The sequence below is a fragment of the Marmota monax genome, unplaced genomic scaffold (assembly GCF_021218885.2).
Source record: "Marmota monax isolate L192 unplaced genomic scaffold, Marmota_monax_Labrador192_F-V1.1 WCK01_AAM20220418_F8-fsc00044, whole genome shotgun sequence".
Classification (NCBI taxonomy): domain Eukaryota; kingdom Metazoa; phylum Chordata; class Mammalia; order Rodentia; family Sciuridae; genus Marmota; species Marmota monax.
Window position 1 is genome coordinate 8,999,074 of NW_026695198.1, and position 72,089 is coordinate 9,071,162.

The following is a 72,089-nucleotide window of genomic DNA, read 5'->3' on the forward strand; positions in this document are numbered from 1 at the left end:
AAAATTTCTACAATGGAGCTACACCCCAGCTCAGAAATTCTTGTACTTTCTTCTCTCATGTGACAGTAGACTGTCTATTACTGGGATATGGACACCTGAGTTTGAGGATCGGTCTGCAGATACTCCACAAATGGTTATTTTTTCCGGTTTGAAAATGAGCAGAGATGAAGCCCTTGCCCAAGCTTATTCCTGTGGGGCATGGTGTTGGCTGCTGGGCCCACCCTGTGACCTCATGACCTTGTTGATTTCTGTAGCTTTTCCACAGAACTTTTAGGAAGTCATACCAAAATAGTAGTATATTCCTATTTCTTCTTCTAGTATTAGATGCATGTACTTAAAAAAATGCAACCAAATGTGTTCTAGACTTATCATCTGAGATTTTTAGAAGAGATTGAATCAATTTGTAGTTTTATTTTTTAGTCAGACATAAGAACCTCAGAATGAATGGAGATTTACTCATCTGAAGCTTTCTTTTTTAAGCCAGAAGTTAAACCCATATAATATTGAGGTTGCTGTTGTGGAGTGTATAAATGAACTCAGAAAATGGTTCCACTTAGTATAGCATAAATTTTTTTTTTTTTAGTATAATGTAAGAAGTGCAAAATTTGTATCCTGAAAACTATAAAACAGTTGAAAGAAAATTTTAAAGTTCTAAATAAACAAAAAGACATCTGTTATGGTTTAATTATACGAAATGTCCCCTGAAAGCTCATGTGTAAGACAAAGCAATAAAGTTTGGAGGTCAAATGATTGGGTTACAAGATCCTTAACCCAATCAGTACATTTATCCGCTTAAATTCATTGGGTGGTAATGTAGGCCGCCAGGATGCAGCTGGAGGAGATAGGTCACTGAGGGAGGGCCTTGGGGGCATATATCTTGTACCTGGTGAGCACAGTGCTCTCTTTGTGCTTCTTTTGACCATGTCCTGAGCTGTTTTCTCTCCAACACTCTTCCACCATGATGTCCTGCGTCACCTGGGCCCAGAGCAATGTGTGGACTAAGACCTCTGAAACTGTGAGCCCCAAATAAGCTTTTCTTTTTCTAAAATGCTCTTGTCAGGTCTTTTGGTCACAATAGCAAAAAAGCTGACTAGTTTTATGTTCATGGTTTTATATTCATGGATCAGAAGACTTAGTAGTGTTAGATTAGGAACACTCTTCTGGTTGATCTGCAGCTCCAACTCATTCTCTTTCAGATCTCCAGCTGAGTTATTTGCAGAAATTTACAAAGCTGATTCTAAAATTCAAGTAGAAATTTAAGGGACTGAGAACAGCAAAACATTCTTGAAAGTAGGAATAAAATTAGAGACCTCACGCTTCCAAATTTTCAAACTTATTACAAAGCAATGGTTATCAGGATGGTATGATGAGGGCATAAGGCTAGACATTTATGTCAAAGAATATAATTGAGAGTTCAGAAATAAGTCTTCACATTTATGGTCAATTGGTTTGGGACAAAAGTGCCAGGATAATTCATTGGGGGAAATTATAAGATTATCTTTTGTTTTTATTCTTTAACTTATTTTGTCTTGGGCATTGAATAGTATTTTCAATAAACAGTGGTGAGAGAACTACATGTCTACCTGCAAAAAAATGATTTTGGACTCTTACATCATATCACACAAAAAATTAATTCAAGTCAGGTGCAGTGGCACATGCCTACAATCCCAGTGACTTGGGAGGCTGGGAGGAAAGCAAGTTTGGGACCAGCCTCTGCAACTTAGTGAGGCCATTTCAAAATAAAATAAAAAGGACAAGGGATGTAGCTCAGTGGCAAAGTGCCTCTGGGTTCAATCTCCAGTATACCCCAAATTAACTCACAGTCCTAAATATAAGAGCTAAATTATAAAAATACTTAAGAGAAAACATAGGTGTAAATCTTCATGACTTTGGATGAGGCAATAGTTCTTAAAGATGATACCAAAAGCACAAGCAACCAATGAAAAATCACAAATTGGGCCAAATCAAATTTTTTTTAAAAAATTGTATTACAAAAAAAATTGTATTTCAAAGGTCATGATAAAGGGAGTAAACCCACAAAATAGAAGAAATTTTTTTTGCAAATCAAATAACTGACAAGATACTGGCATCTAGAATACATAAAGAATGCTTACAATTACATAATAAAAAGATGACTCAACAACAAAAACAAAAAACTCCAAAAACCCAATTTAAAAATGGACAAATTATTAGAACAAATATTTCTCCAAAAAAGATGCAGAAATGGTCAATATGTACATGAAGAAATGCTTAAAGGACTGGAGGTCTAGCTCAGTGTCAAGCATAGGTTTAGCATGCCTGAGTCCCTGAGTTCTATCCTCAATAGCCACCCACTCCACACACAAATGCTTAACATCACTGATAATTAGGGAAATGGAAACACAAATCACAATGAGATGCCAATTCACATTTGTTAGGATGAGTATTATAAAAAACAAAAAAAAAACAAAACCCAGATAGTAACATACATTCATCAGGATGCAGGATGGTGGTGGGAAGATAAAATAGTGCAGCCACTATGGAGAATGGTATGATGATTTCTCAAAAAATTAATCATAAGATTATCACCTAATCCAGTAGCTTCACTTCTAAGCATACTAAAAAAAAAGTGAAAGCAGGGATTCAAACAGATATTTGTACACCCATCTGCATAGCAGCATTATTCATAATAGCCAAAAAGGTGGAAGTAACTCAGATGTCTGTTGATGGATGAATGGGTACTCAAAATGTGTCTCTCTATTTCCATATGATGAAAGATTATTCAGCCTTGTAAAGATAGGAAATGTGGACACATGTTACAACATGGTTGAAACTTGAGGACATTATACTAAGTGAAAAAGCAGTCACAAAAGGGCAAATATATAAAATTCTGCTTATATGTGGTACATAGAGTAATCATATTCAGAGAAACAAAAAGTGCAATGTTGGTTGCCAAGAAATGGGTACAGGGAATAAGGGGAGTTAGTGTTTAATGAATACAGAATTTCAGTTGGGAAAGATGAAAAATTTCTGAAGATGGCTGCTATTTAAGTAACATTGTGAATGCCCTTAATTCCACAGAACTACATACTTTAAAAGATGATAAAAATGCTAAATTTTTATTGTATATAAATATGTATATATATATATATATATATATATATATATATACCCACACATTTGGCACAATGAAAGGATGAATTAAAACATAATAAAAAGACAAAGAACCCAACTGAAAAACAGGCAGAAGATATGAACAGTTATTTCGCTAAGGAAATTATATAGCCAGGTGCAGTGACATACACCTGGAATCCCAAAGACTCAGGAGGCTGAAACAGGAGGATTGCAAATTTGAGGTCAGTCTCAGCAATTTAGGAAAGCCCCAAGCAACTTAGTGAGACTGTCTCAAAATAAAAAATGGGGTAAAGGGGGAATTCCGGGATGTAAGTAGTGGTAAAGCACCCTTGGGTTCAATCCCCAGTATACACACACACACACACAAATGGCGAACAAGTACATGAATGATGCTCACAATCATTAGTCACTAGGGAAATGAATATCACTAAGATAGTTTTAATAAAGAAGACAGATTACATGTTGAGGGGGATATGAAGAAATTGTAGCCATCCTATACTACTGATGGGAATATAAAAGGGTGGGATCATTTCAGAAAATGGTCTAAGAAGTTCCTCAACAGTTAAACATAGAGTTCCCAGATAATCCAGTAATGGATCCAGTTATAGACTGCAGTGATGGATACATAACTCCAAATACACTAAAGAACATTGAATTGTATTCTTCAAGTAGATGAACTGTGTGGTCTGTGAATTTAATTTTTAAAAATGATTTAAAAAATAATAAGCTTTGGGTGCTTGAGATATATTCATGAGATGATGAAAGTACCAAGTTGTAAATGCTTATCAAGCAATGATACTTAATTGTTTGCTCTCTCTTCTCTCATATTTGTGAATATAAGTTTAAAAATTGAGGCTATTTTTCTTGAAATCAAGAGGTTTTGCCATTTTTTTCTCTGTGGGAAAAAATGGTACCATATAATTTTATTATCCTTTCCTTCTCTCCTCTCTCTCTCTCCCTCCCCACCTCTTTCTTTTTTGCAGTACTGAAGACTGACCCAGGGCTTTGCACATGCTAGGCAACTGTCCTAGTGCTCAGCCATGTCTCCAGGCTTCCTTCCCTTAAAAAAACAAAACAAAAACAAGTTAATTGCATTATTATTTTTATGTCATAAAGTACATCCATTTGAAGAGTATAATTCAATAACTTTTTTTGTAAATGTATGTGGTTATCCAAATATCACCACCATTCAGCTGCAGAACATTTGCATCACCCAAAGTGTTTCCTGGTGACTATTTGCAGTCAATTCCTGCACCAGCCTTGTATCATCCCTACAGCAAAGAGGGACAGTAAGATACCTGAATATCTCCTTTCTATTCCCTGCAAACCTACCTAAGTTAAAGGAACAATGAGAGCAAGTCTGAGCTGGAAAGTCCAGATACGTATTATCTTAAAGGACAATGGCTTTCTCTTGTGCACACGGCACTAGGGCAAGGTAGTGTTATCTGTAGAAAGCTACTTCCTTGCATGCACACCAGGACAGTTGCTCCTTGGGACGGTAATCAAGCTGATGCTGATGAAGTCACTGCTTCTGCAGCCTGACATGTACAGCCCCTCTCTGAGTGGGGATGCACGTGGAACTGGGGGCACCGTGGAAAGCATATGTGTCACTCGTCCTTTGGGTTGCCACTGGATAAAACACAGGGAGGGAGAAGAGGTGCTGTTCAGCAAAGCACCATGAGGGACAGAGGTGCTGTCTGTTGCCAGTTACCACTGAACTCCTCTTGGGGCAGTCTCTGATCTCTCGTAGCTTTCCCCATTAAACCATATGTCTCCCATGTCTCTGGACACTTTCTTTGACTTTTCTGCAGCCTAACCATTGCCCTAGCACAACTGGGCAGAAGATGGATTGAGATACCTGAGCGGATTGTTTAGGTTTCATATCATGAAAAAGGTCAATGCACAATTACCTATAGATTAGCAACATGCTTTATAAATTGAGCCTGTAGCATTGCAAATACCAATTTTGTGTTGGAAAACAGGTATTTTCACCCACACACACAAAAATGGTATTTATGTTGAGTATAATAGATTTATTTTAAATGGATAAAATAGTAAGTTCTCGGTTTTAATTCTATGGTTAATGTTAACAGATGTAACCCACATAAACAAAATCTTCTTGGGGTTCTCAGTAGTTTGTAGAGTGCAGGGGTTCTCAAGGGAATTCTCAAAAGGAATACATCCGAATCACCTTGACTTCAAGTCCCACACTTTCTTCATCCCTCTGATATTTCTCTCCACCAACTTTTCTGAAGCTCATCGTGGTAAGGTTACCTATAAATTCCCAATTTTGAAATCCACTTGACATTTGCATTCCTTATCTTATTTGACCGCCCTTAAGCCTCTAACATTGTTGTCCACTCCCTTCCCAAAAATCTTTCTCCCTTTGATGTTGCAACACCACCCCACCTCAATGTCTCTTCCTATCTTTCTGTCTTTCTAATCCCCTTTGCTTGATCCTTGCCCTGACTATTGGCCATTTCTCAAGATTTCAACTTAGGTTTTCGTTTCTCTCTGCTCTAGGTATTTCTCCTGGGGTGTCTTCTCAAATTTGTAACTTCCTTTGCTGCCTCTATCCAGTGATTCCAAAATCTGCATTTCTTCCCTGAACTTGATATCACTTATTTCTGCAAGCGTACCCATGTCCAGATAGACATCCCTAAGGGAAGATGTGTAACTGAAACGCATATATAACTTTCCCTTGCCAAGCTCACTTTTTGACTTGTATGCATATTTTTGTAATATTATTATCCATTTATTTGGAAACTCAAGACAATCGTTAAAAAAAAATAACTTGTGAGGTTATCTTTGACACTTTCTCTTCTGAGGCCCCTCCTCCAATATGTGTTAGATCTCCAAAACCCTTCTAGTTTCAAACCATCTCTCATGTTTATTCCTTGTTTTTGCTCCTTTTATTTATGCTCACACCATCTTTTACCTTCACAGGAGATCAGTGTATCTCCAATTTTCCTCCCAACGGCTTGACAGAGTTTCCTTTTTCCAAGCATACACAAGTTTGTCCATTGTATTTTGAGTGTTTAAAATTCTCCTGTGCTTTCTCCCCACCTATAGGATAATATCCACATCAGCAGGCAAAAAACACATGAAGTCCTGTTTGCCATGTTTTTCAGCTTTGTCTCTTGCCACCCCAAATTATACCCTATCTCCCAGCCATGACTTGTGCCTTTGAGGCATTCAACCCACGAACCCTCTACTGATGGGGTATATCCCAGCCCTTTTCCTTTTATTTTTGAGAAAAGGCCTACGTTTCATAGGTTGGCCTTGAACTTGCAATCCTCCTGTCTCAGCCTCCCAAGTAGCGGGGATTAAGGCATGCACCACTGCATCTGGTTACCCGTGTAGTTTCTGGGTGTCCATATCTTTCTGTCAGCAGAGCTCCTTCTATGGGTTTCTTCTTTGTTGTTTTTTCCAAGTCTCTTTTTAAAGGTCATCTCTTTTCTGCAATCATCTCCTCTCAGCAAAGAAACATATTTGCTTGCTTTATTTTGCAAATTCTCAAATCAGTGCTCATCAGCCCATATCATATCTCATTGAACTGTTGATATTTGTTTGCATCTCTAATTCCCCACTAGACTTTGGCTGTAGGGCTGTCTCCTCAGTGCCTAACCAGTGTCCAAGTCCACTGTGTGTGTGTGTGCCAGTGGATTAGTTGGGTGGGAAAGTCAGAAGACGTTCCTTTGCTTTCTCTCTGAATCAGCTGCAGAGACATGATTTCTCTCCACAGTTAAATCAGATGTGAATACTGACTTGCTTCACCACGCAGAAAAGTGCACATCCAATAATACAGATGAAGCGAAGCTTCCCTCTCACAGAGGGACCAGGAATTATTTCTTGCAGTTTTGTTATTTGCTTCTTTTCATAGATTAGAAACAAAAGAGATGTTGGGATGAACAGACTCATGGGGAGAATGAAAAGTCAGGTGAGTGCCTTGGAAAAAAAGGTACCAAAGTAGATGAGGGAGATAGAATTAAAAAAAAAAAAAGATTGTGGGAAAGAACGTAGAGAAACAGTACCAAAGAATAGTCCATTTGCTGCCAATAAGGCGCAACAGGGAAAAAGAAATACAGGAATGAGAGGAAGCTCTGACAGGATGCAGCTTCACAATTCTTTTCAGAGTTCAAGCTCAGGCAGGCTCCTGGACATTGTCTCCAAACTATGTGTTCACCCTGACGCTCAGATCCATGTATGCTTTCTCTGAAAGGAATTTTTGGGTCAAAAGGCCAGAGCCTCTACATTAGAAGAAGGAACTTGTCTTTTCAGGATATAGGTACCATCTTAGGAATAAAACCAGCTAACACCCCAATCATTTGATGAAACTGTTCCAATAATGATGAGTGCAGTTTCAGATATTGATGAGACGCCCAGAGACCCCAACTGTTATATTCAAGTTCTTCCATCTGGTGCTTTTGTGTAGGACTTTAATAAGATTCTATACCAAAATTCAATACTCGTTTTAAAAGTTATTCTCATTTGTAAATTTAATACTCTTTGATGTTAAAATCATAAGTAATTCTTATTTGAAGAACAATAAGAGACCATGGCTATTGCTGGTAAGCTTGTGAGTTAAAGAGTAATAGAACTATAAATTTAATCATATCTTTAGAACTGCACCAGAATGTAAGGATTGAATGTATAGTTCCCTCATTTTTTTTTTAATGATTGCTTTCTCCAGAATTGGAACTTATTGGTCTAGTAATAAGTTGCATACTGAATGAAGTAGACTCAAAACTTAGAAGAGCTGGGCATGGTGGCACATACCTGTAATCCCAGCAGCTTGGGAAGCTGAGACAGGAGGATCATGAGTTCAAAGCCAGTCTCAGCAATTTAGTGGGGCCCTAAGCAACTTAGCGAGACCCTGTCTCAAAAAAATTAAAAGAGTTGGGGATGTGGCTCTATGGTTAAGCACCCCTGGATTCAATTCCCAGTATCTCCCCCAAAATAAATAAATGAATAAGAATAGTGTCATGTGGTAATGTTTAAAGGTAAAATATGTTCTCTTATTGAAACTACTGTAATATTTGCCTGGTATTGAAAGATAATGACACATTGGATCATTTTAAAATCAGAAGAATATACAGAAGCTAAATAGTTTGCAAAGATATGGTTTAACAACCACATTTTCTTTCTTTCTTTTTTTTTTAATCAGTCTGTGGATTGAACCCTAGGATACTCTATCACTGAGCTACACCCCCACACCTTTTTTTTTTAATTTATTTTTATTTTGAGACAGGGTCTTAACAAGTTGCATAGGTTGGTCTCATACTTGTGATCCTCCTGCCTTGGCCTCCCAAATTGCTGGGATTACAGATGTGAGCTACTACAACCAGCTAAAACCTTCATTTTCAAAGTACTGTCCCATCTATTATTAAGGCCTATAGGAAAGTCTTTCATGTATAAATCCTCAAATCAGATTTATTAGATTTTATGTTTCTTTTTAGCATTCTTCAAATACCAAACTAATCACTAAGCATTTAAGAAGAGTTTCCCAAGTTCTATCACTCAAATAAGATTTCACCAGTTCGGCCCAATGATTATCCATGGGGGGAGATGGATTTGTAGTCAGGAAACAGGCGGAAACATAACTTAGCTGTCAAATGTAGTGCTCATTCTTCTTTATCTGCCACCTGCTTTTTAAAAATACCGTGTCCAAGTCTCTCAAACCTTGTACCATGGGATTATAGAATGTTTGAGTCTGAAGGGAACAGAGAGATGTGTCAACTCCTGAATTGCCTATGATCACCAACTCACCTGGAGAAGAGTCCAGGTTGGAACCTGGGCTTCCAGCTCTGGCCACCTCTGACACCTCCCATCCCATCACTTTGTCTCAGGACTCACTGTCCAATGCAAAGATTGTATGACTGACATTCTCCAAAGTCTGGGATATGCATGTTCAGATGCAGGAATCAATGTGGTTTATAAGAGTTGGTGCTGGTTCCCCGCGATAGAATGAACTACTCAACGATCATTTGTCTATGTGTACAAGTAATAAAAGAGAGAGAAGGAGGTAGATGGACAAGAGTAAGGTGGGCTGGCATAGAAGCCACTGAGTTTAACATTATTTTTAAAACATTTATTTTTTAGTTGTAGTTGGAAACAATACCTTTATTTATTTGTTTGAACCCAGGGCCTCACAAGTGCTGGGCTAGTGCTCTACCATTGAGTCACAAGCCCATCCCAAATTTAGCATTTTTATGAGCAAGGACTTGGCTTTATATTGCCTGGCTTCCTCCTCCAGATGTACCTTATGCCAACTACTGTGTGATTTGGGGCCAGTGACTTGACCTCTCTAGCCTCTGTTGTGGGTTTTCTGTGATGACTTGATGAGCTAAAGCATTTATAACTGGACCTGGCACTTGGTAAGCACATACATGCTAGCTATTGTAGAAAGAGCCCTGTATACAATTTGGTGGCACGTAAAGGTGTCATGTGAAGTCACTCACCTGTAAAGTTATGTGGTCTTTTCATCATCTCTTTCTCTTGGAGTGTTCTCTATGCCATCCAGCCAGGTTATGCAGGTACCATTAAATTGCATTTTTTAATGTGACCCTAAGAGATCCATATGGAAATAGAACCTAATTTTTTTTTTTTTTTTTTAGGGCTAAAGGAGCAAGCTCATTTAACCCACACAGACTATCTCAAGAGTAATTCACCTATGTCTCTAAAAAGCTAGGGGGAGGAATGACCTCATTCCCATTCATGCATTCATTAATTGAACCTAAGAACAAGATTCGAACTTTCAAGCAGAGTTGAAACAGAAGGACTCCAAATTCAAGGAGAAAAACTACCTAAATTATCCATATATCTTCCCTTTCTCTGCATTTTCTGGGACAACATTTCAAGTTTATTAGACAGGTTGTTTGCTAATATTATGCATTTGGAACAAAACCCTGGGTGTGTGCTTTTTAGAGAATCATGTAAATCATCAAGGTTATACGTAGAACAGTGATTTGCTCAGTGACCAACAGGTCCCTACAGAGAGCAAATACACTGCTCTTGCCAGAGAAAGGAAGCACAATGCTTCCTTATTTTTCTAGCATCCTAGGCTTGCAAGAAAACACACATCCTCCAGATAGTCAGTAAGCTATTCAAATAAATATTGACGATAGGTACTGCTTACTACAGAAGGACTTATTTCTCGTAATTCCACTATTAACAATAATATAGCTATTTTCTGAAATGCCAGCATTATGTGAATTCATTACTTTAGTCTTAATTTTAGAGGTGATTTAGAAATGGAATATTTAAGAGGGATCACATATTTTAACTCAAAACAAATTAACAAAACTAAAACATCACACATACTTTGAAAAAGTGTACGTACAACTGTGGTTGAGTTCAACTGAACAACCTTCAGAAACAAGATCAGCAGGCATTTGTGCAATGCTAATGGCTTTCTCACATTTCCTTGATGATGTCATAATTACCTATGGAAATACAGAAAGCCACTTCCCATCTGCCCAACACAAACATGTCACCTCCTGTTTTTCATTTCCTTACAGTGACAGTCAGCGTTTCTCCAGTTTTCCGGATAACTTTCAGTCCTGAAACAAGAGTTGTTTTTTAAAATTTCTTCCTAGGTTATGTTAAGACATATCTCGTAAGCCATAGACTGACACTTTTTTGTAGAAGGAAAAGAAAAAAAGATTACTGTGGAGCTCAGGGAAGAGATCAAGCTACACATGGCTGCAGTATGTTAAAGTGCTTTGCCTTCTGATTCACCCAGATCCTTTCTGCCAATGGGCTTCATGCAGAGTCACATGACAAAGACCTGCTACATCATTCCTACTGCCATCCACGGACCAGCTTTCACAATCACTCTGATAGTTTTAATCTTCTGTGAAAATCTGAAAGAAGAAAGTAGGCTTAATTTAGGGGTGAGTTTTGGGGGCGACTTGCTTTTCAGGGTCTCTGATGAAATGAGCCCTTTCATCCAATAAGACTCAGAAACCTGTTAGAATATTTTCTGGCTCTTCATGTAGAATTGGTAAGGACATCGCACTCCTGAAGCCCAGACTGTCAGATATAGCTGCCTCCAGTACTGTCTGTAGGTCACCTGGTAGAGGCACAGTCCTACCTGGCTGGTGCTGGTTCCTACCTCCTATGACGGGGATCTGCTGCTACCTATACTTAGTTGTATAGGTAGACCAATTTCAAAAGGAAAAGAAAGATTTTTCAAGATACTGTTACGATTTAGCAAGTTAATTTATTCTCAGAGTTTCCTGAAGTGTTTTGCTTCTGTCTTATTCTATAAGACTCTACTTCAGTGTTTCACCTTGAGAAGGGTCTGTCCTGGTTTCAGAGGTGACTCCAAAGTTGGGTAGGAGGGGGTCTGGAGTTCATCCACGTTTTAGAGGCGGTCTGACATTTGTACACACAGCCTTTGTCCCTTGTGACTTATGAGCCTCTAGAGTGAGAAATACGTGATTTTCCCCATTCCATCACTTAGTAGGTCTCCTTCAGAAAGGAATGTGTGCCCAGGAGCAGGACATACAACCGGGTCCTTCCCTAAGCTTCAGACTAAGAACCTGGCTACCTACTAACCAGCAGCACTTGGATATCACACAAATACAGATTGAGTATTCTTACCTTGAAACTCAAAAATCCAAAATGATCCCAAATCCAAAATTCAATCAGCACTAACATGAGGCTGCAAATGGGAAGTTCGACCTCTGACCTCATGGGATGGGTGGCAGTCAAAATGCAGGTGCACTAAAAATATGATATAAGGTTATTTTCAGGCAATGTATATAAGGTTTACATAAAACAAATTAATTTTGTGTTTAGACTTGGTTCCCATCCCAAAGATATCTCATTATAGATATGCATGTATTCCAAAGTCTGAAATCTGAAACACTTCTTATCCCAAGCATTTTGGATAACAGATATTCAACAGGCACATTAAAATCACCTAGCTCTCCTCCCCCTGTTTCCAGCTACTCCTGCTCCCTGGTCTCTGGACAACAAATTTCTATTCATTTGGTTGCCCAAGCCTTAAACCCAGGGTCATTCTCAGTTTCCACCTCACTAGAGCCCCTCCATCCACATAGCATCCACTTTTAATTATAAACCTAAGACCTAAGAACTTATTCAAATTTATCAAGTATTTTTGATTTATACTGATATTACCTTAATTTCAGCAAGGATAATATGTTACTAAATTAATATAACAGCTTCCAGATCAGCGTCCTTGTCCTCAGGGCCCCTGAATCATGGTCTCCATGAGGGTTCATATCTTGCATATCTTTCACTTGTCGCTGTGTGAAGGAGCCTGGCAGTCTTAGGATGTCTCCACAGACGGCTGCTGCTAGTTCACCATGGCTATCAACCATTTCTCCCACCTCTGGGCACAGTGCCTGATTTTCTATGGGGAAATTGGCACCCTCTTTCCTTTTGCTTTGATCTCTGCCATCCTTCTCCACCCTCTCTGACTTGGCCAGCTCCAGAGACTGGAGATGAGGAAATGTTGTACCTCTGGCCCAATGATTGATTCAGGCTTGGTCATTTGTCTCTGTCAGCCCAGTGGAAAAAAGCAGTCTTAGGAACCACTGGTGAGGAACAGCTTCTGTGGGGTTTACAAACCAGTGGACTCCAAGCCTGGCTGCTGGTCGCCATCTGGACATGGTGGACACCAGGCCTTGCTGGAGATAGCCCGACAGAGCTGTGTCACACAGGCTCTGACATGTCAGTCTGTGGGACTGCGCTTGCTCAAACCACTTCACCTCTAGTTTATTTTAGTTATTCAGACCCTTTTTTTGTTTGAATCAATTTGAGTTGATTTTTTTTTTTAACTTGAAAACAAAAGAGACTTGATTTCTATTTATGGCCATGTAAGATCCTTAAGGATTAGGCTTCTCCCTTTTTCTTTTTCCCTTGAGACTTTTGCACTAAGTACTTCCTGTTCATTCTTCAAGAACCAGCTAAAATTTTGCTACCTTCCAATATGCTTCCCCTGACTGCTCCAGGCTCTCTGCTCACAGCTCTGTGGTAACACTTATCATATTCCTTCCTAATTGCTTATTTGCTTTCTGGGCACTCTCTCTGGGAGCCCCTATAGTGGGACTGTTCATGGATGCATCTCCAGAACCACATGTATTCACACACATGTCTGAAGCAATGATTAAAGCCTCAAAGAAAGAGAAAAGAGAAGTGATTTTCTCAGTTTAAAGAAAACGTGATTGACATATTTAGAAAGATCACTTCCTTTGGGTAAATCACAAAGGTCTGAGCAAAGACAGGTTTGGAAACATGAAGACTGTTTAAGTCATGTAGGCAAGAAATTCTGGCATGATGAATGACCAACATACTGTGAGTGTGAGGATGGAGAGGAGGCAATAAATTTGAGATATTCAAGATAATAGCATCAGATATTGAGACAATGTGGGGTAAAAAGAAGAGAGAAATCCAGATGACCTAAGGTTTATGGAGGCAGGAAACATACAGAAGAAAGAATTTTGGAGTTAGGGAAAATTTTGCTTTTTTTTCCTAAGTTAAAGTTGAAGTGTGGTTTTTATACAATAATATTCACCCTTTTAAAATATACAATTCAAGTGACTTGTAATATATTCACAAGATAACCATAACCATTATATAATTCCAGAACATTTCTCAAAGAAATCCAAGCCATATTAGCAAGAACTTCCCATGGCACCATCTTCCCCAGCCTCTGACTATAACTGATCTATTTTATGTCTGCATATATTTTCTTCTTCTGGACATTTCATGTAAATAGAATCATACAATATGTGTCTATTTGTGTCCAGATTCCTTCACTTAGTATGACTCTAAGTATTATCCCTATATTTGTACTTTGTGTATTTTTGTGGCTAAAATTATTTACATTGTATAGATATACCACAATTCATTCATTCATTCATTCATTAGTTGATGAACACTTGGTTGTTTCCATCCTTTGACTATTATGAATAATACTTTTATGAACATTTTATGTACAAGATTCTTTGTAGACATGCATTTTCAATTCTCTTGGACAAAAGCCTAGGTGTAGATTTTCTAGGTTATATAATATCTCTATGTTTAATTTTGGTTCCCCTGAGGATTGAACCCAGGGCCTTGTATATGATAGGCAAATGTTTTATCAATGAACTATATCCCCAGTTCTCCATTTTTAACTTTCAGAGAAACTGACAGATCATTTTCCAAATTGGCTGCATCTCCCTACATTCCTATTAACAATTTACAAAGGTTCAAAAACCCGAATCAACACTTGTTATGTTCTTTTGTTTTGGTGACAGCCATTCTAGCAATGTCAACTGGTTATCTCATTGTGGTTTTGATTTGCATTTCCCTAGACTAATGATGCTCAGCATACTCTCATGAATTTTATGCTATTTGTGTATCTTCTTTAAAAACCATGTCTCATTCAAATGTATAAATTGCCAAGATCATTGTAATGTCATGTGTAGCTAAAAAAAAAAAAAAAGAAACAAAACATGTCTATTCAGATTCTATGATTTTTTTAGAGAACAAAATTTTATTCTAAAAATAGAACTTCAGTAACAATAAAATACCAAAAGGCAGTCATGATAATACAAAAGGGGAAAATAAATAACAGAAATTTGCTCTATTTTTTTTTCTGAAAAATATAAAATTATCACAGTAATGTGCTGCTAACTCTCATTTATCAATATTTGAATTACTCACTGTGTGAAATAGCCAAAGAAACTTTAAAGTCATAGGATAGATGGCTTCTATCTAATTTTTAGATTGCTTTTATCTTCAAGTAAAAGTGTCTTTTAATACCTGGATTGCTTTTATTGTTAAGTAAATGCATTCTCAAGCAAAGCAAACAAATTTATATATGGGCCTATTTTCAAATGGAATTATTTTTGTTATTGAGCTGTAAAAATTCTTTATAAATTCTGAATACTGGACCCTTATCAGATATATAATTTGCAAATACCTTCCGACTTTGTGAATTATCTTTTTATTTTCTTTTTTGTGTCCTTCACAGCATAAAATTTTCAAAGAAAATCTCAATGAAATTCAATATTTCTATTTTTCGTCTGTTGCTTGTGCTTTTGGTATCACCTCCAGGAAATTACTGCCAAATCAAAGATCATGAATATCTAAGCCTATGTTTTTTTCCAGAAGTGTTGCAGATTTAAATCTTGTTTTTAGGTTTCTAATTTATTCTGGACTAATTTCTATATATAATGTGAAGAAGAATATAACTCCATTCTTTGGTATGTGTATATTTGGTATCATTTTGTTGGAAATAATTCTTATTTCCCCCATTGAATTGTCCTGGCATTGTTGCCCCAAATCAATTGATTTTGGATTCTCTATTTTACTCCATTTAACTGTATGTCTATACTAGTGCCAGTACTATATGCTCTTGATTACTAAAGCTTTCTAGTAAGTTTTGAAATTCAGATGTGTGAGTCCTCCAACTTTGTTAATTTTTTTTAAAAGATTGTTTTGGCTAATCTGGATCCTGTGGATTTCCCATGAATTTTAGGATCAGCTTGTACCAGTAAGTGAGCTAAGATTTTGAGAGGGGTTGTGTTGAATCCGTTTTGGGGATATTGCCATTCTTAACAATATGGTCTTTTGATTCATGAATATGAGTTTTAGTAGAATTGTTTTTAGTAGGAAACAGGTATAGCACATGGTTACCCTTTTTTCTTAATTTCTTCCCATTACTTAATTAATTTCATTCAATAATGTTTTCACTGTACTTGCACTTCTTTTGTTAAATTGACTCAAATTTCTTATTGTTATGGATAGGATATTGTAAATAGATAATTTCCTTTCAGGATTATTCATTGTTATTGTGTAGACATACAATTGATTCTTAAAAAAACTGATCTCATGAGGGGCATGGTGGCACATGCCTGTAATCTCAGCTACTCAGGAGGCTAAGGTAGGAGAATCATGAATTTGAAGCCAGCCTTGGCAATTTAGTGAGGCCTTGTCTCAAAATAAAATTTAGAGCACTTGCTATACATGTGTAAGACCCTGGGATCAACTCTCAGTACAAAAAAAAGAAGGAAAAAAAAAACAATCAAAAGCTCATCTTATATCCTACAACCTGCTAAATTTATTTATTAGCTCTGTAGATTTTGAGGGTATATTAGTTCTGTTGTTGAAATATTAAATTTTTAGACATCTAGCATGTCATTGAACACAAAGAGTTCAAGGAAAGTGTCTTGGATGGGTTTGGAGGTCTTATAACTATTGATCTTTTTAAATATCTAAAATTACATTTTGTTTAAGGGATTGGAAAGCTGAGACTGTCATCCGAAAATTGTTTTTGAGGACAAATTTTTTAATGGCATGTAGACAGATGGGTAGAAGAATTTGGAAGTTCCTGTCTCCATTTCCTTTTGATTTTTTTCATAGTTAACATTCCTTTTGCTCCTGCAGAGGAGGCTCCGCACCAGCACATCTGCCACGTGTTTTGCTGTTATCGATATGGGTGCTCCAAAGTCAACAGGTGTTTTCTGATGTCAGAGCCTTTCTTGTTTTCTTTGGAGGCATTCCAGTGCTGGATAAAGACATGTTTGCCTGAAAAGGCTTATCTCCTCATTAGGACCAGCTTTCCAGAAGATGCTCTGGGCCACCTTGCCAGGGAATTGTCCACCAGAGAATGTCCACACAGTTCATCACACTTCCACGCCTGAGTTCCAAGCAGTGTGTGTTGTAGGATACACATTGTCAGTGTCTCCATGGAAACCAGATCAAACATTTTGATTCAAAATTTTGGTCTCCATCAATATCTAAGAATTGTTTTTAGTAGGAAACAGGTATAGCACATGGTCACCCTTTTTTCTTAATTTCTTACTAAATTTTTGGTAAGATAATGTACCAAGAATTTTAAGCTTAAATATACTTAGCTACCTTTAAGCACATAACACAAAGCATGATATTTAGATTTTTTTTTGTATTGAACATAACCATCTTGGTGGTCAGCCAATTTATTTATGTCTATTAGCCAATCATCTTGAAAGAAAAAATCCACAGTGGTACATGCCTGTAATTTCAGTTACCTGGGAGGTTGAAGCAGGATGATTGCAAGTTTGAGACTAGCCTTAGCAATTAGCAAGACCCTGTCTCAAAATAAAAAATTTTAAAAATGGATGGGGATGTAGCTCAGTGGTAAAGTGCTCCTGGATTCAATCCCTAGTACCCCCTCCCAACAGACAAACAGACAGAAATCCTCTATTCATCAGAAAAGTAAATTATTAAAAGCCTTATTTATATTAATAAGAACTGTATATTTTATGTACTTAACTACTTATTCATATAAAAAAATGTCTGTGGATTATCTCTAAATGAAGCTTAATTATCACAAATTCTTAATTTAAGTTGTAGGTTCTATCATTTTTCATTCTCAAAGTTATTAAAGAAGATCTTTCCAAAACAGGAAAGGATATTTGGTGTATTGTTAAAACTAAAAATGTTTTTTTGTAGCAAACCAATTTGGGAAATTTAAGCATTTTTACCATGCTCTAAGTTGACTATCCCTTTTGAGCTAGATCAGGAGCCAATAAACGCCCCCTTTTCACATCAGGAATTATTTTTGTTGCATAGTTCAATGACAATCAGTTTGGCTTTCCTTTCATAAATATAACCAAAGTCTCACATTAGTGATAATAAATATAAAAAGTCTCACATTAGTGATAATAAATATAAAAAGTCTCACATTAGTAATAATAAATATAAAAAACGGAATGCACCTCAAAGCCTAATTTCAGAGGCCATGACCAGCAGTTCTGAGAAAACAACGGAACTGGTCTCTTCTCTTTGGATATTGAGTCAAAGTGAGTCCACTCATATGTGAATTGTGGAGACTAAAACTCTAACGGACAAGGCATCAACATGCTTACAGTGTGTACAGGTCAAATCAAAGGTCATATACTAGAGTAAAAGGTAATAGAATAGTTGGAAGAAAAGGTGGTGCTCTTTGTAATCTTTTATGAGATGTTTGGGACATGCTTCTGCAAGAGGCAGGCCATACTTCCATACTTCTGATTTATTTTGGGTGATCAATGATCTTGAATAGGACTATTTCTATCTGGCCTGCCTTTAGAACAGATCAGCAGAGACAGCAAATAACTGGTGCTCAGTACTGGACTCTACCTCCTTGTCATGATAGTGGACTCTTCTCAGCACCCTTCCTCTCCCAATAGGCTCTCCAGATTTCCCTATTCCCTTCTCAGCTACTCTCATCCTAAGAGAGGGCAGAGTATGGGTTTAGGTTTGATCCTTTCCACCCAACAGGAACCTCTCTCCTGTGGGATGGAGCATCTCTCGCCTCTGAGGAGTGTCCCTTTCCCAAGGAATGGTAGACTTTCCACCTCCATTCACTGTCCTCCCATTCCTTGCTTTGGGGACCTACCACACTCCTATGGGTGCAGAGGCTTGTCATCTTTTAGTCTTTGCTGTTGTCACCATCTGAGCCAAAGTGCCACAGCTTACGCCTCCTGGCCACTTAGATGGCCCCTAATTTTACTTTGTTCAGAAAAGTCTCTCTTAGCTGATACCTTATCAGCCAGGAAACTGAATAGTGTAATTTTGCTGGGTGAGGTTGGTGATCCTCTCTGATGGTTTATTTGAGAGAAAGTAAATAGCATAATAGTGGAGAAAGCATTCTTGTGGGGGGGAAGTAAAGATGCTCAGACTCCTCGGCTAGGTTTCCCGGGGGGTTAAAACCTTAACCCCCAAAAGAACACACACATGATGGGGTTGCCAGCGTTCTTTCATTGTAGAGCAGCTCCTTGCTGGGGGATAGTCTTCCACTTTGGATCTGGATTCTGTGCTTTAAATTCAGACATGGCTCAGGTGGCATATTCTGCATTGTTACTTTCCTGCCATCCCTCTGGGGTGATGGCTAGCATCCCCCTCCCTGTCTCTGCTCTCCCCACTGCAGAGCTGGGCACCCAGACACAGTCCCAGACTGTCTGTGCATCTGCTAAGTCCAGGCAGGCACTGGGGACATGCAGAAAGGAAAGGATTTGTTCTCTCTGAGAATCACTCTGCCATTTTGTGGCCATATTTTCTTCCTTTCTCTTTCCAGACTCCTTTATCCCCAAATTTATCTAGTTTGATCATCTCCAACTCCTGACTTGCATTGTCTTTTCAGAAATAAGCCTGCAGGGGACAGTGGGAATGAGCTTCCCTATCGGTTATCCTTATCAGCTCAAATACACCAGACATGATTTGAGTGTTTTCGGAACATGCCCTTTTCTGTCTTATGGTGTAGTATTTTTAAATTTTTAGATAATAGGAGCAGATATTTAAATGTATGTCTCATTTTCTGGGTTATTGTAATGAAATAACTGATACTTAAAGAGAGGGATTCCGCTGGAAACATCTCAAAAATATTTGAAGCCGGGTTTGGTGGTGCATGCCTGTAAATCTCAGCTGCGAAGGAGGCTTGGGGCAGGAGGATCCCAAGTTCAAGACCAGCCTGCACAACTTAGCAAGTCCCTGACTCAAAATAAAAAATAAAAAAGGGATGGGGGTGCAGATCAGTGGGAGAGCACCTCTGGGCTCAACCCCAGTAGAGCCAAGTAATAAATAAATAAATAAATAAATAAATATTTAAAAACAGACCAAAAAAAAAAAGTATTTGAATTTTATTTCTAAGCCCCCAGCATTCCCAGCATGGGTGAGCCTGCCCAGTCCTTGAGGATGGTCTGAATGAAAGAAGGAAGGGAGAAGATGAGAGGAAAGGGAGAATGTGCCCTGGGCCAGCCACTCTGTGCACTCTACCTAGCACCTGTGGTGAACCTACTCCTTGGGAGTGGCTTCCACGTGGAGTTAGTCATTCTTCAGGATGTTGTATTTACCTCCGTGAACTGTGTTCCCTCCAAAGGGTAGTTAGAGATTTGACAGAAGGACTTGAAGATTCACCATGTTTAGTTAGATATTTGGTTTGAAATCTGCCAAGGAATAGATGAATGTCTGGATCAGCCCAGGTGCAGAGGTGCACACCTTAATACCAGTACTGGTGAGGCTACGGGGCTTACTGCAGTCCAAGTGCTTGGTATCCACCATCACACCAAATCTCACAGTGACCCCAGGATGCCAGCACCTCATCTGCTTTAAAGTTGGAAGGTTAGAAGTGATTTGTTGTACGTAAGTGGCAGGGCCAAGATGTGAAACCAGACTTTTAAATATTAGGTCTCCATTATGCTGCAAAAATGATATTTATTCCTCTCTGGCTTCTTTCCCCCATGAGTTTATGGTGTATTACTTATTAAGAATGGAAAGCACAGGAAGTGAATGGGTTCTTGTAGGACACAGTTGTCTGAGTAGAGGGGATGGAAACTGCCCTGTTCCCAAGAACAGTCAAATAGCGGCAGCCCCTTTCCCCTGGGGCTAGTGGCTCACATCTGAGTTAGATTTGCCAACAGGGCTCCACCATGCTCCCAATGTTTACTGCCACAACGTACAATGGAAAAATGGAAGCAAATTCTCCATATTAACCCCACCTTCTCTTTTCTGGATTCCACTTTTTCCTCCTAATTCAACTTGCCCCACATTACCCCAATCAATTCCCTTCTTGCATAAATTAGCCAGTTTTGATTGCTGTAGCTAGGCTGAAAGAATGCATATTTGGGATAATTAAAAATTTGGGACATTGTATTTGACAGCAACTGATTTTGACCTCAAGATACATCATTTCTCAATTTATAAGTGACTACATCCTGAGGCATCGAGAAGTAACTTCCTCAAAAATCATGTGATTGACGCATGGTAGAACCTGTCCATCATTCCTTATCCATAATTCTGAGGCCCAGGTACCTCTATAAACTACAAGCAAAAACCTGGCCTGGGCTGATCTGCAATTACTTAAGTCTGTATGTTACTTCTATAAAATTCAATGTAATATGACTCACAATCCCATACTCCTCCTCACCGTAATGGGTTTGAAGGCTTCACCCATTTGCCATGTGTCTATTGACCTGCCATTTATACGGTCATCCACCATTTGATGTTCTTTTTGATAAATATCAATAGTTCCCAGTGATTGGCAGTAGGTAGGGGCTACATAGTTTCTCTCAGGAAAACTTGCAAGTATTGGGGCCATTCCTGCCCAAGTGCATAAACATTAAGCAAGAGAATTAAAAAGTTCATACTGTCTGGTCTTCTATCCTCTGAGAAGCCTTCCCCCTCTGTACTCCAAAGAGCACCCAAAAGATGGCCAGCTCATTCTGCAATGGATGCCCAGTGTTCTGTTGTGAGCACCATGAGGGCTAGACAAATCCTTTTTTGTTTTGCAGGTCATCAATCCTTCATCTGAAATTCTAAAACCAACAAACTAGTAACAACAGCAATAGCAAATCCAACATGAAAATCATGATTCTAAAATACACAAACCAACAACAAATCCAACACTGAAAACCAAAGTGATTTTTGCAACTTATTAGGCAGAAGAAAGCCTGATGTTGAGGGCTCTTAATAATTTCATTTATCTAATAAGAGTGAATATTCATGTTTTGTGCCAAAGTTTTAATATGTTTGCTTACAGGGTACTATCTCAGGCCCCTCTGGGTTATCAATTAATAAATGACATAAGTCAAGTCTTTGAAGAAATATTAAGATCCTGTAACTTGTTTATGCAGAGGGGCAAAGGGCCCATGTAATCCTTCAATATCAAATGTCTTAAATATAACTTTCACCAACAAAAAATTGTTTTGAGGGCTGGGATGTAACTTAGCCATAGAACCCTTGCCCAGCACTAGTGAAGTCCTGAGTTTGATCCCCAACACTGCAAACAAAACAAAACAAATCAACAGGAGTGTGATTTCCACAGCAAAATAGCATTATTAAATCTCTTTCCCTCCCCCAGTTTCTTTTTCACTGACTCCCAGCTGTTAAAGAGCCATTGTATGCAAACACAAAGTCAAGCAGGAGACTCAAACTGCAGGCTAGGAGGTGGTTATCTGCATTTGAATATATCTATGTTAATTTTTTTAACCAACTAAAAACTCCCAAACTTTAAAATTGTGTAGAAAATCCTAACAATTGTGTAGATTCCTAACAATGTTTGAGGTTTGCATATTTGGGATATGCAAACTACTCTGAAAAATACTTGAGAATTCTGTTTTTACATGTGAAATCCAAAAGGAGAATTGAAGTCTCAAGCTAATCCCAGAACACAGTATCTTCCCAAAGCTCTAAAAGCATATGAATGAACTTACTTAGCTTCCCTTCCTACAAGGGGTTCTTTGGGGTGTGATAAAAAATGTTAAGTGTACTTGCCAACCAATGGAGTCTTGTGAAGATGGGTGGGCAGTAGTTTCTTATAATGGCTAAATAAAATACTAAACTTAAATTGCTAAAAATGACTGGAAGTGAATTAAAATGATCCAATAAACATTTTCAATAAATCAATAAATGTAATTTAATTGGAACTGAGTTCATTTGAAATGCCTGGGGAAATTCATAAATAAACTTCATTTATTGCATTCTTGGATCTATGAAAAATATTTTGTTTATCCAATCCACATATATTCCATTTAGTAAGATTAAACATATTGCTCCTATCTCTTGTAGGAGGCTAGGGCTGACGTTATTCCAAAGGTGATCTAGTTTGGTAGCAAATTGCACTTCAGGAAAGACCAAAAAGGAAAAAAACAAAACAAAGCAAAAACTCCTGTTTTTGTTATTGTTCTGTTATTGGTTTGCTTTTTTTTTTTTTTAACTTGAGTAAAGTTCTCTGTTTCAGAAAAACCTGGAAAAGTTTTAGTGTTGTCGTTCACATCCACAAAAGTTAATCTAGGACTGAGGTGAAGTTTCAGAGACTCTTCAGGGTCAACATTTGGTTCAAGACTCTGAGACAATTCCTAGATCATCTTATGTTTATCCAAAGTTATAAAGAGTTGAACACATTCTAGCAAAGGGTTGGGGAGTACATGTTCTTTTGCAGGTGTTAACAGCCCAAACCAGTTCATCTTTTTAATTGAATGAAAACTTTAAGAAGACGGACAGCAAAGGGGCTGGGGATGTAGCTGAGTGGCAGAGCACTTGCCTAGCAAGCACAAGGTCCTGGGTTTGATCCTCAGCATCACAAAACAAAACTCTCTCCCTCCCCCCAAACCACCACCAGCAACAAAAACCAACCAAAGGAAAACAAAATTAAACAATCTTTAATAAAATTCCTATAGAAAACTTAGTCACAGGGCAGGTACTCAGTTGTCTTCCCAGTATCATTGAGGGTTGAGAGCTTCTAATATTCTTTGGAAGATAAGTGGTAGTTTTGCAATATGTTACCAATAATCAATCCCTCCATGGTAAAAGACACCATAAATAAAAATTAGATTCAAAGCACTATGTCCAATATGTGATATTGTTCTCATGTGTAGGTTTCTATTATAGAGGACTAGTTTTAAATTATTCCAGTTTTTCAATATTAATATAACAACAATCAATAATGTATGTATGTGACTATGTTTACGTAGACATAGGCATTTATATGTTATATATTTAATCTACCAGGAAATAAGATTGGCAACTATTATAACAACACATAAAATACATAGAAAAAAAAATTCATTCAGTCCTGTTATCAATCATTAATTTACACTTGGTTATGTAACAATCCATCTGGAGACAGTAGAAAAGATCTTTCTCTATTATGATTTCATTTGTTTTATCTCAAGAATTAAAATAATTTTTTTTAAATCTTCTAGTTTTTCCAGATACTTCTTGGTGAATCCAAGAGAGTCTGATTGTGTCCTTGACCTCAAGGGCCCCCTGAACATCGGTAAGAAGCCCTTTTGGTTTTGGAGGTTGGGATATCTCAAATCTGTAAACAGGTCCCTGTTGGTGTGAGTTTATCCACCTTCATTTGTTGATAATTTGTATATGACTACATTAAGATGAGGAAAAGAGACCATTTTCACTCAGTCATTCTGTATCTTTCCAGAGGTTATCTTATTTTTTTCAGTTAAGAGATTTTTGTTATTTTGTATATTATAGACAATGTAAAAATGAATGTAATCCTGACTAAATGTCTAGCGCCACCTATTGGTAGTAAAGTATATATCAATTCTTGGTGACTGACATTCCCCCAAAGAGGAAACTAGTGATTTTCATGATTCTTTTTCTTCCAATTTTTATGTCCATTTGCACACTTTATGAAGATTATTATACTTAAATGTTGGAAATAAGAATAATAAAATTCTTCTACGTTATGGTTTGTATTGGTTCACAATATCTTTGAAGTAGTATATGCAGTGACAGTCTCCTTTTCAATTATAAAAAGAAAAGTACAGGGAGAAACAACAATATAACATCACATGATGTTTTTTATACTTGTCCTGAGTACACGTTGTTACCTACAATACAAAGTGTCCTAATAATGCTCTGTATCTTTTGAAACAGCTTTGGATTTTTTTTTCCCTTGACACTTAAGAGGTTGAAATAATAAAGTAATTTAAATTAAGTTACTTATCTGTGCTAAGAATGAATGGGCACAAATTATGCTGAGACAACTGGATTTCCACATGCAAAAGAATAAAATTGGACCCCTAACTTACATCATAAATGACACAAATCAAAATAAATCAACCACTTAAACAAAATATGGTCTGTCCATACAAAGGAATATTATTCAGCCTTATAAAGGAAGGAAATTCTGACACATGCCAAACCATGCATGGACCTGGGGGTGGGGGGGCAATATGCTAAGTGAAATTAGCCGTTCACAATAGGACAAATACTGTATGATCACACTCGTATAAAGTATCCAAATTCAGAGAGAGAGAGAGAGAGAGAGAGAGAGAGAGAGAGAGAGAGAGAGAGAGAGAAAGTAGAATGCTGGTTGTCAGGGGAAGAGGGAGGAATTGGGATATTGCTGTTTAATTTTTGCAGAGTTTAAGTTGGGGAAGATGAAATAATTCTGGAGGTAGACAGTGGTAATGGTTGCACAACAATGTAAATATAATTATACTATTGAACTGTGCACTTAAAAATGGTAAAGATAGTTAATTTTATATTATGTATATTTTGCCACAATCAAAAAGTAAATTAAGTGAGGTGCAGTGGTGCACACCTGTAATCCCAGTGGCTCAGGAGGCTGTGTCAGGAGGATTGTAAGTTCAAAGCCAGCCTCAGTAACTTAGTGAGGCCCTAAGCAACCTAGTGAGACCCAGTTTCAAAATTAAAAATCAAAAAGAGTTGGGGATGGGCTGGGGATGTGGCTCAAGCGGTAGCCCACTCACCTAGCATGCATGGGGCACTGGGTTCGATCCTCAGCACCACATAAAATTAAAATAAAGATGTTGTATCTGCCGAGAACTAAAAAATAAATATTGAAAAATTCTCTCTCTCTCTCTCTAAAAAATAAAATAAAAAAAGAGCTGGGGACATAGCTCAGTGGTTAAGCACACCTGGGTTCTATCTCTGGTTCCAAAATAAATAAATAGTAAATCAAAAATTAAAAAATGGATCAAAACCTTAAATGTAAGAGCTAAAATTATAAAATTCATAGAGAAAAACATAGGCATACATCTTCATAATCTTGAATTAGGCAATTGTTTCTCAGATTTGACACCAAAAATCGAAGCAACCAAAGGAAAAAAAAAAGACAAAATTAACTTGATCAAAATTAATATTTTGTGCTTTCAATGACATTACTAAGATAGTAAAAAGACAACCAGGGAGAAATCATTTGAAAACCAAACCCTTTTGTAAAAGACTTGTATGTAGACTATAAAGAATTCTTGCGATTCAATAATGAAAAGATAACCCAATTTAAAATGGGAAAACATGAGTCAACATTTCTCCAGAGAACATATCCAAATGGCCAATAAGTACCTGCAAAGATGCTCAATACCATTAGTCATTAGGAAAATGCAAATCAAAACCAGAACGATGGGGGCTGAAGTTGTGGCTCAGAGGTAAAGTGCTTGCCTAGCATGTATGAGGCACTGGGTTTGATACTCAGCACCCCATAAAAATAAAATAAAGGTATTGTGTCCATCTACAACTAAAAAAATAAATGTTTTTTTTTTTTTTTAAATAGTGCTGCTTGGGATTTAAAAAAAATCAGAACAAGATACCAGCTCATACCCACTAGAATAGTCATAGTAGACAAAACAACAATGAAATAAAGGATAGTACTAAGTACTGGTGAAGATATAGAGGAAACTAGAATCCTGATGCACTGCTGGTGAGATTTTAAAATGGTACAGCCACTTTGGAAAACAGCTTAGCAGTTCCTCAAATTATTAAACACAGTGCTATCCTATGGCCCAGTAATTCTACCCTAAGGGAATCGAAAACATAAATTAACAACAACAACAACAAAATATGCATATGGTCATAGCAGCATTATTCATAATAACCAAAAAGTAAAAAAAAAAAACAAAACAAATGTCTCAGCTGATAGAGGGGCAAATAAAATGTGGCATACTCACACAAAGGAATATTGTTCAGCCGTGGAAGAAGACGGAGAACTGATACATGCTACAACACAGATGGGCACTGATAAAACTGGCCAGCCACAAAAGACCACATATTATAGGACCACACATTATTTTATATGACTCCATTCAAACAATACATTCAAGACAGACAAAATTATACAGACAGAAAGTAGGATAGTGCTTTTTTAGGGCCAGATCTGGGGGGATGAGAATGACGGCAGAAGCTTTCTGGAAGGATGAGGGAAAAAAAACCAAAAAAAACCTTAAAATTGATTATGGCAATGGTTGTAGATATCTGTGAATATAAAAAACAAAACAAATCAAAGTTCCTGAACTGTACGCTGTAAAAGAATCAATTAAGATGGATAAGTTAGTGCAAGCCTATAGTCCTGGGTTCTCAGTAGGCTGAGGCAGAAAGAAGACTTGAGCTCAGGAGTTTGAGATGCCATCTAGAAAGAAAGAGAGAGGGGGTGGGGGCAGGGAGAAAAAAATTTGTCTGATATGTGAATTAAATCTCAAAAAAACCTGTTATTTGAAAGAGCGAATGAGTCAACAAGAGATTCACTGTCATTCAGTTGTGACATTAATTAAAAAATGGTTTTAGACTGGGAAAGACTAGATAGAAAAAAGGCAATGCTAAACATTCTCAACGGTTATTACAATATATAAAATTATTAATGTTTAGATTAAATTAACAGGGCTTTATAATAATTTAAATTTTAAAATATTTATTCATAATAGAACATTTAAATATTTATTTTGTTACAGTAAATAGGTTCTGCTAAAATTAAAGTTAGACACATTGTTTATTCTTTATCTCCTATACTCTGATTTTTAGCAAATTGCATGAAAAGACTCAGTTTTAGAAGTTGTCTCCAAACTATGAATCTTGCTTCTCTTTCTGGAATTGCCTTTTATATTTGTTAATTTCCTGAATGTAAAAGCTGTTATTTTCATTCAGAATGTAAAGATACCCTTAGGTCAACTCGTTTAAATATTCTTGGGCTGGGGATATAGTTCGGTGGTAGAGCACCAGCCTCCCAAGCACAAGGCCCTGAGTTCCATCCCAGCACCACAGAAATAGATAGATAGATAGATAGATAGATAGATAGACAGATAAACTTTGTAAAAATAAAAAAGTATTGCTTTTCACAGCCTTCTTCTTTATTGAAAGCCTAAGGCTAGGCTTCCCCAAATCCGATCTTATGTGTCATCTGGGTTGGAATTCCTTGTATGCTAGAGGAAAAGGCAGAGTCAAAGAAGTAACCTCAAACCTACCACATCCCCCAAGTGATTTTTTTATGCATACCAGAATGTGGTAAGTTTAAGAATGTGACACTTCCCTACCTCACCCAAAAGATGGGAGTTGATAAATCTCATTGCCATATAGTGGATGAGAACCTAGAACGTAAAAACTGGAAAACACTTGAGAGTCACCTGGTACATCCCCCTGGTTTGTGGAGAAAGAAACAAGACAATTTGCCCAAAGTCATGTGGGTAGCTAAGCAACCAGCCCAAGATGGAACTGGACAGGATGTAGCTGGACAAGATGCAGCTTAGGTATTTTGATACACTGAGCTGTCCTCAGCTCAACTGGGGCAGGATTCGGCTGACTGGACACTACTGAAGTACATGCTACGTCCATTGACCCACCATTAGATGGAACCTCCAATTTTAGTTGTATTATAAAGAGCGTAACAGGGAAAGGTGAGCTAGAATGAGAGAAGGGTTACTGTAGAGATTATTTTTTGAAAATTTTTCTGCCACAGCTCTTCTCCACTTACGCACATAAACTTGGGGTTTTATACTTGGTCTCTAAAGCATTTCAATATACTGGGAATGGAACCACCATCTGATCCAACCAATACCACCCTCAGTATTTTTCCTAAAGAATCAAAGTCAACATAGTATAGTGATACATGCATGCCCACGTACAGCAGCACAATTCACAACAGCCAAACTATGGAACCAGCCTAGGTGTTCATCGGTGGATAAAGAAAATGTGACATTTATACATACTTGAGTTTTATTCAGTCATAAAGAAGATTGAAATTATGTCATTGCAGGAAAATGAATGGAAATTGACAGCATTATGTTAAGCAAAATAAGATGAACTTAGAAAGTCAATGATCATATGTTTTCTGTCATATGTAGAAGATAGAGAGGAAAAAGGAAAAGAAAGAGGGTGAAGGAGGGGGAAACTCGTGAAAACTGAAGGAAGATCAGTAGAACAGAGAAAAGGGATCAGGGGAAGGGAGAAGAGGAAAGGGGAAATACTGGGGAATGATATGGCCAAATTACATTGTTATATCATGTGCACGTACAAATATGTAACAACAAATTCCACCATTATGTACAACCACAACGCACCAATCAAAAAAATGGGGAAAAAATAAGTTAAAAAAATTAAAAATAAAAGCATTTCAATATATGTGTGCAAGAAAGAAAGTTTAGTTTTCTATTTGAAGAGTTGACTAAGTCCCTTTTTCTTGTTAAGCACTGTGTCTCCCTATTAAGGATTTTCTAAAGTTGCGATTCCTCAACAAAATAATTTTAGAAGAGAAACTTACTTCTTCTGGTCCTGGTTATTGGCCAGCAGGATTTTTTATGGCTTTTGGTTCACATCACACCTTAATAATAAACAGAAGCAGTTTTCCTTTGTTTTCAATTTCCAACAGTATGGTAGTTAAAAATTGGCTCCCATCAGAAAACTCTTTCTCCAAGTCTAATGTGCTAGGCTGTGTATATACATGATTAACCAGCACAATACGTACAGCAAAGAGACCAGGTGAGAGATTTATTGATTCTGGCTGACACAAATTGAAAAAGTAACCTTGACCACTTTGTGAAGTCCATAATAAGTTCCACAAATCAGTTTTGGAGCCAGTTTAGCATGTCCATTTAGTCGAGGCAAAGAGCCCGTGTTTGATCTTACTTAATAAAGTAATTCCTGTGTAAAGAGTAGACCAAGGGCTAGGGCTGTGGCTCAGCGATAGTGCACTTGCCTAGTATGTGTGAGGCACTGGGTTTGATCTTCAGCATCACATAAAAATAAATAAAACAAAGGGATTGTGTCCATTTACACGAAAAATATTAAAAAGAAAAAGATTAGGCCAAAATGATTACATTTTAAAATTCAAGATTCTTTTTTTAGCACTGAAAGAAATGGCATTTTTTTTTCAAATGGAATTGGTGATCATAGATTAGGTAAAAGATGATATTTTGTTATATAATATTTGTGGGTACCTTCTACTAATACTTTGAGGTAGATTTGTGAGATAGGTAAGTGTTCAGAACCAAGTTCAGAAGTTATTCTAAGTAAAATTCAATGACATGGCTCTTAGATAAAATTCTCTCGCCTTCAATGAAACAAAGTTCAAACTGGAGTTATAAAAAAGGAACATGGAAATATTTAGAATAGTCAATATTGCAGAACCAACATCTACTGGCTTTTACCCCATTTGCATTAAGTATGATATCAGACAGCATTATGAATCTGTTTTCCGAAATTATAGATGAGCTTTTTAAAAATATCTGAATAATAATGCAATAGAGAATATAATTATTATGCTGCCCTTCGTGGATTAATTTTCCAAACTCAGAAATGGAGAGGCATTTACATAAGCACATATGAATAATTAAAACAGCATCAACAAAATTTTCAGCTTAAACTTTCAGTGTCATTTTTTGTTGGTTTTATATGTTTGGGGACCATGTAAGGACCTGTTTTTCTTTGAATCTTAAATTTTGTTCATAATGATTTTCTGTTTATAGTAGAAATTATCCAGTTTAATAAAACAGAGGATTCCATTTTGGAAAAGTAGGTTAGAGTGGATAAATGTATATCATGATTTTTTTTTTTTTTAACTGTCAAGAAATCTGATTCTTTTATAAGGCTACAGTTCTTGATTTTTTTTTCTGGCCAAAATAAAAATGATTAATTTCTCTAAAACTTAGGGTACTAAAAGAACCAAAAATTAGTAAAGCTCTTCATTCTGACTACATCATACTATCTGTTTTGTAGGAAAAGATATCTACAGAATTCAAAACAGAATAGTAAGTCTTCAGTTTATCACTCAACATTACAGGAACTCTTGTTTTCTCTTTTAACAGATGTTTCCAAACAGAAAAACTGCTACAATCAATTTTATAAAATATTTTCCTTTGAGGCAGGAAGGACAATAAGTTTAAGCAGCAGCTATGGAGTCATTTGCTAACCCTCAGTGGTAGAATGACATCCTGCACTCCTGAGATGCCTTTATTTGCAACAAAACGACCGGGTTTTGTGTTTTTTTTTTTTTTTTCACCCAGGTAAAACCTCTAGCAATTTCCATTGTTTTTTTCCTTTAATTTTGGCAATGCTAGGGATTGAACCCAGGACCTGCTCATGCTAGGCAGGCACTGTACCACTACATCCCCAACCCTGATTTTCATATACTATCACAGACACTCATGCTTAAATGAAAGCAATTTTGTTAATACAGAGCTCAGCATGTAGGAAAAAAAAATGAATCTCTGTAATAACTTCTCAGGCACCCGAAGAAAGCATCTTCACACAGATTATGGATATGTGCCTTTACGTTCATTTGTAAAATAATTTCATTTTTTATGGAGAAAAACAAAATATTGACTACTAATGAAAATTTTCTCCTACACAAATATTTTTCAAGCTTATCCAACCTCTTGCTTACATAAAATCACTGAACATCGGGTTCAATTCTTCTGGGTTATTTCCTTAAGTTCCTAAATGAACAAGGGAGATAATGCTTGATTAAAAATAATAATGGGTTAGTACCCATACATATCAAGAGAACAAAGAAGAGCTAGATGTTAAATAGATTTTCTTCCATTCTTGCAACTACCCACATGTCATTTTAACTTGGTTAACTTAAGGTAAACTTATCTTTTTTTTTTAATTGATCAGAATCCCTGCACAAACCTTAATTGCCACTTAATAAGACAGAGAAAGAGGATGAGAGGGTGAAAACTCATTTTAACCATTTAGGCAGGAAGATAGGAAAGGGGGCATTTCATTTAGGATTTTGAAACAGAATTGTATAATGCTTTAAGCAAAAAAAAGTTCTTTCAGAAGTATCTATGCATTTGGGTTAAAAATAAGACAAAATAGAGTAAAGTTTAAAATTTTAATGTACTAGCTTAAAAGTTCATGTTCCAGAACATTTTTTCTATTAAATAAATACTTTGTTGGGGGGAGGAGATAATCCATTTATTGCTGGTGTGGAATGTTCTGGGTGGGGGAGGAGTGGGGAGGGATAAGGTCCTCATTGGTGTTATCAAAAGGGGCCGTTCCTTTCAACTCGTTTTCAATTTCAAACAAGACTTTTAATATCTGTGTCTTTCCCATGTTGTCTCTGACTTGCAGTTTTTTTAACCTGCATATGTAATTCACGTACTGTAAAATTCATTCATTTAAAGTGTTCAATTCCGTAGTTTATAGTAGATTTGGAGTTTTGTCACCATGACCACAATTTTTATAAAATTTTTAATCATTCCCAAATAAATGCTAATCCTTTTGTAATCCCCAGCCCCAAGAAACCCATACACTATTTTCTGCCAATAAATCTGTCTGTTCTGAACATTTCATATAAATAAAATCATGTAATTTGTCCTTTGTGAATGGGCTTCTTTGACTCGTGTTTTCCAGGTTTGATGTTTAATTCAAAAGGTTTTTTTTAGAATTATTTATTTATTAATAGTTTTATTGATTTTATTTTTTTAAATACACGAATGCATTACAGTGGAATGCATTACAATTCTTATTACACATATAGAGTACAATTTTTCATCTTTGTATATAGGGTGTGTTCACACCAATTCATGCCTTTATACATGTACTTTTTTTTGCATTACAATCCTTATTACACATATATACCACAATTTTTCATATCTCTGTTTATATATAAAGTATGTTAACACCCAATTCTAGTCTTTATACATGTACTTTGGATAATGATGTCCATCACATTCCACGGTCCTTGCTAATCCCCTGCCCCCTCCCTTTCTCTCACACCCCTCTTCCCTATCTAGAACTCATCTAATCCTGCCATGCTCCCCCTCCCTGCCCCACTATGAGTCAGCCTCCTTATATCAGAGAAAACATTCGGCATTTGTTAAAAAAAAATCCTTTTTATTTGGGAATAGATTCAAACTTACAGAATAACTATTCTAGAATAAAAATTGTATAAAACCCCTCATATATTCCTTATCTAGATTCATCTCTTATTAATCAAATATCTAAGGGTTTTTAATTTATTGCTGTAGCAATTAGATACCAAAATGGTTAACTTTATGTAATGAAGGAACTTCAAATGCTTATAAATAATTTGAATTGCCATTTTGAAACTTTCTGAAGATGACTTGAACTCAGGGACTGTGGAAACTCAAGGGAGATATATACTTGATAAAGGCAGAATGATTTTTCCGAGGAACCCAGCAATATTCAACAATACAAGAAAATAAAAGGAATACATGAAAATAAAGGAACATAAAGAGGAAAATGCAAAGGTGGTCAGTTTTTACAAAAACAGCCAACTGCCATATGCTGCTAGCAATTTCTGCTAGTAAAACTACAACACATAGCTATGAAAGATATAAATAATTATTTCTGTGAGAAATACACTTCTTTAATCACAAAAGACTCTGACTACATATGTTTTATGGAAAAAGTGATAAAACCAAGTGAAGATGCTTCTTTACTAGAAGTCTTATTATTTTACAAATAATCAGAGAGCTAGGAAACTTAGATAGCCTTTAAAATTTTTATTTATTTTTATTTATTTTTTTTTGGTGCTGGGTTTTGAACCCAAGGGCCTCACACATGCTAGGCAAACATTTTATCACTGAGCCATATACCCAGACCCCTAAGATAGCTTTTTTTTAATATAAATAACAATACGCAGGTTCCCCTGAATTTAAACCTAGCATACATTACAGTCTCCATCTATATTGCACAGATGTATTGTTAGATGTATAATTAATGGCTTAATACCTTTTTTTTTTTTTTAACAGTGCCGTGAATCAAATACTGAGCTTCATGAAAGTTAGCCAAGGGTTCTGCCACTGAGCTAACTCCCCAGCCATGGGCTTAATACTTTTAATATGTTAAATGTGTCCCAGCTTGGGCTAGGGAACAGAACCCCTAGGGTGCTTGTAATACAAATTCCCAGGACCCTCAGCAGATCCACTGAGAGGACCTCTGTCAGGAGAAGATTGGAAAACTATTTAAAATATGCTCCCCATAGAGTCTATAAGCTAAATTTAGGACATTCTGTATTACCATATTTGTTATTGACTCTTAGTCTATGGACACAGAAAGTATTATTGCAAAAATATTTCATAGGAGGCATGTGTCTTCAACTCTGGCCAGAGCACCCATGGTAATGAACTCAAGCTGTAGTAGCAGAGATACAATACAGAGGCTCACAGGAGGATTTGTGGAACTGTCCATTTTGCATGTGTAAAACCACATTAACAGTGTGGAACACAAACTGTGGAATGGAACTAGTAAATCCTTCTTGTTTGAGTCATTTCATCTCTCTGAACTCCATTTCCTCTTTTCTCTTGCAAAAAAAAAAAAAAAATGGAAGCAGTAGAGACATCTAACTTGTTAGGATTATTTTGAGAGTAAATCCAGTATGTGTACAGAAATACTCTGCGGGTATTATATAAATATTATTGTATTTTTTAAAAACAATAAATAATTTCTCCAAATTTGTGTCTGTTACAAAGCTATACCAACTATTACACAACTTTTTTTTTCACAAAGCAATATACCATTTAAACTGCATTTTGCCAAGTCCATTTGATCTGAAAATAAATCTTCAAAAGAAACCACTGTCTTCTTTGTGTATATCTCCCTGCTGTAGCAATTTTGATAGTATCACAATTTTCCACCTCCTCTTCAGAGAAAGTTCTCACTTCAACTTAAGAATGCTTATTGGATATCTGGCTTAGAGAAAATGTACATAATATAATGTAAATAATATAATTTACAGATCATCTGAATTCATGAAAGGTACTTACAAAGAAATCTAAAATGGAGGGAATGTGGCTACATAATTGAAGCTTCTTTGAGACTACAGCTAGTTGCAATTTAAAATAAAAGGAATGGCAAATTCTGCTTGGAAAATGCAATGCTTTGTAAGATAATTTAAAACCCTCTGTCTGAATAAAGCCCTTGGTATGGCAATAGTGGTACAAAAAACATCTACATTTTATATATTATAATTTTCCATATGTGGAAACTTGCAACTACAGCTCTATGGCTGTGGTGAGAATCAAAGAAAGGTGGGAACCCTGGGGCTTCTCCATAGCCAGGATCCCAAATGTACTTAAAAAGTTAGAAGTGACAATCATTTGGAAGATGGGATAGAAGCCATGCCTTGAAGTTTCTAGGAAAAGAGGAGTTTGATCAAAAAGCTGGATCCTTTTAGAACAATAAGCAGAACCTTGGAAGGAGAGGGCAAGCCAACCCTCCCCCACCCCCAGACTGCAAAGAAGGCGCTGTCACAGCTGTGAACACTGCAGGTAAAAGACTCTACCCTTTCCTTTAGCTTCTGCTACCAGATTCCCCAAACTGACTCAGTATTACAAACTTTCCTTCAAAAAAGAGAAATGGCTAGTGTGTAGGAGTAGCTATGGTTAGTAAAATAGGTTTACATATTTGGCAGTGGAATAAAGAATTCCAATCTGTGGTTGAGAAGCAGGTCATTGGAAGGTTAAGTTAACCTGAAGTTCCTTTTCTCTTTACCTCAGAGCTTGCATCCCAGTCCTCTCCCTCCATCCACCCCCTAAGCTATCCCAGCAGAGAAGCTTGAATGTATACACATGGCCCCTCCCTGGGGCTCACTGCAGCTGATGACATTATTGTTGATTCAGTGCTTATGAGTGATAGAAGTTTTTATCAGTTCAGTATCTCTTTTTATTTTTCTCTTTTAAAATTAGGATTTATAACGAAATTACAAAATAAAAAGAGGGCTACTGTTTTAGGATCCTTGGTCTTTCCGTGAGAGGTTCTCAAATTGTCTTTACCCCACCTGCAGGAAGACAGAAACCACAAGCAAGCACCAGGGAACTTGGGAGTCTTTTGTAGGTAATTTGATGCCTGCGGAAACTTGCAATCTAGAATTTAGAGGCTCTTGTGAAGTTGGATTGTGCATACCTTTGTTTTGCTTTAGTAGCCATTTATTTTTGCTGTTTTTAAAAAGTATCACTGGGGCCGGGGTTATGGCTCAGCCTAACCTAGTATGTGTGAGGCTCTGGGTTCGATCCTCAGCACCACATAAAAATAAATAAAATTAAATAGAGGTATTGTGTCCATCTACAACTAAAAAACCATTTTAAAAAATAAACAACAGTAATCACTGTGTAATAGATGGAAAATGGAGGGAAAACCTGATACATGGATGGTCTCTGAAAAGCCCAGCTTCAAAGAACATTTCATTGTGATCGGCATTTCAACAACTGAGTCATTTTCTCCCTAGAAATAGTGACCTGGGACAGGGCAAGGGGTGGAGAGAGAGCGCCTGTCCTCAGATCTTGTTTGCCATGGGCGTAGGAATCTTTCTTAGCCAAGCTGCAGGTGGCTTGACAGGGATTCCTTCTTCCCAGCTCCTGGCTCCAGGTGATAGCTAAGGTCTCATCCCCTCAGCAAACACCTTCAAAGAGTGCGCTGCAGATATGAAGTGGGCAGGGAGATTGGCTTTCTCCAAACACAGGGAGCTGGGGGGCGGGGGTAGGTGAAAATCATATTCTTAATCACAAACAAACACAATTAACTGGCAACTGGATTAAGATACCTAATCAGTCAAAATTATTTAGAGGCTCTTATAAGCATCACCTGTCTTTGGGAAGTCCTTAGTTTCTCTGTGAGATAATACTCTGTTAATGAAATACATGCCCGTGGGGGTATCCCTTTAGGGACATTCCTCTTCTTAAAGTGACATAATGAGGCTGCAGCAAAAGGAATAAAAGCACTACAGGGATGAGTGTTTTCAAGAAAAAGACAAGAGACATGAAAATGTATAGTCAACATTTCCACAGCTTTGGGCCAACTGAGGGTACAGAGAAATTCTTTAATTGTGTTTAGGCTCAGTGATCCATTATTCACCCAACAAATTATGCAGAGTTCCTAGGATGGGCTAGTCACCAACAGTACTGGGCACAAGGTAGGCATAGCCATAAACAATGCAGATAATATCTCAGGGGACTAGTATACTAATGGCAGGGGACAGATAACAAATAAATATGAAGTATGATGCCTTTTGAGTAATAAGTGTAATAAGTGCTTTGAAATTGTATAAAGCAGGTGAGAGAACAGAGTGTTTCCAATTTGTGGAAGATATGGAAATTGACTATTATAAATGGGATAGTCTCAGGATAGGTGAAGAAAAGAACAAGCCATAGGAAAATACTGGGCCCTTAGTTCCATGCAGAGGGAAGAAAACACAGGCTTTGAGAATGAAAGAGCTTGACAAGTTCTAGGAACCCCAGAAGCCAGTTGTAATGGAGACAGACGGTCCAAAGACATGGGAGTAGAATGAAAAAAACATTTCATGTGGACCAAGGCCACCATGTGGATAGGATACTTACACAGGATTGAGCTGGAGTTGGTGACTATGATGTTATAAATCTGTATTGAACAGCATAAGGGCCACCTCTATTACAATGTACCCAGATGTCACTGGGGTGTAGCTCAGTGGTAGAGCACTTGCCTAGCATGCACAAGGCCCCGAGTTCAATCCCAGCTGAGCTGCAGCCCCAACACCACGTAGATTAACATTTATTAAAACCTTCATGCTAGAGTCTCTGCTTCATTAGAAGCTGCTCCTTCTGGGGCGTTTTCTCATCAGTTTTTCTGCAAACATCATCCAGTTGGATGTTCCTCTTTTAGGTCTGGGAAAGGGAGAGAGATTCTCCAAGGAAAGAGGAGCCCTCGTACATGCCCTGGGTGGTCCACAGCAGCTGGACCTGTACCATTTCATGAGCAGGTCTTCTGGGACAACCTAAGCACAGCTCTGGAGCTCTGCTAAGGGAAAGCACCTCATAGTGGATCCAGATTTCAAACAGAAGTTGAGCCTGTTTGGAAGACACAGTGATTGGAGTTCATTTTAATGTCTTTGCATTGAACTTTCTCTCTCACGGTAAAGACCTCAATGACTCATGGGAATTCAGTCATGCATAGAAGCAGTATAAATCAGATTGGTCAACCTCTGCACTTGGGGCAAGTCATGAAACCTGGCTTGTTCCATATTATTTCCTTCATTTAAGATCATGGAGAGTGATGTATGTGCAGGGGGTGGTTGGCAGGGAAAGGCAAATTATTTATTAAGTATTTTCTGAAAGCTGCCTTCCCCCAATTTATTGACACATCTGGAAAATCTTTTTTAATACGTATTCTTCTTTCTTTTTTACAGTTTTGAATAAAAGGCATTCTGTGAGGTCAAGCCAATCTCAAGTTTTGCTTTAGTAACGACTGAAATTCCAAGGAATATTTGTTTGGTTCTTTAATGGCACAATATTACAGTTTCAGAACTATGAGTGACCCTTTCTAATAATAATAATACCCAAAGTAATACACTGTAATTATAAGCCAGGCGTGGTGGCAAATACCTGCAATCCCAGTGACTCCACACCTTTGGCTGAGGCAGGAGGATAACAAGTCAAAGCCAGCCTTGGCAACTTATTGAGATCTTAAACAACGTAACCAGACCCTGTCTCAAACTTTAAAGTAAATTAGGCTGGGGATGTTGCTAAGTGGTTAAGAACCCCCAGGTTTATTCCTTGGTACCAAAACATTTTGAAAAATAAATTCAAAACAGTAACTCTTTCTTTCCCTTGCTTAGGGGCATGGAAGAAACAAGGCATGGATCTTCACAGAGGTACTCAAGCACCTAGAAGCCAAGAAAATAGAGTGATAGTAGGCAGATAGAGTGGTTAGAAGATCTATTACAGAGAAAATATGCACATATATTGGGGGGAATAGGAGCCATGTTTTTTTTGCCATGGAAAATTGATTTACATATAAGAAAAGGTGGCAGGCTAGGAAGTACTGTAAGGTATTGAATTGCAATTAGAAGTATCTTCAGTTAGCTCAAGCCATATATGTGTCTATACATGTGTGTATGTAGAAATAGTTGTAAGTAGAAAAAGTTGATAGACAAGATTGTATGTGGACTTGAACACATATATGACCATCCCCCCTTATCTAGAGGGGATACATTAAAAGACCCTCCAGTGGACACCTGAAACCAAGGACAGTACTGAACTCTGTATGATATATTCTATATTGTTCCTATAGATACATACCTTTGATAAAGCTTAATTTATAAATTAGGAGGCACAGTAAGAGATTTTAGCAATCACAACTAATAATAAAATAAAACAAATATAGCAATATACTACAATAAAAGTTTAAAATGTGCAAATTATTTACTTCTAGAAATTTCCATTTAATACTTCCAGACTGTGACTGATCTTGGGTAACTGAAATTGGAAAGTGAAACCATGGATAAGGGGGACAACATTACACACTGTGTACATATTTCCTAGCTCTGTCTGCGGCAGATGCCTAGAAGCTGTGATACCCCAGAATCCAGGAGAGCCCAAACCTTTGCTTCTAAATGCCATACTCCACTGAAAGATGCTCCTGCCTCCTCAGAGAAATAGCTGGATACAGAGCAGAAGTAGGGAGAGTATAAGGTGAGCCCAAATATCTTGTTATGCCAAAGTGCATGGAAGGACATATCAAAAGGTTACAGGAGCCACTTGAAGATGACCTGGTGGCCAAATTTGTAGCAATAGGAGCACCAAACTCATAATATCAGCTAAGGAAGATAAACCACTGAATAGAGAAAGAACTCATAAGTACATACTGATATAAACAAACAAACAAACAACAAATAAAAGAAGGGCAAACTGCTATATAATAAATAAAATACATGAATACAGAAGAAATTATGGGAATAGAAAGTCAGCCCTTGTCACATGTCATCCCTCCAGTGAATGCCAAGGCAGGTGAGTGGAGGTTTGATGAGAAGCAGGATTATTAGTATAATGGGAAAATATTTCTCAGTTATTAAGGGGAAAGTGGTAACTTACAGATGGAGACACTAAGACACCAACCAACCAGGTGATCCAGATTGACATCACTAGTGAAGATGAGATGATGACTTCCTGCCTCCCTTGGTTCCCTGGTAGGAGCACAGTTGGTTTTCTGTGAAGAACGTGTAAGCTCTACCAGCCTGACCCTGTGGGGGACATCCTTGGAATGAAAGGCCTGCACACTTCAAAGCTATGAAAGTTGTAAGAGAGACAGAAAATGATTGAGGAGCTTTGATAGCAAAAAGTAACATGTGATCTCAGACTGAGTGTTGGAGCAGAAAGGGAAAAGAGCCTCTGTCAGAGCAGTTTGCAGGCTTTGATATGTGGCTAAGAGGGTAGTGACATGAGGTGGTAATGCTTCCTTTCCTGATTTGTATGATTATTTGGTGGGTATTGGAACAGTGTCCTAATTTTAGGTGAATACACATTGGAGAAAGTCAAGTGAGTGATGAGACATCGCGTTAAAGCTTGCTGTCATACGGTTCAGAAAAATGACTGATAGCATACACACAACTTAATGTATAACAATACATTATGTATATATTACAATAACAATATATTATTTTATATAACAATTATACAACCTTATATATAACAACATACAAAATAATAATAACAATATATTTTGTGCTATATAACAATATATATCTATGTATTTGTATTACATACATCTATGTGTATATGCTAATGTTATAGGACAGCCTATGTATTATATACTAATGTAATGTATATTTATATTGTTCTGTACATTTACATATATTCAGAAAGGGAAAACAAGATGGAACAAATGTGGGGAAGTGTTTATGTTTATATATATAAGGAGAGTTGGGTCAAAAAATAAAATGCTAACTAACTAGAGAGTCTGTGAGGGTGACATAGTTCTTTGTATTATTCTTGCAACTTTTCTGCAAGTTTTAAATTATTTTAAAATAAATAATTTTAAAAGAAGAACTGGTCAGCCATGTGATGCATGTGTGTAGTCCTCGCAACCTGGGAGGCTGAGGAAGGAGGATCCCAAGTTTGAGGTGGTCTGGGCCACTTAGCCAGACTCTGTCTCCAAATAAAAAAAAAAAAGGGCTGGGGATATAGCTCAGTGGTCAAGCCCCTCTCCCCCAGGTTCAACTCAATTCCCAGCTTTTTTTTTTTTTTTTAAGAGCTTCTCAGGACTGGGGTTGTAGCTCAGTGGTAGAGCACTTGCCTAGCATGTGCCACACACTGGGTTTGATCCTTAGCACCACATAAAAATAAGTAAATAAAATAAAGGTATTGTGTCCATCTAAAAAAAAAGGGGGGGGGCCTGGGGATGTGGCTCAAATGGTAGAGTGCTCACCTAGCATGCGTGAGGCACTGGGTTCGATTCTCAGCACCACATAAAAATAAAATAAAGATGTTATGTCCACCTAAAACTAAAAAATAAATAAAATAAATAAAAATAAAAGAGAGAGCTTCTCCTCTATATACAATAACATTCTATTATAACCCAAAGCAGTAAATTTTCATTATAATCCCTGAATTCCATTTCATCCCAGTTGGCTATTTTTATGTACAAAGAATCTGCACTAAATTTATATAATGCCAGACACCTACAGCCACATAAAGTCACATATACACACAGTAGTATCATTTTATCAGTACTTTCACTTTGCAGAAATGTAGCAATTGTTTGTTTATTTCTTTATCTGAAAAAGTTGGGAAGAGATCAGACACCTGCCTCCCACTTTTTTTGAAAAAATTAAATATTAGGCAGTTTAAGTGACTTGCTGTTTTCTTGATAACAAGTTACTGAGAACTCAAGACTAGAGTTTAGGAACTTTCTACTATTCTACACAGAAAAGTATGGTTAGAGTTGAGGGTGTGTGTGTGTGTGTGTGTATGTGTGTGTATGTGTGTATATGTGTGTGTGTATGTGTGTGTGTATTTCTTCCTTTGAAATATGAATGTACTAAGCAGTTATTGAAGTTAAATTTTGCTTATATATCTTTAGGAAAATAATTTATCCTACCCAAGTAAAAATTAACTTGGAAGTCGTGTCTTTGTATTCCCAAAATTTTCTAAGAATGCCAAATGTTTTACAATTCCATGTATTTTTGTCCCTACCAGTCTTAAGACTTCAGGTTAACATGCACTAAATAAAAATTTTAAAACTATCAGAGTAAAAGTGGTCACATTCAGATATAATCAGAAATGCCCAATAGTTTACAGAAACCTCCCTACACAATTTGTAAGTGTAACAGACAACTGTGATTAAAGTACAACAATGTTAATTATTACTAGCATAGATATCAACACCATCACGAAATTGTTTGTTTAGTTGTTAAAATGTATTTACCCTCAGTACTACTGTAACTTTTCCTTACTTCTTCTTCAAGCATGTTTTCATATGCTAACATGCATCAACTTAAATTTTATTTTATTTATCAAACATCTATGTAGCATTAACTATGTGCCTGGCCCTATATTAAGGAGTTTATGAACAGTTAACTCATTTTATCCTCATGAAACTCTTAGGTCATTCCTATTCTTATCCTCCAATTTACAGATGAGGTATAAAGAGGTTTAGTCACATGTCCAAAGGTACCACTTGTAAGCTGTGACTAGAATTCAAACTTACCCATTCCAACTCCGAAGTTTGTGCTCATTATCAACATGCTATGCAGTGCTAAGCCTTGCACTCACAGTTAATTATTTGTTGATTAAATGAATAGATTATTCTCTTGTCACAGCATGATTTGAAAGCATTAAGCAAATTTTCCAGTTTCTCTGTGGCTTATTTTCCCATTTTGTAAAAAAGAATTGATAATACTTGCTATTCATTTCTATTCCTAACAATAGAATTTACTTTATCTAGCTGCTGTATGTTTTTATTTTTTATTTTTATTTTTTGGTACTGGGGATTGAACCCGGGACGCTTTGTCACTGAGTTACACCTCCAATCCCCCTTTTTTAAAAATATTTTTTTTAGTTATACATGAACACAATATCTTTATTTTGTTTATTTATTTTTATGTGGTGTTGAGGATCAAACCCAGCACCTCACCTGTGCAGGCAAGCCACTGAGCCACAACTCCAGCCCATCTCCAATCCTTTTTTTATGTTGATACAGGGTTTTGTAAATTGCCAAGGTCATGTGATCCTCCAGCCTCAGCCTCCAGAGTCACTGGGATTACAGGTATGTGTCATCCTGCCGGCTATTTTATGTTTTCAAGACTGGGTCCATAATGGGTATCAAGGCAGCCAACAGTATAAGCCGATGATGAAAGAGAGCTCAACAACTTAGGATAATTAAGTTTTTTACAGTTTGAAAGAGTATGATGTGCAAGGACAAATCTTTGAAGACTTTAATTTCCTTAAATTAGACCTTTATCTCCATTTAACTTTGAATTATTTTCCTTTTTTTTTTTTAAAAAAAAAAACACTAAATTAGAAGATTTTTATGAAATAGAATAAATGAGATGTCATCCAAGGCTTAGATTATGTGATCTTAAAAGATCTATTTATAGCTCAGCATGGTGGCTCACTCCTGTAATCCCAGAGGCTGAGGCAGGAGGATCTCAAACTCAAGGCCCTAAGCAACTCATCAAGACACTGTCTCAAAATTTAGAAAACAAAAATAAAAAGAGCTAGGGATGTAACTCAGTAGGAAGGTGCTCCTGGGTTCAATCCCTAGTACCATTAAAATAATCTAATTATAAATACTATAAATGAAAATGACTTTTTTTTTCCTTATAGTACTCTGGCTTAAAAATTTATCATGACCCAGTTAGGGAAAACATTAGAAGTTTCTGTGCCAAGGATCCTTGATCAGTCTTTACCTATCTGCTGTCTTTATTTAGTTCCCACAAATTCCATGGGCCGCCCCATTAGCTAGAAACATGGTAAGGGAAGAAATTCAAAACAAGATCAACTCTTGTTAACAGCAAGGGCTGATAAAAGGTCCAAGAACCTTGTCATGTGACCTTGAGTCATTGATCCTCTTAGTCTCAGGCTCCTCAAAAATATGAGGCTTTAGCCCAGTGAAGTGGCCAACATCTTTATTCCCAGCTACTTGGGAGACAAGTTCCAGTATAGACAACTTAGTGAGATCCCATCTCAAAATAAATAATAAAAAGGGCTTGGTGTATAGCTCAGGGGTAATTCCCTTGGTTCAACTTCCAGTCAGTACCACCACCAAAAAAAGAAAAAGAAGGAGAGAGAGAGAGCCTAGCTGTCCAGCTCACCTACAGGGCTATTCAGAGAGTCAAATGAAACTGCTTTGTAAACTGTACTTCATGACTATGGAGAAATTAATATTGAAAAAACTCCTGAAGATACACAGTTGCTTTTGCATTATATCCATAGGTAAAATTGTCCATGTACATTCTTGGCTATATTTCCAAGTCAAATTAGTTCTAAAAAGCAACAGACTTTGAGTTAATCCTTGGGAGGGGTGGGATTTCAGATGCTGAAATACTGAACTCCTGGCGAAGGAAAGGATGAGAGATAATATTATTGGCTTGAGGGCATCTGACCATAGGTCTACATAGATATGCTTGCAATAAGAACAGAATCTTTGCTGAGGTCTACAGAGATGGTTCTCCGTGCCTTGTCTAGAAGGGAGGGCACCCAATGACTCAATCTGGAAGGAAAGCCATTATACTATCTATCCACAAGCATTTGTTAGAGACTATAAATTGTATGTGCTCTGGGAACATAAAAATGAAATGATCCAAAGGCCCTGTGTTATACTGTTAAATGAAACAAAGTCAAAGTTGTTAGCTAGGTCCAGCAAATGGACAGAAAATAAAATTTTGATAACAAACATCAACTGAAACTTAACAGCAATGGAATCCAGCAAGGATCCCTAGTATTTTTCCCTCCTGTTTATAAACTTTGGAAGTCAACTCAGCTACCCTGGTACTGTTTTAAAATCTGATATGCTGTGGCTAAAATGCACAGACGAGCAGGTAATGAGTGCTGTCAGGAGTGGCCTGTCTTATGACCTGTTTAACTTTGATCACTTCCATGATCACAGAATGCTCACCTTGCCCTAACCAACCATCTGGCACAGGCCAGCTCTGTTTCCTAGGGAAACTTGGCAGAGTTTTCAGGGTGGAAAGGCAACCTATTACCTCCACTAGGGGAAAAAAAGAAAAGAAAGCAAACAAACAAACAAAAACCTCAAAGCACTTGTCGTATTGATATCAGCATCACCTTCACAGGCCAGGAACAAATCATTACAGGGTATAGACCCAGAACACCCAGATGGACGTTAATAAATCAGGGAAGAAGCCTAAGGACACTGTATTGTACATTCCTTCGAGGCAGGGGCCGCGTTGATTCTCCTTTAGGTAGGAGTGGAAGTGTTCTGCTAGCAGGGAACCTGCTACTGATAAGACTGGTCAGTTCCAAGATACAACCCTCCGTGGAATCCCTGGCCTCTCCAGGGTGTGGGTTGATACAGAGGGCTAGTAGATCAGCAGCAGTAGCCTCAGCCAAGTTGTATTTGAAATTCCCTTTAAAGTAGGAGGCAGACAGGAAAGGGACAGGACAGCAAGGCTGTGTGTGTGTAACTTGTCCCGCGTTCACAGACGAGCTCTCTCCTTCACCCCAATGCCACTTCCGCCACGGTAACCCGAGGTTCCAAACGCCAAGCCATAACGGGAAGGAGCCCACCCATCAACCGGGAGACTACAGTTGGGGGTGGGGGATCTTAAGAAACACCCCCGCGGACCAGTTTCTGAGCAGGAAAGTGGACCGGGAACAGCGCATTTCCTGCTTCGCCGGTGCAAACCCCAGGCGGGGCCAAGCGGGAACGAGGATACCGTCGAGGAGTCGCCGGGTACCAGGGCGGGGTTCGGAGACCGCCAAGAGGGGAGTACTGGGCACCAGGAAGGGATGCAGGCGGAGGGAAAGACAGGGGGCGTGAAAGTAAAATTAATGTTCCATTGTTGCGGAGAACGAACGTCCCCGGAGCCACTCTCGCAGTCTCGATTTTCGGAAGAAGAGCCGGTGTAGCAGAGGTTGCAAGGTCTGGGTCGCACCTCCCGGGCCGGGGGGCGCGCGGCGCCGGCCACGGCTGGACCGGTGACCGCTATCTTCCCGGCCACTCCTTCCTCTTCACCAATCCCCTCCCGCCCGCGACCTTCGACCTCCATCCTGGACCCTCGGTGTACTGGCCTCGGGACAGGGAGGAGACGCGAAAGGTAGCAAGCGGGAGCGGCGCCGCCGCCCCAGTGGGCGCCGAGGCACAAGGTGCCCATCGGCGTCGTTGGGCTGCGTGGCCCTACCTGGGAAGTGCTGAGCCCTGGACTGTGCTCCGCCGCCGCAGACCACCTCCCTCTCGGTTCTGGGAGGCAGCCGACCCTGAACGATTTATAAATGCAAAGGCCTTAATGTTGTTCTTTTTTTTTTTCCCCCCCTAGGGACACCAATGTCTATTCATCCGAGGGTCGCACCTGAGTTTTTCCTGGGTTTGCTGCGCGCACTCTCCTCCCCTCCCCCACGAGCTTGCTCTTTAGTGCCACCTCAGATCTGCCTGGGTGCTCTGGGATCCTTCCCGAATGACTTGAGTGTCCTTTGTCCGGCTCCCGCTTCCCGAGCATCAAAAACACAAAAGACTACCGGAAATCACCCAGCCTTTGCCTGTTCACTCAGAGGCCCTAGGAAAAGCTTGGCCCTGATTCCTCCAGGTCTGAGCCACCGTTTGTCACCTACCCGAATTAATTTCTGCGCCCGCTGGCCAAAGACCCCAAGTGGTAACAGGCACAGCTTCTTGCTACATTAGTTGCTTCCTCGCCCAGCCTTTGGAACTGGAGTCCGGCCTGCGAAGCCGGGGAGTATAAGCGCAATCAGTAGCCACGAGCCCAGAATTCCAGCACTGTGCATTGCAAATGTTCACTGCCGGCTCCAGAGCTGGTGGTGTACAAGGCTCTCACTCGTGAAACTTGTCCCTCTACCCGCCCCCACCCCCGCCCCAGTATATCTCCCGGGTTGAGAAAAGCAAGGCTTGCAGGAAGCCACTCCGGATGTTTGCTTCTTTACATGTGGCATTTGTGGCTGGCTCCGATAACGTCCAGAGCTTGGCTTCTAACACTGCGTTTAGTAGAGATTGAAATAGGAGTCCGCACACAAAGCGCACCAGTTTGGGGCGCCGCGGTCGCCAGTACTCCCCCTCACCCCCCAAAAAATATGTTAAGAGAATGATTAAAAGAAATCAAACCTAGGTAACTAGTATGTAAAAGGCGACTGGTCTTGGAAAGGCACCACAATTCTTTTTTGGTAAATTTAAGTAACTGCTACGTTATGACTCCCAAGGAGGGTGTATTAAGAAATAAAGAAAGTGCCCAAATCTGAAGCTCCAACTCCATTTTAGGGATGTGTTCTCTCACTTGCTTTCCCAGTAACCTTATCTGTCAAAAATCACTGGTTACTCTCCAGGATCGGGTACAAATAATGATGGAAACCCTTAGATTTTCTTCTTCCATCAGTTTCCCAACGTTAAGATCAGGAGGGTGAACAAGGATAAAACTGCTCTTGTACTTTTTCTGGAAACACACCTGGATTATATTTTCTATACTCTATTTTATCTTTGGAGAAATTAGTCAAATAGATTAATCTAGAGATGGATTCTAGCACAGGCATTGGTTTTGTTTAGTTTTTCAGTCTCCATTCTAAAAAACTCTTAGTTCATAAAAGCTTTTCCAGTTAAGAGAAAATTCTGCTTTGAGATCTCTGAAAACATATTTATTACAATCTAAAAAAAGTTAGATAATGTGTTTTAAAAACCAGCAAGGAGCAAGGTGCTAGGGGATTAACTGGTAACTTTGCTGTCCATTTTTAAAAATTTTTTTTAAAAAATTTATGATACTGGGGATCAAACCCAGGGGTGCTTCACCAGTGAGTACAACTCCAGATCTTTTTTGTTTGTTTCTTTTGAGTCAGAGTCTCCCTAAATTGCTGACCCTGTCTTCAAATTTTCCATCATATTTTCTCAGCCTCCTGAGTAGCTGGGAATATAGGCTAACATTGCTGTTTCTACTCCTATAGTTTCCTTATTTATAACCATTTGCAATGCATTTTTGCTTTATTTTCAAGCCATTTTTTTTTCTTCTGGAACAAATAAAACTTTAAAGGGAAACTCACCATGAAATTTAAGATAAACTGCTTTAAACTATCAATTAAAAACATTCCACTATGATTTCTTTAAGCAAATTTATTAATTTATTTATTTTTTCTTTTTTGAACCATAGCTACTTCTAAACTAGAACTAGAGTCTTACAGTCCCTATAGGAGGACTGGGTGCTAAAGGAAAGGTGAGCCAAGGGAACTAAGTCCACACATCCCTGGTAAAGAAGAGTTGGTTTTAAACAGTTGTGTATTGGTTTTTTGGATACAAAGCAATGACAGAGAAACTAAAGGTCAGGATTTAGCAAAAGCCCTGTGTTTTTATGGATGCCTTTAATGAGCTAGACATGATAAATGACTTTGTCACTGAAATAGCACACAGAAAGCTATAACATTTTACCTCTCAGATCCGGGATGTAATTGGTACCACTTTCATCACCCCTTCATAGCAAACTGTGAAAATCTATTCTGGAGATTGATATATTGATTTTTCTTTTTCCCAAATGTATGCAGAGGTGGCCATGCTGGTTACTGGTGGAAAACAATACAAATACATAAACACAACTGGCAAGTGTGGGAGGGGGTATCTTGGCTCCTGCTCTGAAGGTCAACTGCCAGGTGCAAACTTCACCATCCCAACACTCTGATCTCCAGGCACCTTTTTAAAAGACCTGTCTTGCACCTCAGTTTCCCTTCTGGTTAAGCTATAAGTGTCTAACTAATACAGTTGATTGAAAGATAAACTAGTTCGATAAGGTTTGGAGGCAATAAGAATACTGAATGTCATATATAATTGCTATATAAAGGTTTGTTTAAAAATCCCCAAGAAAACCTTTTTCAGGTCTAAACACAAGTTTAATAATCATTCACATTTCCTTTTTAGGAAAATTATCTGCCCGGGGTAGCCATCTTAGCTACTAAGAGATTTAGCTATTTTACCGCTAAAAGTATTGCTCTCTTTCCCTTAATAAATTTGGGCACTTAAGACAAATATTGTTGTTGTCTTTATATTTTACCTTTATTTAATTTTTTTTTTGGTGGTACAGGGAATCAAACCTAGGGCCCCGTGCAAGTCTTTCCATTATAGAAATCTAACTCATGAAACGCACGAGAAACAGTTTTGTTAAATGTATCTTACACATTTTAATTTGAATTTTTTCAAGGGTTTATTTATCATGAATAAAAACTTTAAATTTCTTCAGGGTGATGGACCAGAGGAGAATGAACGTCATTCCTTATTTAAATCTTGTTTTAAGTAGTAGAATTTACCTTGGACATAACATTTTTAACACAATGCAAGTAAGGCGAGTCCTTGGGGAGAGACTGCATTCGTTTATTTTAAACACTATCTTCTGCCTTAGAAAAAAATATATTTGCAGAAGGCACCCGTACAGTCCCTTGGAAGGAAGCAAGTTCATCCAGCACTGAAAATATCCTTGCCTTCTATAATAAAGATGTGATTTGAGAGAGAATAGAACCGATGCTTAGCTGCTAATGTGAACTATCTTGGGTAAGTACCTCTATCTTGCAGTAGTCAGCGCCCCGAGAAAGTTCTTCAGTGGCTCCCCTTCCCCAGTAGGACCGGACGTGGCGCCAGAACCCGGCTCCAGCCAGTTTTCCTGGGGGCAGGTGTAGCCCAGGGCGCTGGACCGGGGGAGGGGAAAGGGGCGGGCTTGGGGTTAACTAGGACTCGAGACTCGGACCACAGGCCGGGCGTGGGCCTAACAACGCCGACCCGGCCCGCCCCCGCCGCTCCATTGGCCACAGCTGTGCAGAAAAGGGCTCTCGGCCAGGGGGTGCTTGCAGTGTCACTGGGCCGACCGGGGACTTTAGTTAGTGTGCTGGGACTGGCTGGGGACGCAGGTGGCAGCTAGGGGCCCGGAGGCTCTCGCAGCTCTCTAGGTATCTCTTGCCTCCCTCTCCACCCCGTCCTCCCCAATCCCGGGTCGGGGGAGGTGGCGTGTCCTGCGGAGGGTAGCGGGGCGCGGGGCAGGGCTGGAGCGCCATGAGCAGTCCGGATGCGGGGTACGCCAGTGACGACCAGAGCCAGCCCCGGAACGCGCTGCCAGCGGTGATGGCCGGGCTGGGCCCTTGTCCCTGGGCCGAGTCGCTGAGCCCCCTCGGGGACATGAAGGTGAAGGGCGAGGCGGCGGCCAGTACCGGAGCGCCGGCTGGGGCTGCCGGCCGAGCCAAGGGCGAGTCTCGCATCCGGCGGCCGATGAACGCCTTCATGGTGTGGGCTAAGGACGAGCGCAAGCGGCTGGCGCAACAGAACCCGGACCTTCACAACGCTGAGTTGAGCAAGATGCTAGGTGAGTCCAAGCTGGGCGCCAGGCTACCGATCTCCGGTGCGAATCGCGGAGCCACTTCCTTGAGCCCCACAGATTTTTTGTTTATTTTGTTTTGCTTTGCTTCTGAGACCAAGTGTGTGTTGTAGCCTCGTCCATCCCTGCGGACACTCTGTTCATTTCCCGCCTCCTGCTCCCCTTCTTTCCAAACGGGCTTTTGGTCTTTTTAGTCCGTGCTCGCATTACCCAGATGGCCAGGGCGCGAGTGCAGTGGTTCTGAGGAGGTGGCTTCCCGGTGCCTCCGAGCTGCGATAGGGCACCCCTGCCTCTACTTGGGTCAGTCGTGTCAGAACTCAACCCCTTCCCAGCCCAGGGAATATTTCAAGTTTTTTGAAACGATCGGAGATGGGTGAGAGGAGAGGCCACTTCTAGGAGCCCAGAAGAAGTGAGGAGTACCCTTAGAGGACGTGTTTTCTCCCAAGTGCTGGAACCTTCCCCCTTCAACTTGACTTGGTTTCTCCTCTGGTTTTACAATTCAAGATTGGGGTGGGAGAGGTAGGGCTAGGTAAGGCCTGGGGCGGGAGCACCGTTGGGTAAGCCCTGCGCCCCTCTCCACCTTCCCATTTCCATTCAGGCAAGTCGTGGAAGGCGCTGACGCTAGCGGAGAAAAGGCCCTTCGTGGAGGAGGCCGAGCGACTGCGCGTGCAGCACATGCAAGACCATCCCAACTACAAGTACCGGCCGCGGCGGCGCAAGCAGGTGAAGCGGCTGAAGCGGGTGGAGGGAGGCTTCCTGCACGGCCTCGCGGAGCCGCAGGGTGCGGCTCTGGGTTCCGAGGGCGGCCGCGTGGCCATGGACGGCCTGGGCTTGCCCTTCGCAGAGCAGGGCTTCCCGGCTGGCCCGCCACTGCTGCCCCCGCACATGGGTGGCCACTACCGTGACTGCCAAGGGCTGGGTGCACCATCGCTGGACGGCTACCCGCTGCCCACGCCCGACACGTCCCCGCTGGATGGCGTGGAGCCAGACCCGGCCTTCTTCGCTGCACCTCTGCCAGGGGACTGCCCAGCTGCCGGCACCTACAGCTACGCGCAGGTCTCGGACTACACGGTGCCTCCAGAACCGCCTGCTGGCCCCATGCATCCCCGGTTGGGTCCAGAGCCCTCTGGCCCTGCAATGCCAGGCCTCCTGGCGCCCCCCAGCGCCCTTCATATGTACTACGGCGCAATGGGCTCACCCGCGGCGGGAGGCGCGCGCGGTTTCCACATGCAGCCACCGCAGCAGCAGCAGCCGCCGCCGCAACAGCATCCCCCGCCGGGCCCCGGGCAGCCTTCACCTCCTCCGGAGGCTCTGTCCTGCCGGGATGGCACGGACCCCAACCAGCCCACCGAGCTCCTTGGGGAGGTGGACCGCACGGAATTTGAACAGTATCTGCACTTCGTGTGCAAACCCGAAATGGGTCTCCCCTACCAGGGACATGACGCCAGTGTGAATCTCCCGGACAGCCACGGGGCCATTTCCTCCGTGGTGTCCGATGCCAGCTCAGCGGTTTATTACTGCAACTATCCTGACGTTTGACAGGTCCTGAATCCGCCCCAGCCTGCAGGGCAGAAGCACAGTGTTACACTCTTTCTGGAAAAAAGCTAAGGAAATCCTTAGCCTCACGTCGTTTTGTTTTGTTTTTAAGTTGCCTTGGCATATAATTTATGGTAATTTATTTTCTTTGCCACTTGACCAGTTGTGGGTATGTGAAGTATTGTTTAAAATTTATTCAGGGCCTCCCCCCCCCCATAGCATTGTCAAAATCCCCTTTCCAATTTCAGTTTAACCTGTCCCGAATGGGTCCCACAACAATTTGCTCCGTTTCTTGAAAGTTTATTGATTGAAGAAATTTTGCCCGATGTGTTTTTAATCTTTTAAAAAATAAAATCTGCTTTTTCACTCTAGCAGTGCCTCTGTCACATAGTCTTAACAGAAACCAATTGTTTAGATCAATGTTAAGTATTAATATATAACGCTATAAGTTTCTCATTTTCCTACAATAGCAGACCATAGTGCTTTCATGGAGTCCTAAAAATGAATATTAGAATATGCAAGTTGTATGTAATTGTTCTTGCTAGGGAAAAAAAAGCCTCATGGAATAAGCCTACTTCACATATTTCAAGTGATCTTGATCTATGAAAGGTTAATTTCGGTAGATCACTTTAGCCAGAGGGGATGTCCAAATAGTTTTGGTTTTCTAGTTGTTAAAGAAACCTGCCTAAATAGGCTTTTTGGATATAGATGTATATTCTATATTCCACCAAGAATTTTGTGCTCTCCTTCAACACAACTTGCCTTCGATTCTCACATTTTTATACCTTGGGAAGTGGTGTGTTTGGGTTAATACTTTGAAGGGATCGTGGGAACTAAACAAAATTAAATTTGCATTGTGACTGTCAGTGAACTTTAGCATCTAATGACATCCGAGGTTCCTAAACTTTGGGGTGAATCCATGGGTGATTTGTGCATCACAGGCTTTACTTGTGTGAACTAAAACCACAGCCCTAGTGCATCACTATTACACCCCTATTGGAAGAAATTGAATTACAGGGTTGTAAGTAGATCACCCCTGCAATCTGCAGTGCTGATTGCTGTGGCACTTTTCAAACATTTTACAGATTGGACATAAATGAGAACATAGGACTTGTATTGGGTATTTCCTGTGCCAGATGTTTCCTTAGTGCTGTTCTGCACAGAATTGGATTGCAGAATTGGATTGCAAGTTCAGGTGCGATTTCCCCCACTTTGCAAGCAACAAAAGAATACACTAAGCTGTCTTGTGCCACATACACACAAGCTTGATATTGGTCTCTTGTTTTACTGTGCTGGGATGAAACCAGAGCCTTGTGCATTCCAGGCAAAAGCTTTAGTGCACTGAGCTGCCTGCACCCTGCCCCTGCTCCAGTCCCACCACAGTTCTTACATAACATTTGCTTACTGTTTTCCTTCTTCCCAGGGTGTATCTGTGGGCACTGGGAGAATTGACATTCTGAATGGTGAGAAACTATATAATTTTCCATTCTGGTATGGGTTATAGAGAAGAGTTTCAAATGCTTATATGAGAGATCTAAGCTGAAATGCTTCACGGGATCCTCTGTAGTATATGTTTTTAAGAAGGGATTCCTGGATACTAGGAATGTGAGGGATGGAAAGATCATGTTTGTTTTGTTAGACATAACAGAGCTAACAGTAATATAAAAATTACAAAGTTAAATCTGGGATTTTCATCTAACTCAATTAATTTCAATCTAATGCTCTACTACTTTTTTGTTCTGTTCTTCCTCTGGCCTCAGAGAGGTGGTTATTCTGAGTTCCTTTACCAGGATGTCCCAAGAGTTGCCTGTAGATAAAATGAGCAGCAGGGCTTCACCTGCCCTAGTTCAAGGGCATGTAGCTAGTTCAGATTACTCTTGGTATTTTAGTGACTGTCCATGAAGATGCAGTTGTACCCACAAATGCTATTTCTTAGCAAAATCTAGAAGATGAATAGGGAAAAAGAAAGGGAGAAAAGGAGGTAAAGTGCATAGGGCAAGAATCCAAAGACCTTTTAAGTTACATTCTTAACTATTCACCCAGCACTGGTGGGAAAATAATAACTAAAATTGTCAAGGTAATTTTAATGTGTTTGGATGGAGCATCATTCATAATCACAGATTTTTTTGGGGGGGGGTGGTAAGGGCATCAAGCCAGTTCCTTTCTCTTTCTCAAGCATTCACGAGTACCAATAGTGATTGCTTTGTTCCTTAATATTCTCAATTTTTTATTATCTTATTTAGGAAGCAAATACATAGAGGATACATTGCTTCCCTCATCCTACACTTCTGAGATACCATAGGATTATATCAGGAGGTAAGAATCCAGGGTACCTTTGGTTGGTTTCTAAGCACCCTTAGATGTCTTGCACATTTGAATTCTCCTGGAGATGGTAATCTGAGGAAAACAAGAATTCCCTCCCCAGGAACATGCACACAAGTTTACATTTAATACTTCAGATATAATTTCAGGCAATTCATAATCCCTTTTAACCATTCAAGAATTGTAGGAATCTAATGGCCTCAGATTTAGAAATACTAATGATGAAGCTTGGTTGGGAAGTATCATCCCTGAGCATTAAAGCCAAAAGGCATTTTTGAGCTGAAACAAAACACAAGTGACATATCAAGAACCCTCCCTATATTGAGTTCTCCTTTCTTGTGACATGTGATTCAAGAAGCATGAGGGACTAGTATGTCAGTCCTTCAAGAAACTCACAAGGTCCTGTCAGAATGCAGGTGTGATCTTTTCCTTTGTGCACTTGTGGTAGTGGTAGCTAGTCTTGAAGAATGACCCCGTTGAACAATAATTGAGTATTAATATCCTTGTATAACTCTCTCTGTATTTCAATTGGGGTTGGATTTGCTACTCTAACCCAAAAGAAGGCAGTCAAGTGATTTTATGCCAGCTCCTGGACCAACTTGCAGGAAGGCTTAGCAGATTTTGTTTCTTGGGCTGTTGTTCTGAGCAACCCTGTGAAAAGTCCAGTTACTAAGGTGGTAAGGCCACATGGAGATGGATGTAGAGAGGAGTCCTGAGACTTCTGGCAAAGACAGAAGCCTCAGCTTTCCTTTCAGCCCACTCCAGCACCTTATTGGAACTAAAGGGATGCCAGAATTTTTAAAAACCCAGAAAAAAGGGGCTGTGGATGTAGCTCACTGGTAGAGTGCTTTGCCTAGCATGTAGAAAGCCTTAGGTTCAATCCCCAGGATTGCCAAAAAACATAAGACAACAAAACTCAGAAGTGCCCAGGCAATTCAGAGGTGGGAGAGTTAAAATAACTAAAAGAATGAATGAATGAATGATGAGGGAGCTTGTTATAAACCAGTAAGTTTAGGAGTACATTGTTATGCAGCAACAGATTACAGAAATAGTTGTTATCCTTAAGCCCCTCTCATTTTTAAGTATAGGCCTGGGGGCAAAATCAGGAAAAAGCTTTGGAGCCCATCAGAGACATCATCATTAGTAAAGGAGACAAAGTAAACTTAGACCCAGGTTGGAGGACTTAGGAACATCACCAAATGTAAGTAAACTTACAGGTACTTATTAGTGATGCCCTAAACCCAGGGCCTGAGCTGGAACATGCTAGGTAGGCACTCTACCTACTGAGCTGCATCCCCCCACTCCCTAGTTAGTAGTTAAAAATATATATATATATTTATATATTATATATATATTATAAAATATATATATTTATATATTATATATATATTATAAAATATATATATAAAATTTGTCTTGATTTATTTTGGAAACATATATAAAACACCCGTAGGTTCAATTCCTGGTAACAGCAACAACTAAAGTGTGTCAGGAAATAAGCATCTAGCCATTGTGTGGGCTAAGCTCTCCATACTGGAGGCCAGTACAGAATCTTTGCATTTTGAGAATAAGGAAGAAGGCATTTTTTTTTTTTTGCCCCCATGAAGACACCAACTAATTGCTATTAAAGTTACCAGGTGGATCTGATAAATTTCAGATAAATATGTGAATTCCTTATATAAGTGGCTAAGAGATGATATCACAATGAAACTATTTACGTATTATTCTTACCTCAGAAGATTACTATACCTTTAGGCAGACTCACTCTGAGAAAGACATTTGCATGTTCTTTAAATTTTTACTGATGTTAGGAAGAGCACATACCAGGGAAAAAGGAGAAAATGGAGTGGGTGTTATGAACCAGAATATATCATCTCAGTCTAACATTTTTACACAACTCGTTTTGTTTTTAATACTCAGAACTGTGCCTGTCACATAATAGATGTTCCACATTCTTTTCCTCCCCCTGTTCCTCTTTGTTTTGACAATAGTAGACAGAGAAAGGATTTTATACCCATTATTTCAGCACAGATTTGTTCTTCCTGCTTACAAGGTGCTTCCTTCTGGGCTCAGAATATTCATCTGAAGAAAAATGAAAAAGTCTTTAACCTGTCTCCATCTGGAGTAGGATGTAATATGTTCATTTGGTTCCAGTCCCTCACCACATGATAAGTCTGTGTCCAACTGAGTATGTCGTAAAGTATGCTGGTCTGGGATCAAGCCATATCTCCTGCTTAATTTTTCACTGTACCATCTGTTCCTACCTCCCTTCTAATGAGAAGTTTTGCTGTGTGCTTCTTCCGAATTATCAAGCACCTTTATGAGAATAAAGAATTCCATTATAGCTCAGTGGTAGAGTGTTTGGCTATTGTGTGTGAGGCCCTAGATTTGATCCCTATCATTAAAAAAGTGTGTGTGGAGGGGAAGCAAGCCAGCAAGCCAAGGAATTCAATTTACACCATCTCCTACACACTAACAGAGCTCCCACTGGCCATTTCTCCCAACTTTGTTCAGGACACTGGAAATTAAAATTTATGAGTGGAATACTTGGTACATATTGAGAACTAAAGGAGTTGTTGTGATAGTAATTATGTTCTTTAATATAAAAACTCACCTATGGCTCAGATTCAAACAATTTGGCTGAATAAAAGGAAAACATTAAATCCAAATATTCTTGCTGAAGAAATTTTGGTTTGATGATCTTCTACTTTAATCAAAGTCTTAAACATTTTGCTAAAGCTGATGTCACAACTGTTATTCTTGAAATTGATGATGTTTAAAAATGATTTTTGTGAAGTCACTCTGTGTGTGTGAAGATTCAGGTCAGAATAAAGATCACTAGACCTGTATGCATGCCCACACTTGCTTGGCTTGCTGAGAATCCGTGCTTTCCCATAACCCTGACAACTTATTAGGGAAGGAATAGAACTGTGAAATGCATGCAGTAGTTAGAGCATTCCTCTAGCTATAAGAAGAGCTCCCACAGCAGGGATGTTTTACATCCCTGTCATGGCACCTGGTAAGTGCTCAAAAATCTAATCAAACAACCTGCATGATTGTTGATATTTTTCATTGGGGCTTCCGGGGGAATTGACTGGTTCCTTGCTTTATGTATCTATTCAAAATAGTCACCCGGTGGCTATAATTCCTTTCTTTCAAGTAATGTGTTGGGACATAAAAATTTTAACAAGAAAATAAACTATTAAGGGCAAGAAGCAAAGACAGCTGAATAAAAGCCAGGAGAGGCAGTGTTCTAAAAGAAGAAAAAAATCTCTGCATTTTGAGTCAGAGGTTCACCTGGTTTAGTCACTTAGGTTTGTGAGTTTGGAGGAATCACTAACCTTTTGTGAACGCTAGTTTGTTCATCTGTAAAACAAAACAAAAAAGATAATCACAAAAGCTCTTTGGATAATGATAAAACCTCATTGGATTGTTGCACAAATCCAATGAGATCATGCTGAAGTTAGCCTGTCCTTGCTGTGGATGGTGATCTCTTTCTGTCCCACTTCTTTCTCTTTTGATTTCATGTATTTCTATTCCAGCAGACTTGGAACAACTTAATCTTGCCCTTCCACTAGAAAAGAGAACCAACAACTTGCCTCTCCTGGGTGTTTTCCCTAATAGAATTTTATAGTCTTGTAAGATTGTTCATAATTACTGGAGACGTAGATAATCTGTTTAACTCTGAATTTTGTACAGTTCAGCCTCTTTGATTATAAAATGAGAACAGAAATTATTGTAACTTGAAGAACTTGTATAAAATACTTCAATACCTATGAACTCCCATTTTGCACGAAAATCTCAAGGTGTTTATAAAACAAACAGCTAATTGGGACATACTGAATGCAATATCAAGGTAAATGCCAACATTTACCTTACCCAGCTCCTCCTCCCACTAGTCATGGTTTCTAAAGTCCTGACTGGTATTTCCAGGTCATTTGCTTTTTAAAGACTGAACAGTCAGAATTTTTGAGGACAAATAAGCAGAGTGAAATAAAAGAAGGCAGCAAGTTAAGAAACTGATTCTGGCTTCCAGCACTTCTAAGTAATGCTGGAATCTGATAAATTTCTAAATCATTCAGTCCTCAAAATTATTTCCCCAGGGTAACAATGGATGGGCTGATGGGAAGAGAAAATTCAGAGATACAGCAAAAATGAAAAACAATTTAGTTATCCTCTAAAAATTAAGAAAAATTAAGAATCTATTTCTGGATGTTTGAATACAATTATGGGGATTGCAGGTGCATACACATATATGGAAAATATTAAATTGAAAAGACCTACTGAGATATTAGGTGTATAAGATATTTTAATAGAAAAAAATTCAGATTTGTAATTTCAATAAAGAGATTATGGATATGGAAAATATATACTTTATTTATTCACTTTAAAATAACTTAAGAATTTAAATTGTGCATGTGCTTGCAAAAAAAAAAAAAAAAACTCGCAACATTATAGATGGGCTTGTTCTATAAGCTACGAGTTGTGGAAAGGCTCTTTCCCCCGAGTCAGTTCACAAGTCAGCACATTTTTTTTTTTTCTTCTAGACATCATCTACATTAATAATTCTGGCATTTAATTAATTAATACACCCGCATGACAAATCCTGGATCTATCAGTTTTAGATATTGACTTTCTGCTATGGTAACTTCCTATCTCATCTGACCTGCAAATATGGTCATATCATTATTTCCATTTCTTTTACTGATTGCCACCGCCTTTCAAAGCACTGGGATTACACAGCCTTTTTCTTGTACCACCACAAAGGCGGAAGTCTCCATTTCCCACCAGGAAAGGTGAGGGTGTCCTTGCCCTCACCGATCTCCAGCTGTACTTCCTCCCATCTTCTTAAAAGGTGGGTAGTTTTTCATCTATTGTTTTTTTTTTTTTGGGGGGGGAGGAACAAACAGATAGAATATAGATTCATGCATTTTATGAAAAATAAAAAGTTTCAGCATTTCAATCCATCCCAGAAAATCAGGACCTCTTATCTCCGCGGCATTTCCTTCACATTCACTCACTTCTTACACCCAGTTGGAGAGTTTTCCCAAAGCCTTATCTAAGGAAAAATAAAATCACCTGAAAAAATAAAACCACCCTAAACTCAGCTGTAGATCCCTTCACCGCCCCGGTCCCCCAACTTTCAGCGTCCCAAGCAGCTACTATTCGGACGCCGGCCGGCGAGCAACTCGTAGCACCAGAGGCTCTGGAGGCCATGGACTCCACTCGCCGGGAATTCCCACTTTGGATGCTGTTAATAGTTTTTTTTTAAAATTTTTTTTTCTTTAAACAAGACTCTGGATTGACATTAACTAAGAAGGTAAAATGTTGTCGCTCTGATGGAGGACGGGGTGGGGTAGGGGCTGCGGCCGGGAGTGTGGGTCTAGGTGAACAGGGCCAGCGCAGCCGGCTACCCAGTTTAACCGGGATGAAAAGACTGCGACGTCTGCTCCTGCTCCGCGTCTTTACGAGCCTCAATTTTGCACCAGGGTACCCGCCCGGCATTAGAACGAATCCGACTCGAACGTTAGAAGAGGGCTTCCCTTGTGTATCCTTGCAGGGCCAGCCCGCCGAGCTGAGGTTCAGAAGTTCTCAACGTGACATCCGGGACTGACTTTCCTTGGAGGAGGGGAAGGGATCTGGGTCTAAGCAGGTTATTTTCTGTTGAGGGGAAAAACCAAACCCTGTAACTGTCAACTGCCCTTCAGAGAGCGAGTAGCTGTGCGTCCCGATGCTCTGCGCTTACGTTTTCTGCAAGGCAGGTGGAGCCTGGTGGCGGGAGCAGCAGCTTCTCCACCCGCCAGGTAGTTGCAGAAGAGGCTCCACCGCGCAAGGATGTCCCGCAGTGTCGCCTTGGGCGCCGGCTGATCAGTGGGTTGGGGCTAGCCGGAAACGCATGCAGCTGGGCGGCCTCGGGATCTTGCAGCCTTCTGGGCATTTGCTGCCTACCTCATTGCAAGCCCCAGCTCCCAGGTCGGGGGAGGAGGAGGACTCCGCGAAGGTTAGCCAGCGCGGGGCAAAACTGGAGCATCCCGAGCACCCCGGGTGCGGGATGCGCCTGGGATGACCAGAGCCAGTCCCTGAGAGTGCTACCTGAAGTTACGGTGGGACTGGACCTCGGCCCCAGAGCTGAGTCTCCGAGCTGTCTTGGGGACTTGAAGGTGAAGGGCGTGGCGCCGGCTAGTAACTGGGAGTTGGCTGCAGCCTGGGGGGGGGGGGGGGGGGGTGGTGGCGGCAGAGCTAAGGGCGAATCTCGCATCTGGCGCCTTCAAGGTTTCTGAGGCTTCAAGGTGTGGCTAAGGTCAAAGCGCCGGCCGCTAACCCGGAACCCCAACCTTGTTGGATGTCCAGCAGAACCCAGCTCTGGCGGAGGCGCAAAGAGCTAAAGACCTGGAAATTGTGGGCTTCTGCAAGGGTAGACTGCGGGGTCCAGGAAAATATGCACTAGTGTGTGAGTGGGTCTATCTCCATCACCTCTCAAATATAGTAAATTTTTGGAGGAAACAGTGACTGGTGCAGAGACGTCTTTGAGGGCTGGAGATGAATTAAAAAAGGTTCAAAACCAACTTGTTAACCCAAGTCCAGGTATATATGATACAGAACAAGGGATTTGGAGAACCTGGGGTAGGTTTTAAGGTACCGTCCAATCAGTCAACCTTGACTGAAAAAGAAAACTTGAATTTTTTTATTTCAAAAATTTATTTTTATTTTTAGAGCTGCATTTCTTTGTTTTTCAGATGAGGAATTGAGAGATTGGGAGATACTGATTTGCTACGGATAAAACTGCTCCTCATTAATGAAGTTAGAAATGCATTCAACAGCACCTTTCAGAACACCTAAAGCTTTACAATTTCAAGCTAGTCAGACTGCAGTCTTGGACTTTTTTTTTCTCTCTCTCTCTTGAAATTTATTTCATAAAAATAGAGAGGGTGACTACTATTGGAGCTTCCAAAATCTTTTGAACTTGAGAGGTTTTTGTGTGTTTTATTTATTTTATTTTCATTTTTAAATTTTATTTCTTTTACAAAAGGAACAAAATGGCCAGGGTTAATTTCATCAAAACAACGTAAAAAAATGGGTGTTCTGCATAAACATTCATTTTTCATAAAAATGTAAACAGTATAATAAGAGAAAATAAAGTCATCTCTGCCCCAATGCTTACTTCATTACCATATCTATCGTGTTCCTTGCACACATTGTCTCTGTACTTACAATCATACATACTTATGGTACTCTCTCTTCACTAGTAGGATCTCATTTTCCTTCCAGACAGAAACTTGTTTTTGTTTTTTTCCCCCATTTAGCTATAATATATTCAGTGTTCTTGTAGAAGATGGACCTTACTTACCGGTTAGTGGCCTTTTCCACTCTTTCTCGAAGTCAGCCACACTCGTTAGGTCTCTAGGTAGATGTAAATTAATTATCTGTGACTTAATCCTTTCCTGTTCAGCTAGAGCCCAAGACCCTCTCATAAACTTGCAAAACCGGACTTCCTGCAGGAGAACGGAGATTACCTGTACTTTAAGTATAGAGGACTTGGTGGGGAGCACTTTTCATTCGAAAAGGGATGGAAATTATGCACGCTCTAAGTGCAAATTTTTTGTAGGACCGGTTCTTTTTGTATTGGTCTTGTGGGTACTTTTAATCAAGCAGTGTCCAATACCCCGGGAGCGTTACTACCTCCTGGAGAACTGGAGTTTTAAAAGCCAACAGGTGTTGGCTTTACAGGATGCCTTGTTGACAACTCCAGGACTCTATTATCCCTGGAAGTCGCGTCCCTAGAAACTGATTCACTTGGGTGACAAGATCCTACCACATAAAGGCAGGCTGATAGGGTTCCTGGTACCTCTGTTCTGGGTTTCCTGGTTCTTAACATTAACTTCCAGTGCCTGCATTTGGATGGTAAGTGTGAGGGGCGCCGCTTTGAGACTTCCTGCCGGCTTAAAAGATGCCTGTGCCCTGTCGTCAGCCAGGTGGGCGCGGGCAGAGGGGCTGTCTTCTATGGGAAGCGGCACTGGGCGGGGGTCCTGCAGGATCAGGACCCATTCCCCAGTCTCCAGTGGCAGCTTGCACATGGATCTCCTGGGCCTGCACTTCCCAGAGCAGGGCTTCCCTGTCCGCCCGCTGCTGGGGCCGCTGCATTTGGAAGGTGCAAGTCCTGCAACCACCCGGGACTAAGGGCACTCCCACTCCACCGCTACTGCTACTCACACTCGACTGTCCGGGCCAGACAGCATTAAGCGAACCCGGTCATTTCACCGTCCAGCTGCCCTAGGGCTGACTGCACGATAGCCGGCCGCTACAGCAATGCGCACATCTCCAACTATAAGCTCCAAGCATTCTGCAATGCCGGGCCTCCTGGCGCCCCCCAGAGTCCAGGACATGTACTACTACGGCGTCATGGGTTCATTAGCTGCAGGTGGGATTTGCAGATGGTCGCTGCATCCTCGTTATCTTCATCACCATCAGCAACAGCAGCAGCATTCCACGCCGGTTGGCCGGCGGTGATCCTCCTCCGAAGCTCTTCCTTGCAGGGATCCGGCGAATCCGAGCCAACTTGACCAGCTTCTGGGGTGCAGCTCAGGAACCAATGCTCACTTTAACTCTGCTTCAGCCTCTGAGTTCCGTTGCCGGTTGTACTAATTACTACAACAGTTAGAATATGGGAAATGCGTCTATCCTCAGAATGAACTTTCCAGTAAGGACAATTCTAACATTTTTTATCATCTCAACGGAGGCAACAATGTGTTCTGCGTTCTGTGTCTTGACACAAAGTCAATCTTTTTATTTTCTATTTACATCACATTTCGATTTTTTTTTAAAAAGTGGATAATTAATGGGCCATGGTAGAAAGTACTTTATTTCCTCCTTCAAAAGTGATCTCATTCCAAGTAGTTTTTAATATTTTCCTTAGCATTTATTTTTTTACATTTCAAGTCATTATTTCTTTTTTTTAAATTTTTATTATTGGTTGTTCAAAACATTACAAAGCTCTTGACATATCATATTTCATACATTTGATTCAAGAAGTCATTTTTTCTAAAGTTCTTGATTACTGACAACTTTGTAAACTCTAAAATAAAGTTGAAAAAATTCGTTTGCATATGTGCATTTTATATTTCGCAAAATTATATGAAATGTGTCTATGTCAATCAGGTTCCAATAGGAAATGGGAGACATTTAAAAGGGGCTATTGAAAACAAATCAATAAACTGTCTGTATTGGTAAGTCTGTCCAAGGACTGGAAAATCACCAGGGCACCAACAGCTCAAAGCACCTCTCATCAGCCTTGACTGGGCAGATGGAGAAGCAGTCATTGGAACCCAAGGAGACCATAGCTTTAGGAGCCAGAGGTTGTGTCCTTGGGAAGAGGAATAAAGTGACTGCCAATTGTGGCCCAGAAGGATGGAGTCTAGAAATAAATCCTGAAGAAAACTCTATTTCTCTCCTGATTTCCTGGCTACATGTAAATTCCAACCCAGAGGACAGGAGGCCAGTGGATACAGCCACCAGGAGAAGAGGGAGAGTGGATCTATGGAAGGGGCCAGGCTTTGGTGTGACTACCATATTCTGGGTGTGAAATATAATGCATAGTAGGAAGGAATCTTAAGGGCTGCTCTTATTCTCAGGAAGCTTATGGCCCAGGTGGGGACACAGGAAAAAATGAATAACAATACAATGTTGTCAGGCAGAAGGTTCCTCTCCTCCTTTCTCTGGCTGACATCACTTCCTAGAAAGTTCAGGCAACACCCTTGTATTTTGCCCCTTAAAAATGCTATTAGTTGGAAATACTAGTCCTCAAGGAAGCTTTTGCAAAATTTAGAGTATATTAATACTGGGGGGGGGGATGAGAACATTAAAATATATATATTTTTCTTTTTTTCCTGGTGGTGCCACAAATTGAACTCAGGGCCTTATGCATGTGCAGTAAACACTCTACCTCTGACTTACACTTTCAGACCCAAAATAATATTGATTAATAAATGCCATTCTCCATGTTCTTATTGATCATATTGTTAACTTAAGATTTTGCATGAGCTTCATTACTGCAAGTTATGTTTTCTGAAAAAGCTTTGTGACTTTTGGGTGCTTTCCCCATTATCAGTTTGTGGGTATTGGGTTTTGTAGAGGATTTTTTTTGAGAGAGAGAAAAAAATTTTAATATGTATTTTTCAGTTTTCGATGGACACAACATCTTTATTTTATTTTTATGGGGTGCTAAGGATCGAACCCAGTGCCCCACGCATACCAGGTGAGCATGTTACTGCTTGAGCCACATCCCCAGCCCAGCCCATATAGAGGATTTCTAAAATCGACTTTTCGGGAAGCATGCTTGTGGTCAAAGGTGCAGCTACCTGGATCCCAGTTAAATACATTTAAATATATTTCAAATTGACAGACAGCACTCTCATGAGGAGCACTGTATTGAACTGAGACCAGGGCTTCCCCTTGCCCCAGGTAGGATGTGATGGTAGCATTTGTTAGTGTCCCAAAGCCTCTGTTTTACCAGTAGAACTTTAGTTGTCCTTTGGAGGAAGTTGGGCTTCTGGTATCCTTAGCTATGAGGTGTGTGTGGACGTCACTCTTCTTGGGGGATCCCTGCATGTCTCAAGCTGTCATTACCAAATTGAAGAGTGGGCATGCAACTCAATTCAAGGCTGAGAGGGTGTGAATGGAAGAAGGTTTCCTTGGGCACAATGAAGGATGGACAGTGACCAGCAGTCATTTGGTTCACTAGAGGACAGCCTGGAGGGTACTGAGTGGAACCTGGGTGCGAAGCTATCATTGTGGGAGGAAGAGTAAGGGCACCAGAGAAACCAGATCCTATGTGACAGTATCTGAGTCCCTGAATCAAGCCTCCTGGGAGATGAGATTGATGCCTGAGTCAGTTATGTAAGCAAGTGCAGTCGATGGTTAAACTCCTTTAAGCAGTTTTCTTCTCACTTGAAATAAAGGGATTCATAACAGACAGAAGATCAGGGGATGGGGCACACTAATTTTTCTGGTTGGCAGAAGGAAATACCTGTACGAGGTATTCTTGAACCAGTAATCGCCATTTGCATTGCCTGGGAGATTGGCAGAAATGTTGGGTTGGTTCTGGTCTAGAATAGTGCTTCTCAAATGTTAACATACACACAGATCTTGAGATTTTGCTAAAATGCTAACTCTGATTGAGCAAATTGTGTACTTTTAACAAGTTCCCAGGCAAGGCTCACAGACCACACTTTGAGAGCAAGGCCTGAGATCTCTGATTCCTACTGACTTCTTCGGGACCATTGTTTGATTGTTTGTTTGTTTTTGAATAGTGAACATTTATTGAGGACCTTTTCTTGCTCAGGAGTAAGTGCTTCAGGTATATTCTTTCATAAAGTTAGTAAAATATTCTTGTGAGTTAGGTGTTATGAATCTTTAGTGACCACTCAGTTCAGGAGCAGACACTGAAGAGTCATTTCAAGACAGCCACTAGACAGTGTTGGGTGATTTTTTGCTTTGGGCCATGTTTGCTCTGCCTGCCACCTCTGCCCAGCCTGCTCTCCTATCCTGAAATGGGATTGGTGGGTTGAAGAGTGCTCCTTTCTCTTCTCCAAAGTCTTATAGAACTGGACTGGAGGAGCCAGTCACAAGTCCACAGTGTTGATGGGGAGTGAGCACCCATCCCCCACCGCGCATTTCCACTGACCTCACTGCCAACTCGTTATTGTTTAACATTGCATGAATCTATTTCTTGTTTGCTTGTCTCTCTTGCTAGATTAGAGTCAGGCTCTTCCTGTAATACAACACATTAGAATTAGACACTGAGTCTCGCTAACTTCTATAAACCAGCAACTCTCAAAGTAGGCTACACACTGGAATCAACGGAAACTTAAAAAAAAAAAAAAAAGACCAAGGCTTGCTTTGGCTCTTGGAGATTCTGATTTAATTGGTTTGGTGCATTTCAATTTTAAAATTTCTTGAAGTGCTTCTAACTTTGGCTATTAGATAGATGAAAATATTGCTATTACAGAGCCACCTGAGAAGTCAGTTTTTATTTAGGTACATACTTGATTTCATGAAACGTTTATTGAACATCTAATTATAAGCTATACACTATGCATTGTCTCCAAAGATATACAAGGTACATTCCTTTTTCCTAAAGGATTTTATGATCTTATAGGGTAGAAAAACATGTAGTCAAATAACTGTATGGTCTGTTTACTGCAATAACATAAAATATAAAAACGTATGATTCTTGCTGAAGGCAAAGCGACAGATTTCATGTGAAGGGGCAGGAGGTGAAAATAACAATGGCTGACATTTACTGAGCAATTACTTACTATGGAACAAGAAGGGCCCAGGAAAGTGCTGATGCTGGTGGGAGGCCTTGAAGCAGCAGAGAATCCTGTGGTAAATGTAGGTGGGAAATGATATGGGGGTTGTATTTCTGGGTTACCTTTGGGGGAGATGGGTGGTAAGAGGTAAGGAAGCTGAGGGAGGTTTAATCTGTTTTCTCTGCAAAATCAGAGTGGAGCTATGACCTGACAGGGGCAGAGGTGCTGGGAGAGGCAGGGAGTAGGCAGGAGTGGGCTCTAGAAGGGCAGTGAGTCCTGTTGCCTACTCTGGCATGCTGCTCATCACCTTCCCTGGGGAGAGCCATAAGACTAGGATTCACTCACAGCTGTGCACTCAGGAGCAGTAGTGGAGGCAGACAAGGAGCCCTGGGAGTGCTCAGGAGATTGTGGGTTTGGTACAGTGAAGCTGAGTATGGAGGAAAGGAGACCTGGAGAGACCTGGAAGAGGCTGTTAGGTTTGGAATCAAGGGAAGGAAAAACTGGGAAATAAGAAGGGATTTTAGAGATGGAGTAGGCCAGGATGACTGTAAAGTGCAAGGTGTGGCTAGGGTAGCTATGGAAGGGAGGAGGATAAAGGTCAAGCAGTAGTGGAACTCAGAGATGGGGGGTGAATACTTCCTGGTGGAAGGAGAGTGGGGAGGACTGTGATCCTCTCTGTACAGTTCATAACATGCTATCCAGGGATCCACTGTAGGGTAAAGGCTCTCTGTCTAGTGGAAATGGATTTGAACCCATTATTCAGGATATAAAAGAATGGGAAGAAGAAAAGAACACAGAGCACATGCCATTGACCTACAAAACAGCAATGGTGAAACAGGAAAATCACTCACATTGGAAAGGATTCAGGGGTTAAAAAGTTCCTAGTGATTTCAGGAAAACTTGCAAATCCCTCTGGAGGCCCAAAGATGCATTCCTTCTCTTTTCTTTTAGGGTAAAAGATCTAGAATTAAGAAACTGCTGGAGACAACAACAAAATTGGCAAAAACAAACAAACCCAACAAGATAAAACAAAACAAAAAACTGCTCAAGGTCAAGCAAGAGCAGTGGTCCCTTATCAACTGTGCAATTGATGGTAAGATTTGCAGATAAGTGTAATTAGCAACGCATTGATTCTAAAAACTTCCTGTTGGAACTAACTTTACTAGATCTCTAAGTGCTGAATTTTTAAAACCATCATTTTTACATCTTAGCAAAACATTTTCCTGTCAACTCAATATTGATACCTTGAGGCAAAGCCCCATTGACCTGGCATTAATTAAGGTTATGCTCAGCCTGGAAGGGTGACTCCCCAGGTTTCCCTCCCCTCCCCCAGATCCTGGAGCCTCCCTTTATCCTATTTTTGAGCAATATTACCAGGCTTTTTAAAAATTTCTTACATACATGATAATAGTGGAATGCATTACATTCATAATTATCCATTCACAGCACAATTTTTCATAACTCTGTATATAAAGTATGTTCACACCAAATTATGCCATTATACATGAGCTGTCTTATTGATTTTTTTTGCATTACAATTCTTAATACACCTTTACACCACAATTTATCATATCTCTGTTTGTATATAAGGTATGTTGACACTAAATTCACATCTTCATTCATGTATTTTGTATAATGATGACTGTGTCCTTCCACCATCCTAGCTATTCCTCTTCTCTCTCCCTTTCCCTCCCACCCCTATTCCCTATCTAGAGGTCATCTTTCTCCCCTGCTCTCTCTCCCTACCCCACTTTGAATGACCAGGCTTTTTATCTGATAAACACAAGGACGACACCTTATGTCAAAAGGGTCAGTATCAACATACCTTATATACAAACAAACAGATATATGAAAAATTGGGGTATATATGTGTATTAAGAATTGTAATGCAAAAAACCCAAAGTTCATGGATAATGGCATAAATTGGCGTGAACATACTTTATATACAGAGATATGAAAAATTGAACTCTAGATGTGTAATAAGAACTGTGATGCATTCCACTGTTGTTGGGTATTTAAAAAAATAATAAACATCAATTAAAAAAGGGGGGGGTCAGTATCTCACCCCGATGTTCTAGAGTTCCAGTATATGAACATCCTTTCTAGCTGATATACTGGAACTCTAGCTGGTGTACTGGAACTCCAGAACCTCATTGGCTTTCCCAGAATCTCTTTGGGGACATGGGGAGAGCTGCCCATGGGCAGGAAAATGTGCATGCAGGAGTCGTTCCAGAATCTAACTCCTCTAGAGAAGTCCAAAGATTTCTAAAATACAGCATAGAGGCCCTGCAAAATGCAACCCCTCCATAGAGATAGAACCGTGCATAGACCTTCAGGGACAGAAACTGGGTCTTCAAATCGCTGGATGCCAGCAGCAGGCTCAGAGCCTGAGCAGCCCTGCGCTGAGGGGCCAATGGACTCTGGGCTTGCAGCGGAAGGCAGGCCTTCCTCTTCCCAAGTGGGCTCTGCCCGCATCCTGTCCCACTGACCCCACTGGCGGGCATAGGAAAAGGGGAAGTTTGGGCTCTCTCTTCCGGGCTGTCTTTGGGGCCATTGCCAAAAGGTAGACCCCAAGACTGTTGAAGGGCACAGGATTCTACCCTGGCGGGAGGGAGTCTCTAGGTGCAGCTATTTATAGAGTGGCCCAACCAGCCCGTTCCTTACTCATATTGTTTGGCCCCGGTTGAAAGCATGAACAATCTCTTCCAGGCACTCCCTGTTTTCACTTCCCTCTGACCACAGGGCCCCTCCTCTGGCTGACCTGTGGGGTCAACATCCTTTCTAGCTGATCCACCCCACTTCCTCCCTCAGGCTGAGCTGGAAGCTGTTTTTTAGCTTCAGGGGTGTCTGGAGAAATGTTTCTCCAGCCTCTCCATCATCCCATCAGGGTCTTGGGGTACTGGGGCTTGGAAAGCAGAGAAATCAGTGAAAGTCTGAACCATGGAAAGAAAGTGTCTGGGAAAGGTGGGCTTTGAAAAATCCATTGGTGAGGGTGGACAAAGGGCCACCAAAAACAGGGAAAGAGGATGGATCTCTTTGTGTTCTGTGTTCTGGAGAGAGCAACCCCAGAGGCTTCTGAGAGGGTGGTAGAAAGGTTCAGATGAGAGTTGAGTCAAGTAACACAATTTGGGTAGGGCGGGGGCCACACAGGGAAATAACTGGCTCTGTGGGCTGGGGCGGTGCCCTCAACCACTCAGAACGTCTGTTTCTTCATCTGTAAAATGTGGGTAATAACTACTGGCAGCATCCAGGTGATGGTATTAGGAGGAGATCTGGGTATTCCATTACTTGCACTTGGTAATTCCACAGGGAGGGGTTGGTGGTAGGGGAGAGCAGGGCGGGGCTGTGTTCTACCAGCACAGCTCTACCCAATGCAGCCTGAACCTGTCCAGTAACCAGTTTAGTGAGCCCTCTTAATTCACCGGGACTTAAATGTGAACTGTTTTTGTTTTCCTCCAAGTATGCTTTAACTATGCTCTCTTAAACCTTCCTGTTTGGTGTCTCTTGACTTCTTTGGAAGATTTTATTACTTTCTAGCTACTTTTACTTGTTAAAATCGAATCCTACCTTGAAACCAAAGGATGCAGTTCTGAAAAAGGCCCCCTCTTAGTTAAAGTCTTTAACCTTCTGTTCCTCTCCCTGGGGGCTTAATTGAGGACACTATCATGGAAGAGGATGGACACGCCTGCCTTGTTCTTGTCCCCTCTTTCCTTCTTCTTTAAGGTAGGCTCCTGAGGCTGTGTTGGGTGTGAATGTGTAGAGGAAGAAGACGGAAAGGAGACACTTTGTAGTTCTCTCTGATGCTTCTCCGCAGATCCTTCACTAGATTAAAAACACCTATGGACAGGGACCTGCTCTCTGGTGGGCCCAGAAGAAACTTCAGAGGGGGACCCATCACACTGCCTCCTTCCCTGATATGGGAGATGGGCTATTACTCTTTCTTCTGCCTCCACTGGTCCTCTGACTCCTGCACTGGGCAGAGCTCCATCTTTATGCTGAGGTACCCTCACCTAGAAGGCAGTTTTCTTCTTGGTACACCAGCAAGAAGGCCAGGGCCTGGCCACTTTCCCTGGTATCCCCTTGACCCCAGGGAAATTCATGCACCCTTGGAGGCAGTGAGAATGCCCCTTGATGCCCTCCATCTCTGCCTTGCCATTTCCTCTTGAATTCTCTTCCCCTCTTTTTAGGTAAGATCGTCAAGTCTGCTTCTTAGTAGACACCAAGCCAGGCATCAGAATCAAACTCTCCTTCACTGCATTCTCTGCAACCTCCGGCTTCCTTTAAAAAACGTTTTTAACTTAAAATTACTTATCATGTAAGGTGTAAGACATACAAAACTACACATCCGAAACACATACATCAGATAATAGTCACCTTCCACCCGGCACTCACTGTGAGAAACATAACATCTTCAACAATTGGATCCCTTAGATGTGTTCAGTGAATACTGCATCTGGATCGTGTTTATCATGACACTTTGTTTGACCATGACACAAACCCAACTCTAACTGGTCAAGTGAAAAGAGGGGGAAATACTGGCTTTGTCACTAAGTCATGGAACGGGCAGGTGGACTTTTTGTCCTCTGAGCTTCTCTTGGCATGCTGACTTCACCCCCCAGGTTGTGGATTTGCAGAGCAATGAATGAATTGTCCCAGCTCCTCACCACACAGGAGATGTGACCCAGCTTTAGCCAGAAAAATTCCAGGAAAGTCCTCTGCCTATTCTTGAACTAGTTATTGTGGCTCTGGGGATTGAGTATTACTACATTAGGTTGAACTTGGATCATCAAGCGTAATTATTTTCTTTCTTTTTTTTTTGGGGGGGGGGGTTGGCTTATGTATTTAACAAATTCTCCCATTCCCTCCAAGTATTTTATTTCTTTACCTTCTTTTTATTTTTTTGGTACCAGGGATTGAACCCAGGAGTGCCTAACCACTGAGCTACCTCCCCAGCCCTTTTTAATTTTTTTAATTATTATTTTGCAACAGGATCTCAATAAGTTGCTTAGGGCCTCAACTTGCAATCCTCCTGCCTCAACCTCCCTAGTCACTGGGATTATAGGAAACCAACATGTTCGGCCATAGGTATTTTATTTGTAATAAAATAAAATATATTTTATTAGAGTATGAGAGGAGGCTCAGTACTAATGAGTAGTCATTGTATAGATCTACTCTATTCTTTAAAATGCTTCATTGTATTCCGTTTTAGAGTTGTACCATTGCTTACTTGTCCAATCTATTGATGGTTATTAAAGTTGTTGTTGTTAGTTGGGGAACAGGCTGAACAAATGTTAGCTGCAGGGTGGGCTGAACACTCACCCGTCTGGTTCCTTATCGTTTGCCTCAAAGCTGAACACTCAACCCCACTCAAGGCTGAACACTCGACCCCCACCTGTCTGGTGCAAGGGAAACCCACATCTGACCCCTGCCCAGTCTGCCTGAAGGCAGAAGATAACACCCTTAGCAACTACTGTATAATCCAATCATTGTACACCAACAAGGCAGTTTGCAGACCCAGAGACCCCATTAGATTTGGGCTATAATAACTCTCTCCTGCCAGATCTCACTCTCTCTCTTTCTTCTCTCACTTTCTCTCTCTTGCACTTTGTTCTCTCCCACCACTTTGCCCTCTCTCTCTCTCTTTTCTCTTCCTTCCCTGTTAATCAGACATCACAGCAATAAAGATCTCTTGGTCGCTCTGAGTGTTGTGGTCACTTTCCTTTCAGTTGCCATTTTTTTGCATTATGAACAATGCTTCCAATAACATTCTTTCATTTTTGTGAGCATGTGTAGATATTCTTTATAAGATAAATTCCTGGAGATGAAATTGCTGCCAA

The 72,089-nt window shown here is 40.0% G+C and overlaps 1 protein-coding gene and 1 long non-coding RNA gene across 2 annotated transcripts; one reads left to right on the plus strand and one right to left on the minus strand.

Moving 5' to 3' along the window:
* Window positions 1-5,126: 5,126 nt before the first annotated feature.
* On the minus strand, window positions 5,127-46,570 carry LOC124082165 (uncharacterized). Its single transcript, XR_006848282.2, has 3 exons — window positions 46,353-46,570; window positions 11,722-11,844; window positions 5,127-10,979 (listed from the first exon to the last, which is right to left on the minus strand). It is a non-coding gene; the product is annotated as an uncharacterized LOC124082165 (long non-coding RNA).
* A 2,244-nt stretch (window positions 46,571-48,814) lies between these two features.
* Sox17 (SRY-box transcription factor 17) lies at window positions 48,815-51,993 on the plus strand. Its single transcript, XM_046428551.2, has 2 exons — window positions 48,815-50,074; window positions 50,685-51,993. The coding sequence occupies exons 1-2, from the start codon at window positions 49,768-49,770 to the stop codon at window positions 51,623-51,625; spliced, it is 1,248 nt and encodes a 415-aa protein (XP_046284507.1). The 5' UTR covers window positions 48,815-49,767; the 3' UTR covers window positions 51,626-51,993.
* The last annotated feature ends 20,096 nt before the right edge of the window (window positions 51,994-72,089 follow it).

Coding starts and splice junctions, on each gene's coding strand:
- Sox17 (XM_046428551.2), top strand. CDS start 49,768: ATGAGCAGTCCGGATGCGGGGTACGCCAGTGACGACCAGAGCCAGCCC. Junction 50,075..50,684: donor TGAGTTGAGCAAGATGCTAG/GTGAGTCCAAGC, acceptor ATTTCCATTCAG/GCAAGTCGTGGAAGGCGCTG.